Consider the following 72,089-nt stretch of genomic DNA (forward strand, 5'->3'; position numbering starts at 1 on the left):
AGGAGCCACTTCTCCTAAGGGTTTAGGGTGAAGGAGTCCCATCCACCCGCAGAGACTGCCCATCAGTCCAGGTCCCTCTTCTTCATTTGCTGGCCTTTGAAGGCTTTCTAAGTATTTCCCTGAAACCAATGCTGATTAAAATCTTTCACCATGTTTGGTTTCTATCTATATAATCTTGAGCAAGTCACTTCTACTGTATGGATTTTAGCTTTCTCAGTTATAAAAGAAGAGAATCAGATTAGAATGCTAAGATTTTTCTAGATTTGACATTCAAAGTCCTAAGGCACTTTCCAGCTCTGCCATTTTATGACTCCACCCACTGCTCTCCATTGACATAGGTGTTATTCATTATTTTCCTTTAAACCCACCTCTTTCAGACTGTTCTCCTCCTCCCCAAGCCCCAGAGACTAATGAGGAATTTAAAAAGAATCATTCTTAACAAGCCTGAAATATTTACACAGATGCGTACCCAAGGACCCACATGGCATGTATTTTTAGGAATGGGCATTGGCAGCCTTGTTTGGGGGAATGTTGGGGAAAGGGAACTGTGTTGTTCCTGGGACCACCCTTCTTACATCCTAACCACTCAGAACTGCACAGGGCTCAGAACCCTAGACATAGGTGGTCAGAGCTAGAAGGGAACTTAGAACAGAGATTATAGAATGTTAGAAGGAGAAGGAAACTTAGAACACAACATATCTAGGGTTGGAGCTAGAAGGGACCTTAGAACATAAAATATCTGAGCTGAAGAGTCCTAGGTTTGAATCCTTACTTTGATATGCTACTATGTGAACTTGACCATGGTATTTCTTTTCTCAGGTTCCCCCTCCATAAAATGAGGCGATCGGACTAGGTGATTTCTAAGGTGCTTTCCAACTCTAAATGTTGAATTCCAGGAACAACATAATTTTAGAACTGAAAGACAGCATTGAGTCCCATTGTCTTGTGGTAAGAAGGATACTCTGGGAACAAGTGACTATGTGTGTATGTATGTGTGTGTGTGTGTGTGTGTGTGTGTGTGTATACGTACTGTACAGGAAACTTTGGTTTTTGATCCTGGATCTCACCATGGAACCCTCAGGAAGTGACAATCTTTTCTGAACCTCAGTTTTCTCACCTATTATCTTTATCTCTGGATCTCTCTTCTCCACAAGACTACAGAGACTCATAGTATCTAGTGATAGAAGAGATATTAGAGATAATTTAACTGAATCCATTTTTATTTTGATCAAAAAAAATGAGGCCCATAGAGATTAAATGACTTGACCAAGGTCATAGGACATATTCAGGATTTGAACTCATTTTCTGATACTCAGTCTTTGCTTTGGGCCATACTGCCTCTTTAATGATTGATGAGAAAAAGCTTCAGTAAGTGTAAAACTATGTAGATACGAATTGGTATATCTTTGAAAATATTATTATTTATATCTTTGAAAATATTATTATTAATATTTTTCATCTCAGAACTTTGACTTCTTCTATCCACATTTCTTTGGCCCAGAAATAGCACCCCAGCAACATTTCCTCTCAAAAACTTTGGACACATGCAGACTTTATGGACGAGTATCAACTCCAAATAGAGGTTGTATGTTTATGTAAATATTAAGCCAACAGAAATTTTTTTATCACATTATAATCATTCCTACTGCTGAGGAGAAGAAAAAAAGATTGAATTTAGTGCCCTATATACTCAGATAGAGACTCATGTGAAAGTTGGGAGGGTCCTTGGAAAATAGAATGTGGAATAACTAAGTCTTCTTAATCCTAGAAGAGTGATTGGGGCAGAGTGGATAGAGAGCCTTGTTCTGATAATATGCTGGTTGTGTGACCCTGGGCAGGTCTCTCACTTCTCCAGTGTTCTAGAAACTCTCTAACATAACCATCTACTTTGGTAGAGAAGATTCCTAGTTAAGGGTTCTTTACCCTAGAAGTTTACAAACTTTTTTTCCTAAGCCTCTTCATATTCTTAGCAAAATTCTTTAGTATCTCTTTCCAAAGAATGTTTGTTTATGTGAGTTTTATCTATAGCTATTTATGGTGTTAGAAATGAAAACATCTTGCTTAATCATAATTATGAAAATAGGGTTCCCTGAAAGAATCTTGGGACCTTTCTAGGGGTCCTCAGATCACACTTTGAGGATTGCCTCCTTACGCCAGCAAAATCATGGGTCTGATTGTCTAAAAAGGAGTTTTAATCTCTTTTACAGAAGAAGAAACTGAGACCCGGTAATGGGAAAGGACTTGCCCAGGGCCCCTGCATCTCTGACATGTTTCCCTCTCCCTAGGCCTCTTCTGGCTAGGATCTGTGCTTCTATAACAGAATCTGGGCCATCCTTTCCCTCTGCCCCTTGGGCTGATGACTAGGCTGTAGCTACTTCATACTTCTGGGATGGAGAGGAGGCCTGGCTTGGCAGGCAAATGTGAGGAAGGGAAAACGAAAAGGGGAGAAGATGGTGTTCCTTGGGCTGTGTGTCTGATCCCCAGCAGGGAGGGAGAGAGGGAACATATGTGTGTCAGAGACAATTTATTCTGAGAGTGGGGTGGGGGACCAAATGTCTCCCCCCTCATTTCCTTCCCCATTCCTTCATCCCATGGCTCTGGATGAAGATGAGGGCCTTCCTTCCAGGAATGGCCCTCCTCCCTCTTCTCCCCAGCCAGAACCTCCTCCTTCTCCCCACTTAGAATCCAGCGGCCTCCTCTTCCAGAGAGTTTTCCCTGACTAGCCAGGGAGGGGAGTGGGGGGCTTATCCCCATTGAATGACAGCCCCCAGTAATCGATATCTTGTCCATATGTGTCTCATACCACAACCCCTCCATCTTGACTATAACTTAGTTACCATCTTTGCGGTGTCATAGAAAACACTGGTCTTGCAATCAAGAAATTGGGGGGCTATTAGCTTTTTAACTTGGGATATATTACTCTATATATTGTAAAATGGGGGCTTGTACTATCTACTTCACAGGGTCTGTTGTAGGAATCAAATATGACAATGTGGGAATAACAATTTACAAGTCCTAATGGGAGCTATAAATATCAACTGCTTGCCTCCTTTCTCTTCATTTCCATTCTTTTGAAATTCTTCTTTCTAGTTCATCTACTTAATAATATCCCTCTCCCCCAAAGCCCCGCCCCCCAAATAAAAGGAAACCTCATTTTGCTTCTTCTGGAAAGCCTACCAGGATTGAGCGTTTTGGAGGTCTCACCACCCCCAGTCTATCCTCTAGCTCCTGAACAAGGAGGACCCTATAAAGGTGGGTGGGGGACTCCCAGAGTCCCCCAGGGTCATCTTGGCCATCTGCCCTCTAGCCTCTGTGTCTGAGATGGATGGACTCAGGGCTGTCTTCTCCCTTCAGGTCTTTAAACAAGTCCATAGGCTCCCTCCTGTAACTCGGTAACACTTGACCTACTTCTCCAGGCTGGATCTGTGTCTTTGGCAAAGAGGTCCAGACCCACAAGTTTGTAAAGGGAAAGCAAGGGCAAAGTCCCTCCTCTCCACCCCACCCCCTTCTTCCATGGCCATGGGCAGGAGGAGGGACAGTGAGTGGTCTGCATTACTTTAGGAAGAAGCCAGATGGCAGGAGAGCTCATGCTACCAGTCAGCTCTGCTCTCTCTGAGCCACTGGGATGATGAGCTCTGGACTGCTAGTGGACACTCAAGACTTCCTTTAGAAGTCAGAGGATTTTCTGAATTCAAGGCCTGTCTCCTCTCAGATCTCAGGACAGGGGCTGGGTCTCCTCCTCACAAGGAAAAGGTTGATAGGCAAGATGTCGAGCAACAGTCTCCAAGAAGAATCCCCCAATTAGGAGTTGATTCAAAGGGGTGACTTTTGTTCCTTCCTCTAGGTCCCCTGTTCCTATTCTGTCTCTGTGTCCATTGAAGAGCATGGTCCAGAGGCAGCTGATCCCCCCAGTCATAGGCCCTGTACTCAGATGGCTACTTCTATTCTCAGGAGAGTCAGTCACACTGGAACCCAGACCAGAAAATAGTTTTTTTTAAGAAGGAAAGGAGCATGGTCCTCCCTGAAAATCACACATACTAAGCACAGTCAGAAGATCTGAGTTCAAATGAGACCACTGATACATTTGACATTTATGATCTTGAGCAAGTCACTCTCTCTTTGGGACTCAGTTTACTCATCTGTAAAACAAAGAGATAGACTAGATGGCCTCCTTATATTTCCAGATAGATGATCCTATGAACATGACTTCACAGGATGGCAAGGGGGTGCCAGGCCAGGCCATCTGGAATGCTGGCTCTGGCTGTCCTCTCCACCCCCACCTCCAAAAAATATACTTACCACAAAAGAACCCACGGGGCAGGGCTTCCCCTTGCAACTTTTGTGGCTATATGACTCTAATTAAGCTTCTTTCCCTTTTTGGGCCAAAGTCCTCTCTTCTGCAAAATGAGGGTGTTGGATTCTGTGATTTTTGAGGTCCCATCCAACTCTTACGTGATTGCTGCTAACAGATCATTCTATGTTTTTTGGGGTTTTTTTGGCAAGGCAATGGGGTTAAGTGGCTTGTCCAGATTTGAACTCAGGTACTCCTGACTCCTGGGCTGGTGCTCTATCCACTGCCACCCCCATTCTGTTTTGATGTCTCATCCAGCTTTGAAATTCTGTGTGTTCTAAATTCCCACCCAGATCTTAAAATTCAACACTCTAAAGTCACTACCAGCTTTAACATTATGTCTATGATTCTATTCCATTTCCTTCAGATATTATTTGTTAAGAATAATGAGGAAAAACAAGACTCAGGAGATACAGTTTTTTATCTTATGGGGCATCCACATACATAATCTGACCAAGGAGCAATGGAATGTGGGATCCTACTTTGGTGCTCAATATATAGTCGTTGAGGGTTTTTTTTTTTTGACTCAATAAAGTCTCATTGACTGTTAGTTGAACTTTGAGTCTTGATTTCCTCTCCTGTAAAACAGAATTCCTGGCAAGAAATTTAGACACATGCAGATATGTATATATGTGCTCCTGAGAGGCTATGCAAAGTGATGGGTTTTGTATAACTTAAAGTTATTCATTTTATTTAAATCAAAACATATGTGAGTGAGTATGCTGATAAAAAAACAGCTGGCTTATTATGGAACACAAAAATAATGAGCTTTGTGGTTAAGGGGAGATTAAACTGCAAACCCATAGCTTGGATAAGGCACAAGTGGGGCCTCTGATAATGTTGTTCTTTTTTATTTTCTTTTTCTTTTTACTGTAGGTGGGGCAGGTAATGAAATTCTTTGAATTCAACCATGGGAGCAGAGAATTTAGAGTCAGTAGGGTCCTTTAAGATCACCTCACCTTCAAATGATATGAACTGGCAATTTTAGAATGAAAAATTAAAGTTAGATATAATCATATAAAAATCTTCCAGATCATTACTGATTAGAGAAATTCAAATTAAAATAACTATGAGGTTCCACTTCACACCTATCAGATTGGCTAATATGACAAAAAGGGAAAACAACTAATGTTGGGGAGGTTGTGGGGGAATTGGGACATTGATGCATTGCTGATGGAGTTGTGAATGGACCCAACTATTCTGGAAAGCAATGTGGAACTATGTCCAAAGATCTATAAAATTGATCATATCCTTTGGACCCAGCAATACTAGGGCTATATCTAGAAGAAATCATAAAAAACATGGGGAAAGTCCCACATGTTTCAGAATATTCATAGCAGCTCTTTTTGTAGTGGGTAATTGTTGGAAATTAAGGGGAGGCCCATCAGTTGGGGAATGGCTGAACAAGTTATGGTATATGGATGTTATGGAATACTATTGTTCTATTAGAAACCATGAATGTTCAGACTCTAGAGAAGAATGGAACGAATTACAGGAACTGATGCTGAGAGAAGGGAGCAGAACAAAGAGAAATTGTACACATTAGCAACACTATTGTGAATTGATCACTCTTAATAGATGCAGCTCTTTGCAGTAGTTCAAAGAGGTAGGATAATCCCAGGAAACCTGCTATGGTCAATGCTATCTATATGCAGAAGAAAAATAAAACAAACAAAACAAAAAAAAATTCCTACAGAATCTGAATGAATACTACGTTCACTTTGGAAACATTTCTCTCATGTTTTTCTTTTCTATCTCATGGTTTTCTTCCTTTTCCCGTAATCATAATTGCTCATATAAAAAATGACTAATCTGTAAACAGGTTAAACACAAAAGTATATGTACAATGTTCACTAGACTGTTTACTGCTGAGGGGAGGGGTGTGGGAAGGGAGGGTGGAAGGAAATTATGTAAATTAAAAATATGCATATGCATATGAATGTTGAAAAACTTTTATAACATAATTGGAAAAATGGAAAAAATATCAATTAGAAAAAATAAAAAGACCACTTGGCCTTTATTTTAAATAAGAAGAAACTGAGACTCAAAGAGATTTGATTTAACTAGGTTAAAACAGGTGGCAAATAGGAAGGGAACAGAGCATAATAGAAGGAATGTCCTTATAGAGACTGAAAGACTTAACTTTTATTTAAAAAAATTATTTAAACATTCTTTTCTTCAAAATGAATGCCAAATTATTTCCCTCCTCCCACACACTGAGAAGACAAGCAAAATGATTTCAATTATATATGTGAAATCATAAAAGCATTTTCCATATTATCCATATCACCAAAAAAGGCAAAAAATAAAAATAAATGAGCAAATATATTTCAGTTTGCAGTTAGAATTCATCAGTTTTCTCTTTGGAGGTGGATATCATTTTTTCATCATGAGTCCTTTGGAATTGCCATGGATCATATTGATCTGGATAGCCAAGTCTTTTACATTTAATCATCATTACAACACTGCTATTACTGTGCACAGTGATCTCCCAGTTCTTTTCTCTTCACTTTGCTTCAGTTCATAAGGGTCTTACCATAAGGGTCTTTTTTTTCCTGAAATCACCCCCTTGCTATTTTTTATAACACAAGGGTACTCCATCACATTCATATAACACAACTCAGCTATTCCCCAATTGATAAGCATCCCCTCAATATTCAATTCTTTGCCCCTACAAAAGACTTGCTTAAAATATTTTTGTACCTATTTTGCCTTTTCCTTTTTCTTTGATCTCTTTGGGGTTATAAACCTAGTAGGGGCATTCCTGGGTCAAAGGAATGTGTTATAGTCTTTTAGGTATATTTAGATATATTTCCAAAATTGCTCTCCAGGATCATTGGAACAGTTCATGATTCCACTAAATTCCACTAATACTTTATAAGTGCATCTATTTTTCCTTACCCCCTCCAGAAGTTTGTTATTTCTGATAGGTGCGAGGTGGTACTTCAGAGCTGTTCTAATTTGCATTTCTTTAATCAATGGGGATTTAGAACATTTCTATTATATGACTCTCACTCATACCCTCTGTATATGTAGAAACAATAAGGTTCTTAGGAATTACATGAATCACATTTCCATACAGGAATGTAAGTAGTTTAACTTTATTGAGTCTCTTATGATGCTATTTCATGTTTATTTTTTTATATTTCTCTTAATCTTCTGTTTGAATGTCATATTTTTTATTCAGCTCTACACTTTTCATCAGGATGGCTTAAAAGTCCTCTATTTTCTCAAATATTCATTTTTCCCCAAAGGGTAAATCCTTGGTTTTGCTGAGTAGGCTATTCTTGGTTATAATCTCAATTCTTTTGTCTTCTGGAATATCATATTCCAAGCCTTGTGCTCCTTTAACATACAAGTTGCTAAATCTTGTGTGGTTATGACTGTGGCTCTACAATAGTTGAATTTTATTTTTATTGCTAGAAATATTTTCTCCTTGGTCTGGGAGCTCTAGGAGTTGTGATCTCTTTTAGGAGGTGATCAGTGAATTCTTTTGACACTGGGATAGTTTTTCTTTATAACTTCTTCAAATCTGATGGCAAGGTTTCTTCTTTGATCATGAATTTCACGTAATCAAATAATATTAACTTATCTCATATTGATCTATTTTCTTGGCCAGTTTTTCTGATATGATAGTTTACATTATGTTTTATAGTTGGACTTTATTATTTCTTAATATCTCATGGAGTCATTAGCTTCCACTTGCCCAATTCTAACTTTTAAGGATTTATTTTCTTCAGTGAACTTTTATACCTCTTTTTCCATTTGACCAATTTTGCCTTTTAAGATATTTTTTTCTTCAGTAAATTTTTGTATCCCCTTTTCTATTTGACATTTTCTGCTTTTCAAGGAGTTCTTTTCAGTGAATTTATGTCTCTTTTACATTAGGTCAATTTTTTAAGGTATTATTTTTTTCAGTATATATTGTGCCTCTTTTGCCAAGTCATACTTCTCTTTTCATCTTTCTTATATTACTCTCATTTTCTTCTCCATTTTTTTCCTCTACCACTCTTAACTCTTTTTTAATTTTACAAAGAATTCTTGTTGGGCAGATGTTCAATTACCATTTTTCTTTGAGGCTTTCTTATAACTGTTTTCACATTATTGTCTTCTTCTGAACTTTAAATTTTATGTTAAAGTTGGGCTCTGCTCACCTGGAGGTAGGAAGGAACTGTCCAAAATTTTATGTTTCTTTGTGTTGAAGTTTTCAGAGTTAATTCTGGGGGTCTGCAAGTTCTTTTGTGCATGCAAAGTGGTATGATCCTAGAAGAGGTATAGTCAATGCTTTCTGGGTCTTCACTCTTGTCTTTGCTCAGAAAAAGTCCTTTGTCGCACACATCCATGAGTAATAAGGCACCTCTTTGCCTTGGAACTATGACCAGGGCTCCTGCTTCCTGTGACAGACTACCAACCCTCTTCTCCAACCTGTAACTGGGATCCAGAACTACATGTGGGTAATAGAGTTGCCAGACAATGTCAGATGCACCTAATGCCAGTAAAGCATGCTTTGTAATCTCTTTATGAGTTGTCCAATTGTTGTCCAGTTGTCCAGTTTTCCAATTCCTTTACTGTCTCTGGGCTAAGAGCTTCTGAAGCTGCTGACACGGCTACTACTGCTCCCACTCTTGCTACTGTCCTGGCTGCCTCTGGGGTTAGAAGATGGGGCTACTCCTGCTGAGTTCCAGCATGGGGGTCCATCCTGGTGTCCATATCTCTTAATCTGTCTTGGGCTGGATAAATGTCTCATTCTTCTCTTTTGTTGACTCTGCTGCTCCAAAATTTGATTTGTTTGTTTATTTATTTATATATTTTCCAATTACATTCAAAGATAGTTTTCAACAATCATGCTTTTCCAAACTTTTGAGTTCCATAAACCTCCCTTTTTACCCCCTCCCCCCAGGAGCAAACAATTTGATACGGTTATACATGTAAAATCATGTTTAATATATTTCTATAGTATTCAAGCTGTGGAAGAAAAACTAGAATTAGGAGTGGGAACTTGAAAAAGAAAGGAAAACCAAAAGTTTTTAAGAAGTGATTATAGTATACTTTGCTCTGCATTCAGAATCCATAGTTTTTGTCTGGATAGAGATGGTATTTTCCATAACATGTCACTAGGAGATGTGTTGATCATAGCTGACCATCTCACAATGTTGCATCAATGTATATTATCTCCTAGTTCTGCTCACTTCATTCAGCATCGGGTCATTCAAGTCTTTCCAGGCTTTTCTTCTTTCAGAAGAATAGTACTCCATCACAATCATATACCACAAATTATTTAATCATTCCCCTATTGATGGGCATCCCCTCAATTTCCAATTCTTTGCCACTATAAAAAGAGTTGCTATAAATATTTTTGTACATGTGTGTCATTTTTGAGGAGATATTTTAAAATTGTTTGAAGGGGAATACTGGTAGAATTCATTCTGTACTCTACCAATTTGGCTCAGTTGAAGTCTGTTTTTTTAATCTTGATATTTATGTAACAAAGGGCAAATCACCCAACTTCTCTGAGCCTCAGTTTCTTCATTTGTAAGAGCAAGATAACAATATTGCCTATCTACTTTTTAGGATCGAAGTAAGCATTAAATGAAATAATGAAGCACCTTATAATCCCTAAAATACTTTGTAACTTTTGTGAATGGAAAATGCTGAGATTGCATAAAGATCTTGGGGCATGATGGAAGGTGAGTGTGTCATAAAAAGTACTTCCTTCCTTAATAAAGCTAAGATTTATACAGCACTTTACAAAAGTGATCGCATTTGACTGTCACAGTAACCCTGTGAGGTAGCTGCTATTATTTTCTCCATTTTACAGATAAGGAAACTGAGACCAACAGGAGTCAAGTGATTTGTCCAGGATCCCCAGTTAAGTGTCTCAGGCAGGATTTGAACTCCGGCTTTCCTGACGCCAGTCCAATGCTCTATCCTCTGTACCACCTGGCTACTTAGATGAAGCTGGGATCTCATTCAGGTGAATCCTCCTTATACTAATATAAGATCTCAACTCATCTATACCTTTTCTTCCTGGGTGATTCTTGTCCATGTGTTACTGTAAAGCTTCCATAGATGATCTGCCCAACACAATGGAGACCTTCCTCTGGTTTTCTTACTAATTCCCCAAAACCAGCACAACCCTCAAGTTGTCCAATCAATATTCTTCTCTCTATCCAAAGAATTGGAAATTGAGGGAATGCCTACCAATTGGGAATGACTGAACAAGTTGTGATATATGAATATTATGGAGTACTATTGTTCCATAAGAGAAGCAAAGAATGAATTACAGGAACTGATGCTGAGCAAAGGGAGCAGAACCAAGAGAACACTGGTCACATTAACAACAACATTGTGAGATGATCGACTATGATGGATGCAGCTCCTCTCAGCAGTTCAGAGAGCTAGAACAACCCTGGAAGACTTATTATGACAATGTCATCCATATCCAATGGAAAAACAAACACCCCCCCCAGAATCTGAATGTATATTATGTTTGCTTTCTAAAAACTTCTGTTATGTTTTTTCTTTCCTATCTCATGCTTTTCTTTCTTTTCCTCTAGTCCTAATTCCTTTTTAACAAAATCACTAATTATGTAAATATGTTAAACACAAATGTACATCTACAACTTTTATCAGATCGTTCCTCATCAAAGGGAGAGGGGTGGTAGAAAACAGTGAACATAAAAAGAATAAACTATTGTTTATTGTTGAAAACTATCTTCACATGTAGTTGGTAAAATAAATAAATTTATTAAAAAAATTGGCCCACCTCCTTATCTGGCCAAATGTATTTATTGCTATATATCACTGGACCTAGATAGCTCTGGAGGAGCAAGTAAAGGCTGGTGACTTTGCACAGTCCTCCCTCACTTAAATCCAATTCATTTGCAAATCAGGGAACCATCTTTCTGATGTCAAGGTCCTCTTCAAGAGCAAAAGACAAAACAAGAAGTTGGGTGCAAGATTCTATTATTAACATGCTGCAGGTTATTAACCTTATTTCTTCCCCTTTTTCTTTTTCCCCTGCTCTTTGGGTCAAGGTACCCATTTTACCCAGCTTACCCACATAGCAAGTAAGGTCATACAGTCAGTCAACAAGCATTTATTAAGCACCCATTATATACCCTCAAGTTACTGTGCTACAGTCTAGAAAGGCAAAAGATAGTCCCTGTTCTTAAGAAGCTCCCATTCTATTGGAGGAAACAATATGAAAACAATTATATACAAATAAGATATAGACAAGATAAATTGGAGATAATCAGTAAATTCAACCCTCACAATGTGTCTCCTTAGGCCCAGGTAAAATCTTAGGTATAATTTTTATCTTTGGTTTTTACCATTCAATCAAGGTTGTCAAATTCCTTCCCCTCTGTGGGTCATCTATAAAGAAGAATGAGATTTATTTAGGTGGTCTCTTGATCATTCACATTCTCAGTTAGGTGGTCAGTGGATAGATGTTTGACTTAAGTTCAAATGAGCCTTAGACACATAGTAAATAATTGGCCCTGGACAAGTCACTTCACCTTTGTCTGGCTCAATTTCCTCATCTGTTAAGTGGGGACACTAATAGCACCTATCTCACAGAGTTGTATAATATTTGTAAAACACTTTGCAAGTCTTAAAAGTGCTGTAGCAGTGATAAAACTGTCAGTGCTGACTTGATAATGATGATGGTGGTGGTATTGATGATGATGATGACAACGGTGATAATAATGGTGATGATAATAATGTTACAGGGTAACAGGGCCAGAGTTCTGGACCCAGAGTCAAGAAGTCCCAGGTTCAAAACCAATTTCAGACACTTACTAGCTATGTGACCCTGGTTAAGTCACTTAACTCTTATCTGTCTCAGTTTCCTCAACTGTAACTTGGGGATAATAATAATAGTACTAACCTCCCAGGTTGTTTTGAGGACCAGATAAAATAATGTAAATGCACTGTCTCTGGCAGATAGTAGATGTCTAACAAATACTTATTTAGAGCTTTGGATGAGACCTTGGAGGTAAACTGATCAAAACCTCACATTTTGCAGATGAAGCATCTCAGAAATCATGACAGGATCAGGGCTACCCAGATCATAGGTGACCAAGGTAAAATTTGAATTTAGTGTCTCATCTCTCAATCCCATGTTCATGTTCTAAACTTCTTTCCCTTTGACATTCCATGATCCAAGGTTTCTTCAATTACAGAGTAATGAATCTTTCCATTTATTTGAATGAATCCATTCCACTCCATTCCTGAAAGACTCGGGAGTCCTTGATTTGAAGTCAGAGAATTCTTGACTTAAGTAGCTGCTTTGCTATTTACTAACTTAGTGACTTTGGTCCAGTTATTTCACTTCCCCAAGTTTCAATTTTCTCATCTGTAAAATGAGAAAGTCAAAGTAGATAATTCCTAAGGTCCCTTCTAGCACTCAACCCTGTAATTCTAAGACTGGACTATCAGTTTAAGTCATAGTCAAATATGAATCAGTTATATTTGGACTCTAACCTTTATTAGCTGTGTGATCCCAGGCAATTCATTTCCTCTTCTTGAATCTCAGTTTCCTCATCTCTAAAGTGGAAATGTGAAATGGTGATCAGAAAACCATCCTCTGGGTCAAGATGACTAAGACCCAGATCTTAATTCAGTAGGACTGTGACGCTGGTAACTAAGATTAGAATTTGCACAGCAGTTGCTGGTCTATATGAGTAGAAGGAATTCCCTCCACTGGTGAGGTCACAGGACTGTTCTAAAAATAAAAATATGGGCACTGTCTACCTCACACGGAGGATTTGGGAAGAAAACTTTAGCAAAATTCTATATAAATGAGAATTTTTATTAATCAATCAACTAGCATTTATTAGGGATCTGAAAATGAAATAAAATTGAATTTAAAAAACCAAGCATTTATTAGTGATCTGAAAATAAAATAAAATTGAATTAAAAACACAGCAACAACAACCAAGCATTTATTAGGGATCTGAAAATAAAATAAAATTCAATTTTAAGAAAAGCATTTATTAGGCATTAGGGAAATAGCGAAAAAATGAGACAAAATGAAATAGAGCTTATATTCTATAGGAAAAGGCAATATGTAACCATGTAAATATATACAGAATAGGCATACACAAAATACAATAAAAATCCATGCATTTATTACTTCAATATTTCAAAGATGTACATGATTTCATTGATGGGAGGGAGTATGATAGCTACTAATTCACATCTTCCTCCTTTTCTAATTCAGGAAATAAATTGTCTCCAGGGGTTGTCATTGCCAAACATATCATTGCTCTACCCAAGGTGGTGATAAGAGCCTCCAAACTTAGCTAGGCTGGTCCTCTGTCCCAGACCTGGGCTAGAAGCCTGTGAAAGCCCTGGGGATCTCAAGGTCACCTCTGCTATGAGAACCCCATACCATTGTTGGGCCAAGAGTTATTATTATTAGTATAGTCATAGAGTTGCAACCAGGGGGTTGTGTAAGTGGGAACAGATGAGGGTTTATTACTGGAACCATACAATTGAATAGGTTAATAGGAGACCACCATGTTGTGGGGGAGAAGGGACTAGGGATGACTATTGCTACTCTTTCTGTAGGGTTTCAGAAACTGGGGAAAAAACAGATGATAAATTGGAGAGAATATTGAACTTAATCAGGAAGACTTTGGTTTAAATCCCTCCTGGACATAAATAACATGGGCAAGTAATTTGAACTCTTTCAGCCTCAGTTTCCTCCTGTGTAAAATGGAGATAACCTCTTGGGGTTATAAAGCACAAGGAGATGATGTCCAGAAAGGGCTTTGCAAATCTTCAAGGGTTAAATAATTTGAGTTGTTCCTGTGATTATAAAGAAGACCAATGACTATTGTTCTCTTATCACCTGTTAAAGTGGTGAGAATCATTATGGCTAATATTTATCTGGTACTTCAAATGTTTTTGTGTATATTATCTCTTGGGAGCCTCTCTGTAACCCAGTGAAGTGGTTGCTTTTATTCTCATTCCCGTTTTACACAGGAGGAAACTGAGACTGAGAAGGATTAAATGAGTCAATCAGGATCATAAGCCTGAGGCAGGATTTGAACCTCAGGTCTTTCTGACTCAAACCCCAGCATCTATGTCACTGATTAAGGAATGACACAAGTTAGGCTAAGAAGGAGACTGTCAGGTCAATGGGACCTGGGGAGGGCTCCTAGGGGAGGATAGTGAATGTCTTCTCCTGGAAATGTGGGTGAGTGATTTATTAGGATAGGGTTTGAGAGAGCGACACAGTCAGAGACAGAGACTGAGAGAGAGAGAGAGAGAGAGAGAGAGAGAGAGAGAGAGAGAGAGAGAGAGAGAGACGGAGACAGAGAGACAGAGAGACAGACAGACTCAGAGACAGAGACAGAGAGGGAAACAGAATCAGAGAGGGAGAGAGGGAGTGCGAGTGAGTGCAGGATTAGACAGATCAAATGAGAGGGTTCCAGCAAAGGACCTTAAAAAGTTTTATTGCAATGTGTGTGTTTATTATTATTCCAGTTGGGATGACCTTTACATTCTAGAGGTCAGTTCTCTGAACTAAGTGGTTAAGGGAAACCCCCATCCCCTTGTTGCGCGGTACCCCTGACTACCACAGATTTTGGCAGCAACTACCAGCTGTGACATCTCCTCCCTTTATGAGTGGGACCTGGTAGGTGAGAAATTCCTCTCAGGCCAGTAAACACCTCATGAAAGAAAAGGGAGGAAAAGGGACCCAGGAGGGGAAAGGAAGTCACAGATTGGATTTAGACCTTGAAAGAACTTTAGAGATCATCTAGGAAATATTTAACAAAATGAATAAAAATACAATAAAATATAATGTTGAGATGCGGTTTTTCTAAGTTGATATTTTGCCTGTAGAGATTCATATGGTTCTGTTTCTATTTGGGTTTGACACCAATAAATTAGTCCAATTTCCTCATTTTACAGATGCAAAGATAGACCCAAGGGAAGGGACTTGATTTGTCCAAGAGAACACAACCAGGGGAGAGGGGAGAATTGGGGCGGGGGGAGTGGTGGAAAGGAACATAGTAAAAAGAGTAAAGAACAAAAAAGGCTGTGTTATTTTGTGAAAGAATAAATGAAAATAGACTGGATTAGTTAGAGATGGTCCCTGGGAGGATATGGGGTTTGTCCTGCCCTGGAATCTAGTTCTCCTTTTTTCTGAATTTCCCTCCACCCTCCCTGCTGAATTTCCCTCCATCATTCCCTGGATCCCAGATCAATCTTATGGGGTGGGGGGAAAGCATCATTGAATGGACCCTTCCTCCTCTTAATCCTAGGATCCTATGAACTCTTCTTCTCCCTGCTTCAGATTTCCTTAGTGGATTCTGCCTTCCTCCCTAGGGCTGGACCAGTCATCTTTTCAATGGCTCTGATTATACCTAATCTCTGCCACTGAAGTATGGGATGTCCATCTGTCTGGAGGCCCATTGTGGAAGAGAAAGTCCAGGGAGCAGGAGACTGCATGGATGAATCCTTTAGCCTTCCCCTTTGTTCCTCCCCCCTTACTCATGGTTGGATGTTTCCCTTGGCTACTGTCAATGTTGAGGGTTTGTTAAAAAGAGCCTTGGACTGGGACTCAGGAGACCTGGGTCCCATTTCTAATGCTTACTAGTTATGTGACTTTAGACTATTCTTCTGGGACTCAGTTTCCACCTCTGTAAAAAGAGGACATTGGACCCATTGCTAAGGTCCTCTTCTTGTGCTTGAAATTCTTTGTTCTCAGATCTCTTCTAGAACTGTCATTTTGTGTTTTATGTCCTACTGTCCCTCCTGGCTCCAACAGTCAATAGTCCAAGTTCTAAAACCCTTCTCAAAGTTGACTTTCTGTGTTCTATGTTCCTTAATTTCTCCTAGTCTCTCTAACATTCTATATTCTGGGTTTTAAGGTCCCTTCTAGCTTTGATCTTCTATATGGGAACATTTAGGACATGAAAAGGATGTAGATGTTAGACTTTGTCTATGGATCGATCCCTTTTTGGTGGATGTACCATTGAGTGGTATAGGGTGGGAGGGTTATTGGCTTTACTGGATCTAAAAGAAGACTTGATGAATCTACTATTCCCAACCCCCCCCTTAGGGCTTAGGAAGAGATTTACAGCATCTCAGACCTGGATAGGCCAGTGGTTAATGGCAAATGTTCAGTAATTAGCTCAGAAACTGTGATATTCAAAAAGTTGGGGGTGACGTGGGTGAAGAAGGAGCTCTCTGAGATCCCCTAGGCTTGCTTCTGACAGGCTCTCTCCCTTCAAGTCATGTCCCCCTCCTCCTGCCTAATGCCTACTTTCTTAGCTGAACTTTCCTATGCTTGGAATCTTCCTTGCTGGAAACTTCTAAGCCCTATCCATGTTCAATAACAGGGCTGTCTCTGCCATAAGCCATGGTGTTGCTCTAGAGATCCCCTAGATAAGAATCTTCTCTCTATAAAGTCTGAGGTCCTCTCTTGAGTCATTGGGGCTGCTCTGGTATAAAGAGAGGACTCAGGTATCCTCACCCACTCACCCACCCATTGACTGGGAAGAGGGACAGGAGCTTTGCTGGTACAGAATTTGTCAACTCTGAGGGAAGCCTCTTGCAGGCCTATTTTTTTAAAATAAATCTGTTGATATTTTGTTTTTATATCACCTAAATCTCCCTCCATCTTTTCCTCTTCCCCAGAGAGCCATTGCATATAACAAAGAATTGCTTTTAAAAAAAACCAAAGGGGGCAGCGGATAGAGCACTGGCCCTGGAGTCAGGAGTACCTGAGTTCAAATCCAGCCTCAGACACTTAATAATTACCTAGCTGTATGGCCTTGGGCAAGGCACTTAACCCCATTGCCTTGCAAAAGAAAAAAAAACTTAAAAAAAGAAGAAACAAAGGAAGAAGAAGACCACCTCCCCAACAAACTGACTTTCAAGTTTATTAAATGACCTTGGGCAAGTCACTGCCCCAGGCCTCAGTTTCTCCATCTGAAAAATTAGAGATATTAAGCTAGATGACTTCTGAAATACTCCAGACTGAAGATCCTTTAAACCCAGTATCCTTTCCCTCCTAGAAATTATAGTCTTACATGGGAACCAAAACCTCTATGATTAAGTAGGATAAATGGTAGGAAGTGCCAGAGAGAGAAAGGCAAGGTCTAAACATTTGAACAGATCGAGCTCACTTTCTGTTGGTCACAAGGCTAACTTGAGCCAAAGTCTGACCCCAGATCCCCCATGAAATTTCTCAGAAACATGCCTTATGGATCACAAGGTAGTGAGAGAGTATAGGTGGCTCAATGTGAAACAGACCCATTTCTGGAGATAGTCCCAGAAGCACAGGCAGTATCGACTTTCTAGAACCCCCTTCACCTCCTGTCCCCCTGTTACTGTGACCAATCTGACCCAGCCCAGAATTTGGTTATGGTCAGTTCTTCTATGCAGAACAGGGTGATATGACAATGTTGGGGGCCCTCTCTTCCCTGGATTCTCTTTCCCCAATTCACGCCAACTCCAAGAATATTCCATGCAATGACTGAACATGAATAATTTATATCAAATTGCTTGCTTTCTCAAAGAGGGGGAAGGGGAGGTAGGGAGAGAATTTGGAACTCCAATTTTTAAAAATGAATGCTAAGTTTAAAAAATATGAATGTTAAAAATTATCATAATAATTAGAAAAATAAAATATAAAAAAATTTCATAAAAATATATCATATAAGCCAGAGAGCTGTGGATATCCTGTTCTTCGTTCTTGGGTGTGACCAACCTCCTGGGCACACATGTGGGACCCAGATGGCAGCTGAGATGTTCTCTCCCCCCCACCATGTGTTAGGGTGAGAGCTTCTCACCCAAGATGGCTCTGGGCTCTGTCTGCTTGCTGTAGCCTCTTTCCTCAGTTCTCCTTGCCTGTGAGTCACAACAGCCTTCAAGACAAAACTTGTGGAATCACATTTGAGGGGTACAGAGACCTCCCTCCATGATTTTCCTCTCTCTCTCTCTCTCTCTCTCTCTCTCTCTCTCTCTCTCTCGGGAAACCAATGGAGTTCAGTGACTTGCCCAAAGTCATAAAGCTAGTAAGTGTGTCTCTTTTTCTTTCTCTAGCTCCATGTGAGAATAGGATAGAAAACTAGCCTCCGAACTAGAAAGTTCTAGCTGTAACACATATTGGCTATATGTCCTTAGATGAGTCATTTTCTCAAATGCTCTGGACAATTATCTAAAACTTGTACCAATAGAGGGAGTTTCCTCTTCCAAGAATCCCCCATTTCTTTGAGTCCTAGTTCCCATTTTGTAGAAATGGGAACTGTTATTATTATTATTTTCTCTTTCTCCTTCTGTCTCTCGCTCCTTCTGTCCATGTCTCTCTGTCTTTTTTGTCCCTTTTGTGCTTCTTTCTGGTTGCGTGTCGCTTTTTCTTTGTCAGCACTATCTTTTGACAGAAATATGAAAAAACTCAGTCTATCATCCAGATGTTGTCACATTTCCAGATGTTGAAGGCCTATAGTTCAGACATCCAGATGATAGAGAACATTTTTCCACTTTCATCTGGATGCTCAACTATCATGTGAAGAGAGTTTGTGCCAGAGTTGGTGCTTCTGTCACGCTGGGGCTTCAAAGTTCTCAAATCCCCCCCCCTACACTACAGACACCCCCAGACCCCACTTAGAGCTTTTGGAAAGCATCTGGCAGGAGAAGGAGGGATGATGGGCTTGTAGCTTTAGAACTAGAAGGGACCTTAGAAATCAAAAAATTATGCCTCCTCATTTTATGGATGAGGAAACGTGGGCATGGATAAATTAATTTATGTGCCTAAGGTTACCCAATTCTTAAGTGTCAGAGGTAGAATTTGAACCCTGGTCTCCCTGATTCTAGTCCTACACACTATCTCTTCCCCTTCATTATTCCCTTAAGTTACTGGGAGAAAATTTCAATCTTCAATCCCAAGAAAACTATGATCTAAAATGTACTATTTGGGAGCCTCTGGCTTGAGAAGGAGATGCAGCCTCCATTCTTAGGGAGCCATGATCTGAGATTAGAATCCAGCCTCCTTATTTTACAGAATATGAAAGTAAAGAAAGAGGACACTTAAGGACATCCATATAGTAATTAGCAGAATTAAAAATTCTAGGATTCTTTTTTGAGTCCTATCAAACTCATATCACTAAGTGATCACAGAAGACCACCCACCCTGATCCCACCTCTCCAAAGTTATTTCCATTAGACAGTGATGACACTTTGGGTCCCTGCCTTTGGGAAACCCCCTCTCTGAGGGAAAATGGGCCTCTGATCCCACAGATGGTGCCTCTCAAGAAAGCTTTGTAGGGTAGCAGCAGGCTGTGAGTTGTGGTGGGGTCCATGTGTGAGGTTTCTTTCAAAGGCACAGGATGATTTAAAAATAACCTTAGAAGGGACTCTCCATTTCCCTCCACCTTCCATCAATACATGAGCTTTGCAGCAGGCATGGCTCAGCTTCGACTTAGCCCAACATATTTGCAAGACTCTATAATCCTTTTGAACCCCACTCATTGGAAGGTGGGTGGGGAAAAGCTGAATAACATATAGGGTGGGGAGGTCAAGAAGAACTCCATCTTCTAGTCCTTCTTTTCCTTGCCCCCCTCTCTCTCTTCTCTCTCTCTCTCTCTCTCTCTCTCTCTCTCTCTCTCCTCTCTCTCCTCTCTCTCTCCTCTCTCTCTTCTCTCTCTCTGTCTCTCCTCTCTCTCTCTGTCTCTCTGTCTCTACCTCTCCCTCTCTCTCTCCTCTCTCTCTCCTCTCTCTCTCTCTCTCTCTCTCTCTCTCTCTCTCTCTCTCTCTCTCTCTCTCTATCTCTCTTCTCTTCTCTTCTCTTCTCTTCTCTCTCTTTCTCTCTCCTATATTCAACTATATCCAATCTTTTATAATGGAGAGGCAGCTACTAAATGATCAAAGAGCATATGATTTCTCAAAGATAGATAATCTATTTTATAGGAAGATAAAAGAATATTTGGGAGGGGACTCAGCTTACCCCAGAGAAGGGGTTCTTTATTATTTCTTTGAAATGGACTCCCTTTGACAGTTTGATGGAGCATATGGAGCCCACTTCTCAGTATAATATTTTTAAATACATAAAATCAAATGCACACATCTACAGAGGAAATCAATGATATTGAAATACAATATTCATGGACATCAGATCAAGAATCCCAGATCTATGGTTACTACAATATTATGTGATGTGCATTAGGAATTCAAGAGCAGAGGAGAAGGGTAGGTTTTCTAGACCCAGGGGATAGCCTAGTCCTTTGCTTAGGCACCTCAAGTGATAGAGCTGCTTCTTTCACCATGAAACCTGGGACATTGCTGTGGAACTCTGGTTCTGAGCTATGGTTCTGAGCTATGGTTCAAGATACTCTTTGCTCTTTGAGTTACCAGAACTCATGAGGCTCCATCTAGCTCTAATTCTCTGCTGAACTTCAATCTTAGCTTATTTGCAGCTGTCGAATTATCTCTATTCAGACTTTGCCCTAGTTTTAAGGATATTTTGGCTCCTTTGTAATTTAGATTTGAATCTGTAGAAATATTCAGGATGTGAGAAATGAGAATACCCTAGTTCAACTCTTATCATTTGAAGAGTTTTGGTTTCCCTCCATGGCCAGCTCCCTCTAAGACTAGTCCAGGTTAATGTTGTAATCTCTGAATAGTCTTGATGACCAGTTCATGGGGTCATTAGGTTGAGAAGTGGAAAAAGGTCTTTAGAGGTTGTCACTAGAGTCTAATATCAAGAAAGAACGAACAGGATTAGGCTTCCGTATGTGTTTATTAAATTTATCTAATTTTTCATTACTCTTGTGTGAGATCTGGCTGGAAAATTTGCCCAAAATGTAGTTCTGGGGGAGGGTGTATATTATTTATATAATTGTACTATCAGAAGGCTGGATCTGAAAAAGTTGCTTCTGTGTTTGCCCATCAAGGGAGCAGCTCTCAATTCAGGATGTGTTTTGTATCACGTAGCCTTGGGGTGAGGGAGCTCCATATATCAGACATTCCATTAGGTTAGGCATTAGTTAGGAGTACCCCCTCCCCACTCAGGACCTTTGTGCCTTATTAATTATGCTAAAGACCTCTACAAAGCATGATAATCTTCCTTCTCTAGGACATTGGTGCCATCCTGCAACTGTTGATACAATGGGGAGATTCATATTTGTTATTAAGCAAAAAAAGCACATTTCCTCAAGGTAATCTAAGCCAACCTTTTCATTTTATAGAATAGAAAGGTAAGGCTTAGAAAAGTGAAATGATTTGCCCAAGCTCAATCAGATAGTAAACAGCAGAACTGAATTCTAAATCCATATTGTCTGACTGTACCCTCTGCCTGACCCTCCTTAATATGTGAGAATACATGAAAATCCTTTAGGACTTAAAGTATGAAATTTAGAAAATTACATCCTTGAATAGCTAAAGGAAAGATAATTGTTTGAGTTGCCTGTCTAAGGAAACTCACATCACTGCCCTCAAGGCTCAAGAGTCTGCTGGTCTGTCTACATCCTGTACCATCAGCAAACCCAGACATGTTTTCTATGTTGGTTAAGAAACCTCCTGAGTTTCTTCTTACAACTTACAATTTTTATGACTCTCCCAGGTAATCTTCAGAATGGCTGAAGGTGTAGAATCACAAAGCTACTCATTATGGCACTATAATCAATCGATAACAATTTATTAGGAACCTATCATTTATCAGTCATTGTTCTAGGGGCTAGGGATGCACACACACACACACACAAACACACACAAACACATTATTGCATTCTGGTAAAAGATGTGTTTTAGTATTTCTACCTTTTTGTATTTGTGTGTGAGATTTGTTTTTGCTCTAATACATGTAGCTGAGAAAATGCAGATTCCTTTCTGTTCCCATTCAGTCTGAATCACCAGAGACATATCACCCCTAATTTTTCTAGAATTCTATTTGATCCTCAACTTACTTCTTTTTTATATTTTTATAAAATTTGTATTTTTATATGTTTTATATTTCCGTGTCTGGAAAGACATTAAGTTCCATCACTATTATAATTTTACTATCTCTCTCCAGTTTAGTTATGTTTTCCTTTTAAGTGTCTATTTTTAATATAGACTTGTTGGCAATCTTGATTGTTTACCTTGCTTTTTTTTTGATTCACCTGAAGCAGAATAGATTTTGCTCTTGCCCCTAATCTTTACTCTATTTGAATATATATGCATATATTAACATAAATATGTGTATATGTTTACACACATATATGTTTGTAGACTTATTTATACATATATGCACACATTTACACAATACATGTTCATACACATTCATACAAACATACATACATATATACATATATAGTTATAAGGTAAAACATATTACTGGATTCTGATTTCTGACTGGAGATACATGTACCAAGAATGAAATATCCCTGATAATAATGTGTTTACATTCTAACAGAAGAGAGTCAACAAATGCACATATAAATATATACAGCAAAAAAGAAAGGGAATAAATATAAATTTTTTTTGTTGTGGTGATTGTTTAGCTTTGACTGTGTCCTACTCTTTGTGACCGCATATTGAATTTTCTTGGTAAAGACACTGGAGTGATTTTTCTTCTCTAGCTCATTTTACTGATGAGGAAACTGAGGCCCTGGGGTCACACAACTAGGAAGTGTCTGAAACCAGGTTTGAACTCAGGCAGATAAGTCTTCCTGACTTCAGATCTGGCATTCTATATAAAACAGTTAAATGTATGTTAGTTGGTAAAGAAGTCATTAGCAACTGGGAGAAATCAGGAAAGATGTCGTGCAGAAGGTGCATTTTTAAAAAAAAAGAGGGACTCTGAAATAGAGTGAAGGAGAGAGGGCATTCCAGACATGGAGAATGGCCAGTGAAAAGTCAAGGAGACAGACTATGTTGTGTATGAGGAACAGGGAAAAGACCAGTTTGACTGGATTAAAGAGTGCAGAAGCAATGGGAGTGATGTCCAAAGAAATGGAGGGCATAGCCCCCCCCCTCTATTTCATCTATCTCTCTCTATCTCTCTATCCATCCATCCACCCATCCATCTATCTATCTATCTATCTATCTATCTATCTATCTATCTATCTATCTATCTATCTAATCTCCATCTGTCTCCCCTCTACCTGTCTGTCTATCTAAAATCTGATCATTCTCCTCTTATGGATCCTTTTTCCTTCTCTGAGTTTTCATGATGCCACTCTACTCTTCGTTATTCTCTCTTCCTGTCTGACCACTGTCTTTTGTCCTTTTCAGAACAGATCTGGAGTATGGTGTTTGGTTTGGAGTACTTAGGAGGGTTATTAGACAACTGGAACATTGCCCACAGGAGGGTGACCAAGATGGTGAAGGGTCTGAAGACTATGCCAGTCAAGAGGACAAGATGTGGTTAGTCTAGAGAAGAGATGACTTGGGGAGAGGGAACATATGAATTGTTCTGAAACATTTGAAGAGACATCTGTGGATGTGGGATTAGCTTTGTTTATTATTTAGCTTAGCCCTGACCAGGGAAGATTTAGGGCCAAAAGATAGAGATGTTACTTCCATGTGATAAAAGCCTTCCTAACAATTAGAGGTGTCCAAAAATAAAATGGACTACCTTGATAGTTAGTGAATTTCTTATTGCTGATGGTCTCCAAGTAGAAACTGGATGGTTATTGGGATAGTGTAGATGGGATTCTTACTTCAGGTTGACATTAGACTAAATACTTCCACTACCCTCCAGTTCTGAAGATCTAAAATATGGTGATTCTATGGAGGGTGGCTTTCTGTTAATCCAGTGAAAACAGTTCCCTGAGTTTGGTCTGACTTTTAAAAATCCCTGATGAAAAGAAGCTGACAGCAAAAGAGGAAGTAGCAGCAGGTCTGAATGAGACATGTTTTAGGAAACACATCACTATGAGACTGGATGAACAGAAAATTCTGAAATAGAGTAGAAACACAGTAGACACTTCAAAAATGTTTATTTTATTTTTTCTAGGTTTTTTTTTTTTTTTTTGCAAGGCAATGGGGTTAAGTGGCTTGCCCAAGGCCACACACAGGTAACTATTAAGTGTCTGAGGTCAGATTTGAACTCAGGTACTCCTGACTTCAGGACCGGTGCTCTATCAACTGCGCCACCTAGCGGCCCCTTCAAAAATGTTTATTGACTGTCTTTGAGGAGCCTAGTTAAAGGATTCTCCCTCCAGCCTCCCTCTTCCCTTCTTTATTATTTCTCCTTCTTTACCCTATAACTCTTCCTCATATTTTCTTCTTCTTCTTCCATTTTCCTTCTCTCTTCTCTTCTCCTGCCTTCTCCTGTTCTCCCTTCTCCCTCTTTCCTCCTCTAGCCTTCTTATCTCATTCTCCTTCCTTTCTCCTTCTTCTAGCCTCTCTCTTCCATTCTTCCTTTATTCCTTTTCCAGTCAATTTTTTTATTTTCATTCTGTCCTTTCTTCTCACTCCTCTGCTCTTCTTCCTCCTTTTCTGTTCTCGTTCCTCTGTCCTCCCTCCTCCACTCTCCCTCTTCCCTCTTCCCTTCTCCATTTTATTTCACCATTCTCCCTTTTCTAGTTTACCTTTTTCATTTTCACTCTCTTCTCTTCTCCCTCATCTCTTCCCAAAACTCCTTTCTCCCTCACCCTCCTCCACTCTCCCTTCTTTCTTCATTCTGATTTCTCTATTCCTTTCTCAATTTTCCTTCTGCCACCCTCCTCTTCTTTGATTCTCCCTCTTCCCTTTTTTTAGTCTTCCTTTTTTCCTCTTTCCTTTCTACATCTCCCTTTTATTTAATCTTTCCTTTTACTTCCTCTCTTTTTCCTCCTCCTCTCTCCTCCCTCTTTTCCCTTTGGAGTGGGAAGAGCCAGGTGGCAGGAGAGAAATGTCATTAATCCTCCCCCACAGAAGCCAGAAATGGAGAGCCAGAGGGGACCTGGAACCTTCATACTATGTCTCACCTCCCTCCCCCCAACAACCTTCCATTCCTCAGATGTGCCAACTCTGAACAATGCCGTCTACATTAGCTCCAAAATAGCCACTGGTCCCCCAGCTTCTTTTCCTTTTATAGCCGTGGACCTATTGTAAGGCTCCCCCAACCCCCACTGGTGCCATGGGGAGGGGCAAAAACTGTTGGAGATAAAGACCTTGAACTGCCCAGGGTCTGCTGCCTTAGCTCCCCTGAGCCTTCCCTCTCTCTGCTCCCTTTTTCTGTGGGCTCACTCTCCTACTTCCCCACTCTTTGCCTCATCAGTCTCTGTCCATGGCTCCCAAAAAGCCTGAACCAAAGAAGGAGGAGGCAAAGGCTGCCTCCAAGGCAGCCCCAGCTCCAGCTCCAGCTCCAGCTCCAGCTCCCCAGCCAGAACCTCCCAAGGAAGTCGAGTTTGATGCCTCCAAAATCAAAGTAGGTCTCTTTCCAAGGTCTCTTCTTGGGGCGGGGAGACCAGAGTCAACCCTGGAGGGATTTTGAAATTCCAAAGAAAGATGAGATTGAATGATGAATTGATGAGACTTCCGGAAGGGGAGATTGTGCAGAAGAGGGATTGGGAGATAGAGTAGAACCTGGGAGACAAGGAGAGATCGGGAGACTGTATCATTGAGGTATAAGGAAGATGACAAAGTATGAATTTCTGGGGGAGGGGGGGGGATCTGGAAGACAGAGGTATAGTATACAGGGCATTTAGCTGTGGTGAAAAGAATACTGGATTTTCCAGTGTTCAAATCCTAGTTCTACCCTCTGATTTCTGATTACTTTGGGGAGATCACTGTGCCAGTTTTTCTAACTGTAAAATGAGGTGAGTAGATTAGATCTTCTTTAAGAAATCTCCAGTTTCAAATCCTGAAATTGTTTTTTTCTGTTGTTGTTCCTAGTAAAGGAGGAGGCAAAAGTTAAATTAAGATGGCATGACTAGCCCTCAGTTCATATATACTGAGGGGTGGAGGGGCACCCTTCCTTCTAGATACTTCAGCTGCCAACCTACATGATTTGTTATGGTATGATTGGGTTTCATCATCTGATCCCAGATCACCCTCCCCAGGGTTCTATTACTGCAGACCCCCCCCCCCCCAGGTCCACTTCCTCCCTCCAATTTCTCCTAACAAAGATTAAACTCTTTAGGTAGTGGACTGCCCTCTTGCTCTCTGAGGGAGCCAACATACCCACTTCCACTACCTTTTGCCACTGTCCCTTTCCTGGTAATCCCTGCCCCCCATCCAAAAAAAGAAAAAAAAAACACCAGCCTATTTTTGTCACAGGTGAAAGAATGTCTACTTGTGGTTCAAGAAGAAGAAAGGTAATTTAATATTAAGCATATTTATAGGAAAAGAAGCAAGGATTAAAGTTAGATGCTAATTAGACCTGTGAAGATCCCAGACTATATTGAGACTGCAGAATCTAACCTGAGAACAAAGGAGAGCTGGAAGGTCACACAATTTGGTGAGGTGGTATCATAGAAAGATTCAATGACTTGCTCAGGCCACAAGTATAAAGAGAAGAATTGGGATTTGAATCTATATAGTCCAATTCAAAATCTAGACTTTTTCCACTATGGTACCCAACCTCTCAGGTCTAGCAATAAGATGGTTGGGATGACCTTACCCCCTTGGCTCCTTTCTCTGGTCCTAACTCTAGGGGAAGACAACTGGAGTGCAACTGGATAGAGTGCTGGACTTGCGATCAGAATATTTGAGCTCATATCTGGCCTCAGATACTTACTGTCTGACCCTGGGCAAATTCTTCACCCTGTGTGCCTTAGTTTCCTCAACTGTAAAATGAACTGGAGAAGGAAATGGCAAGCCACTCCAGTATCTCTCCCAAGAAAACCCCTAATGGGGTCATGAGGAGTCAGACAGAACTGAAAAATGACTGAACAACTAAACTCATTACAATTTTTATTTCATTGGATCCTCATAATGCAAGATATCTGCAAGATAAATGTTGATATCATCCCTATTTTGTATTTGAATAAACTGAGACAAAAAGAAGTTCTGTGAATTGGCCAGGGTTACAGAGTTCCTTGAACCAATAAGTTTTTGTTAAGACACAGTCTTTCTCCTTTGGGAGCTCCCAGTCTGGTTGGGGTAGACAAGACTCATTCACAGGGAACAGTTAAGTAACAGGGTGATTGATTCTCCTAAAGTTTACCTCCCTTTCCTGTAGTGAGAATTTCTCCTCAAAATTCTTAGCAAGAGTTCTTAACATGGGGCTCATGAATTTGGATGGGAAAGAAATTGTTTCAGTATAATTGCTATATTGAATATTTCTTTTATTTCAGTATAATTATTATATTGAATAATCATTTTTATTTCAAAATAATTGGTTTCCTTTGTAATTCCATATATTCTATTTACTCATTAAAAATTAGTTTCTGAAAAGTGGTTCATAGGCTTTATCAGACTGCCAAAAAGGTCCATGGCACAAAAAAAAGTTAGGAAACTGTGCTCTAAATGGTTAAGAGGATGAGGTAGGTTGGTCCAGGTCCACCCTAGTGATGTGACTTTAGGGCTTTGGCATTTCACATAGCAGCACGACTCATCCTTCAGCACACGATGGGGGTAGGGGTACTGTCAGAAAGTGTCCTTGACTAAGGTTGGTCCCCTGAACTCCAACCCTCCTGCCCCCCTCCTCCCCCCTGAGTCTTGGCCACTTTCCTAGCTGTGTCCTGTCTTGCCCACCTCATTAACATTTCCCTTTATCTTATTTCACAGTCCAAGCCCAGGGGAAACAGGTACCCCTCTCAATCACTTGCACAAATGATGATGGGATAGATCATAAATAAATAACATTTCTAAAGTACTTTTGATTTCTCAAAGTGCTTTATGAATGTGATTCATTTGAGTTTTCCAGTGAAGTATTTCCTGATATTTTAAACCTCACATTACAAATAGTGAACTGAGACTCCTGTACCCCTGGTCACACAGCTAGTAAATATCAGCAGATCCCCCACTGTGGAATTAATAAAAACAATAATAATAAAAGCATTTATATAGTACTTTTTCACTACACAACTGACTGTCTCTCTAGTCATACACATATATGTATTTATTTATCTCCCTCCATTATCTCTATTTTTCTGTTTGTCTCTTTTCCTTTATCTGTTTCTAGTTCTATATTTCCATCTCTCACTATATACATCTCCATTTTCAGCTCTATCATATAAATCTTTCTCAGTTTTTATCTATGAATCTGTTTCTATCTTAATCTCATGTCCATCTTTGTCTCTCTATGTCCATCTCTGTCTCTGACTCTTGTCTTTCTGTCTCTCTCCACACATCTCCATTTTCATTTCCATCTCTATCTATACCTTTCTCACTTTCTGTCTCTCTTAATCAGTTCTATTCTTTTCTCTCTCTTTACCTCTCCCCCTCCTCCTCCCCTTTCTCTTTCTCCTTCCCTGTTTTTCTCTCTCTCTCTCCTCCAGATCTCCATTTCCAGCTCCATCTCTGGCTCTATCATCCAGCATCTTATGCTAAAACTGAGGTAATATTGAAACCTTCAAAGACTTTACCAGCTCCAGCAGTTCCTCATGTTTTCATATGGTACCATGTAAAAGAAGGATTAGATAGGTAGGTTCTGTAGGTAAGACAAAGAGGTAGAAATAGCAGAGAGGCAGATCTCTGTTCTATGTAGAAAAGATTAAAGTGGGTGGCCCTAAGAGATAATGGACATTACAAGATAGAATTCTTCAGACAAAAGGCCATATGATCACTTTGGGAGAAGATGTAAAATGAATTCTTCTTCCATTCTATCAGAATTTGAATTCAAGTCCCCTAACTCCAGAATCAGAGTTTACTACCACAAACTGTTCTAAATCATAACAATCCATTAAAATTTCCAGTCTTATTCAACAAATCCTTCCTCAACCATAGATTATTTCCAGGATTTTTGTCAGCATCTCCCCATGTTTCTTTAGACTTGGGGGTCACTTGGAACAGTCTATTGATCTATGACCTTTCTTTCAATTTCTTTATCTTATTGGTAAGAATCTTTGATTTTTGACCTATTAGAACTCTTAATTTCTTATCTAGTCAGCCAGGTACCACAGGACTGGAGTCAGGAAGACCTGAATTCCAATCCTGTCCTTTACTAGTTGGGCAAATCATTTAACCTGCTGCAGTTTCTTCAACTGTAAAATGGAATAATAATAGTACTCCCTTTCAGGGTTATTGTATGGATCCGATGAGATAACATTTATAAAGTCCCTGGTACATAGTAGGCATTATAGAAATGTTAGCTATCATTATCATCACCATCATTATCATCACTAGCATCATCACCAACCCCATGGCCACCATCATCATCATCATCATCATCATCTTGTTCTCTCCTAGCTATTTCTCACACAGTCCATGGGAAACAATGATAGCAGAGGAAGTGTCAGCAGCCTGAAATATTGGGCTGGGAGGGAGAGACATAGAGAGGCCTTTGGTATGTGTGTTTGGAGTGTTGACAGCTATCATTGACCTTGAGCAGGCAGAGTGTCAGACCCTGACTAACAGAGATAAACCCCTCTTCTTCCATGGTCTGGTGCCCACATAGCATCATAGTCCTAGAGCTGGAAGGAACTTTGGAGGCAATCTAACCTAATCCCTTCATTTTATAGCTCAGGAAATGAGACCTGGGAGGTCCAGGTTTGGGGACTTGCCTGAGAGGTTTATATATGTTAGAACATTGGACCTAATATCAGAAGCCCTGAGTTTGAATCTCATGTCAAGTATTAGCTCTGGAATTATGGGCAAGTCAATTAACTAATCTATAAAATGGGGAAAATGATACTCACACTACTTATCTCCAGGGCTGATGTGAGAAAAGTGCTTTGCAAAGCAGGTATGAGGGAGTAATTTTAATTTTCTTGGAATTAGCGATCAACTTGCAATATGACAAATTTGTATAGGAACCGACAAGCAAAGAAAGATCATTTAAAGCTGAATCGTAGACTTAGAGCTGGAAGGGAACTTGGAGGTCCAAAGAGGGTCCCTCTTTGGGCATATGAGGAAATGTAAGACCAGTATACCATTAATAATAATTGGGTTTCAATTCTATAGCACTAATTTGTCATCGACTGTCTTCACAAACAAGTCTCCAGCCTCTCTGTGACAAAAAATTTCTATTCCATACACCGTAGAGAAATGTTTCATTCCAGGTCACAAAGGTAATGAGTGGTAGTGTTAGGGTTTGAAATGGATTCGTAGTCAAATCCTGGTTCTGTTTCTCACTACTCACGTACCCTATAGCAAGATGCTTCTCTACTCTGTGTGGAATGGAATTTTTCTGTTTCTTGATGGCACTTTTACTGTCCTTCTACATGCCGCTAAAATTCTCCAATTTGCTAATTCTACTCCAATACTCAAGAATTACCTATTATTGTAGCCTATGAGGCCACTCCAAATTGAGTATGGAGGTTATCTCAGCTGAAGTGGTCAAGATCACATTACCCATGGTGCATCCAAGAATAGATCTGGAACTCTTTCCAGACAACAATCCCTGCTCCTGTCTGGACCCCCAGGGACCCCAGTAGAGGATGCAGAGGGGCCAAGGGAGTTAAGATAAAAATAAAGTATATGGTTTGTAGATACGTAGAGTAGGGGGTGGAGTGGGATGAAGATTGACACCTTCTCAGAGTTCCCCTTAACCCTGGGGAGGGCCAACCCTCCATTTCCCAGAGCACTAGACTGGAAGGCTGGAGGTCCATTACTGGCTTACTCTGAGTCTTGGTTTCTTCTTTAAAATGGATCATAGACTCATGTTTTAGAACAAGATCATCTTCTCCATTTCAGGTGAGGAAACTGAGGCCCAAGAAGGCTATCCTCTTGTCTGCTTTTCACACGTACCTTCACCAAGGTATGATAGCTTTGTCCCTGTCCTGCCCAAGTAGAGAAAAGGGGGTCAGCAGGAGGATGTTGAGCATTAGTCTTAGAGGGAGTCATAAAGGGCAGTAGAAGAAAAGGGCCAGCTGATTTAGAACTGGAAGGGACTAAAAAGTCCATCTAATCCAACCTCCTTAGAGTATAGATGAGGAAACAGAGACTTAGGGAAGTGATTTATCTGAAGTCACACATCAGCAGTGTTTGACCCCAGAGTCTACACCTTCAGAGTTAGTCCTCAGCCTCAAGATTTATCAGACAAACTATGGAACTCTCACCTCACGCAGCCTTCTTTCTGTCCCCTATTCTGCCAGGGGTCTAAGCATTCACAGAAACCAAGGACTTAGAAACTGGAAGTGACAAGACCAAGGACATAGGAAATGAGAAGGCCGCGAGAGTGAGGAGGGAACCATTCAGTGACATGACTGATCAGTGGCAGAACTGTCTTTTGAAACCAGATCTTCTGACTCCAAGACACATGTTTTTCCACCTCTTCTCACTGTTCCTTAGATAATAATACTCAAGGTACCTGCCTCATGGACTATTATTAACCTTAATATAAATGTTATTAATTGTAATTATAACACTGGACTTTTGTGAAAAACCTTCTGACCCTCACAATCTATCTCTAGCTCACCCAGGGTTAATTAGCTCGGACTTTGGGGGAGAGAGCTCAAGTTTAGATAGTCCAGTAGGGTACTATGGCCAGATAACCTGGCTCTCCAATAGGGTCAGAATGGAATTGGCAAGAGTATTAAGAAGCTGCTGATACAAGGCATATAATACAAAGTTGCTCTCTCCAAAGAATGGAGACCTGCTCAGCCTTCCAGGTTCAGAGGGTCCCTTCCTCTGATATGATACTCCTTTTTCAGACTATAAATGGAAGATTGTTTGGAATTGAGTGAGGGGACTCGGAGGAAATGGTGATGTTTTCTCACTGGCAGTTCCCACCCACTCCCATGCCAGGAAGTATACAAGGCAATGTCTTGGGTCTCAGACTCATTTCTAAATGTTCCTTTTCCACACCTCCACTAAATCAGAGGTTGTTTGTGAGAAAAATGGCTCTTAATTTTTTGTGTTCAGGGTGGCTTAAGTCATAGATCCAGCCCATATACTTAGTTTGTTGGTGGTGGTCCTTCATTCTTAGATTTTAAAAAAAAGTTTTATTTATTTAAGGTAATGGGGTTTGAGTGACTTGCCCAAGGTCACACAGCTAGGCAATTATTAAGTGTCTGAGGTCAGATTTGAACTCAGGTCCTCCTGACTCAAGGACCAGTGCTCTATGCACTGTGCCACCTAGCTGCCCTGTGGTCCTTCATTCTTGAAGAAACCATGACATCAGGCAGGTGATGCCATGGAATGCAAGTGAATTGGATTTAAGTGAGGGAGGGTTGTATAAAGTCAGCAGCCTCACTTTCCTCTCCAGAGTCATCTGGGTCCAGTAGCCAGATATGGATCATGGCAACTGAAGATGGCCCTGGATATAACGGGAAACCTTGGCCTTTTAAATCTAAGATCTTTCCCAAGTCCCAGTTTGACTGAGGCAACACCCATTCAGGATCAAGGCTAGGTAAGAGAGAGAGAGAGAGAGAGAGAGAGAGAGAGAGAGAGAGAGAGAGAGAGAGAGAGAGAGAGAGAGAGATGAGGCAAAGAGGCCAAGAATGACAACTTTAAGAATTTAAATGGTGAGGGCAAGAACCTCAGGTTTTGCAGCTGCACACACACACACACACACACACACCCCTCTCCCTTATTAGGTCTGTATCCCTCCTTTTTCCTCCTTTTCTGTCCCTTTCACTAATTCTGTGCCTCTGTCTTTGAATATTTCTTCCTCCATCTATCTTTATATATATTTCTCCTTCAATCTCCATCTCTTCCCATCTCCCTTCCTATCTTTTTTTGCCTCTGTCTCTTTCTTTAGACATTTTGTCTTCATTCTCTCTTTTTGAATATCTGCCTCTCTGCCTCCCCTGTCTCTCTCTCTTTCCCTGTCTTTCTTACACATACTCAGTCTCTCTCACCCTCTCTCACACTCTCACAATCCCCCTCCCTTTGGTCTCAGTTTAGACCTGGAACATACGGCTTGCAGTGGGAAATGATGACTTACACCCTGGGCCTGTTTGTGGTTGCCTTCTCTGAGAGAGAAAATAGCATCAAAAGCACCAGCTGCAGGCCTGCCCTCATGGGTGCCCGGGCATGGTGGGGCCAGGCAGGCGATGATCCAGCTCACACCTCGTAAATCTTTCTCTCTAACCCTTGGAGCTTGGGATCTGGTTGCTTCTACAGCTTCGGTGGGGGGTGGTGGTGAGCATTAGAGAGGGAGGAGAAGAAAAAAATCAGGGTGAGCAGCTGGGATGACCCCCCCCCCACTCTCTTCCCTGGCCAGCCTTGGGAAATGGGCAAGATGGGTAGAACTGGACAATTTTAAAAGGTGCACATAGTGGAAGATGAACTATTTCTACTCTTCAACTTGGTGTGGTGGGAAGAACACGAGAATTTGAAGACCTAGGTTAATCTCCCATGTCTGTTTTCTGATCTCTTTCCAGGCTTCAAATTTTTCAGCTGTTAGGTAAAAGGGTTTGACTGGACAGTCTCCAGGGTCACTTCCATCTCTAAAAAGAAGAACTCACCTTTATAGCCTTATTTATAACCTGTTGGGAAGAAGGGTAGTACAAGCACAACCCTGTCTTACAGATGAGAAAGTTGAGGTCCCTGAGAGATGAAGTGGTATGTGTAGGATGAAAAAGCCAATCTGGCACCAGGTTCAGGGATCTTCAAGTTAACCATGTTGTCTCTTATGAATCATGAACAAAATCTAGAGGGAGATACAAAGAGCAATGAAGCAGTCCTTGAAGAGCTCATAGTTCAGTAAAGCATGAGAGTGGGAAGCAAGAGAGAGTTGGGTTTGATGCTATCAAGGATGATGGGATATAAGAGCTGCAAAAGCCTGCCAGGAGAGAAGGAGAGAGGACAGCTACCCACTGTCCTTTACTTATTCCAGGCCCTACATCACTCATCCATACATAGCAGTTCTGCCTCTGTCTATCTGGGCAAAAAAAGGGACTGCTAGAAGGATAGTCTGCTCTGAGGACCTGGAGGCAACAGCCAAGAGTGGAGGATGGCAAGGAAGGAGATGGGGTGGAGGGACTTGTTGGAGGTCAAAGTGCTTCTTCAGAGTTTGTGTTGTGGGTGCTCCTCATCTGGTCTTCTCTCTAGGTCTTCACAGGACCTTCAATCCAAAAAACTCTAGTCATGGAACAAAAGAATTTGAAAACCAGAAGGAACCCTCGAGAACACCTCATTGACTCCTTCATTTTAGAATTGATGGCAATGAAGAACTAAGAGGTGATTTGCCCAAGGTCATATAGAAAGGAAGCAGCAGAGCTGATTCCTAACCTTTCTACTATAACTTCTTCTACTGTAGAAATGAATTTTTAAAATGAGAAGCGGGGAGATATCCAACTTCCTCTTGAAGACTCACTCACATTGCTGAGGAGCTCAAGCTATCTTTGGGTTCACTCTGTCTGCATGGTGATTGGTTGTAGAGATAGACCCATTTCTCCCCTCAGTGGCTCTTCCCAACTCCATCCCACCTCTAAGAGGCCTTGTGGCCAGTATAGGACATTCCTATCCATTCATACCCCAATGTAGAGTTTCCACCTTGTGGTGGATCAGCTTGGTGTTCCTGTCTGAGACTGGGCTCCCTGTGAGTGGGCTGGATGTGTGTTAGTTGCTGGGGGACAGAGCCAGTGATGACTGAGGGACCTCTCTTGGGGAAGGGCCATAAGTGTTTGGGATTCTGTCTCCCTTCTCTCCTTCCCTATCCCATAGCAACAAACTCTCACACACATACTGTTTGAATGGGATCATCTTTCTTCTCTCCATATTTGAAGAAACTTGGATTAGTCCCTGAGAATAGGAGTTCAACATTGGAGTTAAAGAGGAGGAAAATGCTAAAGGGTCATCAGGAGTTGACTTTTGCCCCCAAGTAGCTGGGACTTCGATTCCTCCTGTCCTCTCCAAAAAGGGTCCTCAGGATAAAATTCCTACTCTTGTGGTCATATAACTCCTAGATGTGAGTCTCATATGTCAGTCAAATATTACAGAAAAAAACAATGAAAGAATATGGAGGAGATCCACCGAATCAGAAATCATCAGAGGCAGCAGCATAATACAATGATGGTCAGGGGATTTAACCTAAAATCAGAAGGACTTGGGTTCAACATTTATTGGTTTTGTGCCAAGTGACATAATCTCTCTGTTTTTCAGTTTCTGACCTCTATGGTCCCTTCTATCTCTAATTCTATGATCCTGTGATGCCATACCTTAACAAGGATCTCCTTTATAATGTAGTAGAGTACATTACAGTATAGACTACTATAATTGAAAGACTACTCATGAGGGACCACTACCTCTTGAGGTATTCAAGGAGAGTTCTAATCATTAGAAATTTTTCCTTGAATTAAAATCTTCTTCTCTGCAATGGCCACTTCTTATTCTTAAATTCAGCTCTCTGGGGTCAAGATAGACAGGATTAATCGTTACTCTATTAGCCCTTCACAGGCTGGAAGACAGGGATCAATCATGTCTTCTAAGTCTTCTCTTCTCTAGGTTAAAGATACCCAGTTTTCAGAAGGGATGAGAGGTTCTGAGATTCTTCATCATCCTGGTTATTATTCTTTGAATATTCATCATTCACTGAATTATATTTCAACATATTACTTAATACTGTTTCCAAAAGAAAACTTCCAAGGCATCTTTCTGTACACTTAATGGACAAACTCAGTTCTGGTGTCATGACTGGGCCTTTTCAGTGGACTCTGCTAAGGGACTTTTTGAGACCAAGGGAAGTAATTAGAACTTTTCTTCTGTCTTCTATTCCAGATTGAGTTCACTCCAGAGCAGATAGAAGGTAAGCAGCTTTGGGTGCCTCTGCCCTTATCCAAAGTTTAGATTGTTAATCAATCAATAGGCTGACTTGCTCGGCCTCTCTAGGGTGTCCCATAATAAATTAGGCATTAATGCCAAAAATGAGACAACTCCCATCCTTGGAAGATCCGAATCTAAGAAAGAGACAGGATCCCTGTGCTCAAGGAATCCCTAACTTGAGGGAGAGAGGCACAGCACTCACCATCTGGGAGCCCCTAGTCTGAGGGTGTCTACCTTCAGGGAATTCCCCATTTTACCTGAGAAGAACAGCCTTTGAGACCTTCCTTCTTCACTCTTCCTAATTGCCATAGAAATCCCAGTCTGAGGTGAAAGACGCTGACTCCACCTCTTTCAGGAAGCTGTACTAAACTAATCAAGATTAATTTCAAAATTAATAATTGTTCTGGAATCATAGGTTTCAGGGAAAGTTTGGATCAAAGAATCAGAGGAGGGCATTCACTCCCTGATTTATTCTATATCACGTACTTACCTATTGTTTCTACTTCACCCCACCAGAATTCAAGGAAGCCTTCTCCCTATTTGATCGGACCCCCAAGTCAGAGATGAAGATCACATATGGGCAGTGTGGGGATGTGATGAGAGCACTAGGTCAGAACCCAACCCAGGCTGAGGTTCTTCGAGTGCTGGGGAGGCCTAAGCAGGAAGGTAAGTGACCTTAGACCTTCCCACAGGGGAAGAAAGCAGCTATCCCAAACAGCTCAAGGTGAGATTACCAAGCCCTTTCTGCCTCCAAATTTCTCCCTGTTCAGTTATTAGCATGGTGAGATAGCCAGGGGCATCTGAGCTATTGGAATGGGAAGTCAACAACTACAAACAATAATTCCAAGACAGGCACTGGTTTCCTAATCTGGGGGTGCCTGTAGGCAGCTAATATAAGTGGGGTGAATTAGATTGTCCATTAGAAATTAGTCCCTAACTGCTTGACTATAATCTTTCAGTTTTAAAGAAGAAAGGGGGGCTTCTTTGTGAGTGATGCCTTTGAGGCTTGCATAGATAGCCATATAGTTATGCTACCAATGGTCTTCTTGGGCCTTGATCAAAGGGATTTATGGCGATGAAACTATATCACTAAATCAGGGGCAGCCATGCTAAGCCCATCAGTCTAGCCTGGAGTTGTAGGGAATAGTTAGGGTAATGTCTGTGTCTGAAATAAGGGGAACCTGTCACTTTCATTCTTGTCCCAGAATTTTCATTAAAGTCATTCCTCTGAATTAGCAGAATTCAGAAGGTACATGTGAGATTATGGAGGACCTTGAATATCAGCTAAAGGAGATTGAATTTTATTCCAATAGTTATAGGAAATAATTGAGTCATTTTAAATAGAGGAAAGTCATAGAATTGATTTTAACCAAGTTAAATAGAGCAGTATTGAAAAGAAATTATTGTACCATACTATATGTTAATCACTGTCTTTGAAGATACAAATAGAAAATCAAAGACAGTCCCTGACCTCCAGGAACACACATTCTAACTGGAGACAATACTTAAAGGAAGGTTGGTGTTTATATTTGCTTCATGGCAGATGAGAAGCCTAGGTTGGTCTTAGATTCTGGCAGGGAAAGTACTAGAGCAGATAACACCATCCCAAGGACCTTGGGAAACAAAGGCCAGGTGAATAGACTAAGAAGATATTAGATTCAAGGGTAAATGATGTCACCTAACCTAAGTCACTGGAGTACATACCAATATACTTCCCCATAACTCATCTAAACCTCTACAAGAGATAACTGTTTCCTTCCAAATAGGTTTAAGTCAGATATATATTATGTATGTGTGTGTGAGTGTGATTTCTTTCTACTATTTTCTCTTAATTTCCTCACCTCCCTTCTCTGCCCCCAGAACTCAACTCCAAAATGATGGATTTTGAAACTTTCTTGCCCATGCTGCAACATATAGCCACCTGCAAGGACACTGGCACATTTGAGGATTTTGTGGAGGGTCTGAGGGTTTTTGACAAGGAAGGCAATGGAACTGTTATGGGTGCTGAGCTGCGCCATGTGCTGGCCACCCTAGGTAAGTCTCTATCTTATCTACTGCCCTATGAGGCCCTTGAGATGGTTTAACATGACTAGTTGCAGACTGAGAGAAGCATAAGGTAAAGACCTGAATCTCCCTGGAACCCTACCTGTTACTCCCAAGGTTGTGTCAGTGTCCTCTGACCTCATAAAAGCCCTAAGGCAGAGGGAAGATCTCAAGAGGGATGTCAAGGAAAGAGTTTTCTCTGACCTTATGGTACAGATGCATTTCAGCCAATTGTTTCAATGTCCTCTGGGCATTTATACATATAAATGCTAGTTCTAACTGTACCTGCCAATGACTTTGGAGGGTACAGTAAGAACTAGCATCTATTTGTATAATTTTATTTAATCCTTCCATCACCTCTGTGGTGATGCTATTATCTTCATTTTATAGAAGAGAAAACATGGACTGAGGTCAAATAAATTGCTAAGAATCATAGTTTCTGAAGCAGAATTTGAACTCCAGTCTTCCTAACATCAGGTCCAGGGCTCTAATGATAATAATAGCTAACATTTATATAGCACTTACTATTTGCCATGTGCCAGTCACTATACTAAGTTCTTCACAATTATTGTCTCATTTGATCTTCACAACAATTGTGGGAGGTAAATACTATTGTTATCCCCATTTGACAGATGAGGAAACTGAAGAAAATAGAGGTTAAGTAACTTGCCTCAAGTCACACAACTAATAAGGACCTAAAACAAGATTTGAATTCAAATCTTCCTAACATTAACTCTAAAATTCTTTCAACTATACCACCTTGCTACTATGCATGGTCAGACTGTTCCAGACTTTCCCAGGTACACCCACAAAACCAGGGAAAATACACCTATAAGCATAAAAGGGAATGGCTGGCCCTTGCAGGTGCTGAGATGAAGTCTTACCAGTCTCCTCATTCCATTCACTGTCCCATAACATTTGTGAATGTTTTGCTTCTTCTTCTTTTTCTGTGTTCCTTCTGGGCAACCTTCTCTGCATGGGGTTCTTTAGGGTTATAACCACAGCAGCTACCTTCCTGAACCCACAGTTTAACTGTCCTGACTTCACTTGTTCCTCAACATTATATTGGCATATAGGGATGTGCTAGGGCCAGCTTTGACTGGTTCTTGAGAGCTGATTGCTAGAGGCAAATGATAAATTTTCACTGTGAATATTTATACTCTGGAAATCAAATAATGACTTATTGTTTTGTTGATTGTCTAGGCTTAAGAAAGTGAAGAAGGTATTAATAATGAAGATTAAACTTAAAAGTATGTCCCAGTACACCCCATTGCTAACTATGTCTTCTAGAGATTTATTTTGAGTGAAGTAGTTTGTTGAAGTGAAGGTAACAAGTCTTTGATAAATATAAGAGGATATGATTTCCCAACCTTGCCAGGGAAGCATAAGTGCCTCAGCCTAACTCCTGCCAATGTTTAATGTTGAGGGGATTGTTGGCTATATTATACTTTCTCTTGGGCAGTCACCAGAATGTGACCTTGACATACATATATCATCCCTCTTTCCTCTTATATGCCCAAGTCCTAAATGGGATTTCAAAACAATCAGGAATGAAAGACAGAAACAAACCTAGGAGCTACAGAATTATCACATTACAGGACTTGGGGACTCCATCTTAAGACTTCCTACTCTTGTCATATGGCTAGTATGCAATTATTTAAAGACTTAATCCATCCTTCTACCAACTTGGAGTAGACATAAGGAGTGAAAATGCAATGAAATATCCAATAGGGAAGTTTTTCTCTTGAAACGTCTTCTCTGTTTTCCTGACTCTGAAGGAATTCAGTATAAATCAATCATATGATGTGTTTAACAAAATAGCTAATATGATTTATGGTCATATTAAAGGTAATATTACATTAGGCAGCTAGGGGGCATAGTGGATAGAGCATTGGACTGGGAACCAGGATAGATCTGAGTTCAAATCTTGTCTCAGGCATTTCATCTCTATGGGACCTTAGACCCATCCCTGAACCTCTTTTAGGATTAGTTTCTTCATCTGTAAAACGAAGATAAAAATAGCACCTCTTTCCCTCCCAAAGTAATATTGAGAATTACCTTATGTTAGATACTTCATAATCTTTAAAATGCAACATAAATGCCAGCTAGTATTAATAAGACTAATTAATTATTGAGACTAATTAAAACCAGTTCAATTTTTTAAATCTTATATTGAGACACAAAACATTTAGAATAAAGGATTTCTTCCCTGATCAGATCAAACCTGGAAAGCTGTGATCTAATCCAGATACATTTAAAAGGGGGTGCTAATAAATTGAAAGATATTGTGGCATAGTAGACAGAGACGTCCCATAGGAAGACTTGAATTCAAGTCACACACATTGGCTGTATGTGTGACTTGTTGCTGACCTGTCTTGGTGAACTTTGTTTTTCCTCACAATAACAAAATTACAAGTCTATATTTTAAACAATAAACAGCTTGAAATAAACTGCCTTGAGGGAAGGGTGACCAGGATTCCTCATGAAGGAACAGGAGATCTTAGCATTCAAGCCTCTTGTTAAGCCCAGAAAGAATAGACTTGGGAGGACATGAAAGTTATCTCTGCAAAAGAGCCAAGGACAGCCAGTTAGAATTCCAGTAGAGGTGTCCAAAAGTTGAGTAAGTTGCCTTAGGCGGCAGTGAGTTTACCACTCTGGAGGTTTTAATAATATTGTCTCACATTTACAGAACATTTTACTGTTCACAGAATTCTTTTACTCATAATACCCTTAGGTGGTAGATACTTTAAGCATTGTTGTCTTTCCTATTTTGTGAATAAGGAAAAAAGCACAGAGGATTAAAATGACTTGTCTGTAGTCATTTAGTATCATATAGTATGTATGAATGAATGAATAACATAAATGGATTTATTAAATGCATATTATTATTAAAAAGTGAAATAGTTATTGTCCTAAAGCACTTTACATTCTAATGAGGAACTAAGTGACTAAGAGGCCTGGGTCTAGAATCAGGAAGACTTGAGTTCAAATCCAACCTTAGATGCTAACGATATGACCCTGGGCAAGTCACTTAACCTCAGCTTCCTTATCTGTTATATGGGGATAATAACAGTCCTTACTATGCAGAGTTGTTGTTGAGGATCAAATGAGAACAATTATAAATCCCTAATCATCATTCTCCAAATATAGGAAATGTTGTTAATTATTGTTAATTACTGTTAATTTTTATTTCATCATTATTAATGAGGGGGGAGTCAATACAGATAAAGGACTCACTTGCATCAGAGTATGCTGGTAAATGTTTAGCAACCAACTGTCTGAAAAAAACCACCTAAAAACTGTATGCAAGACACACTTTCAAGTTTAATCTACATTATTAACATTTTCTCTATCATTTTCTTAAGTCTAAACAATCAGTGAACCAACAAGTCAAGTTGTAATTGGCAGCATTTGCTTATTTCTGATTTATAAATGGTAATTTTGAAAATTTAATAATCTGCTTGCCTGCATGTCCCAGACTTGCACTTTCTAATCAGAACAACTCATATGCTAGGCACTGAGGATATAATACAAAAATGATACAATTTCTTCCCTCAAGGAGCTTGCTTTCTGTGAAGAGAAACATTACACATATATATTCTAACAATAACATTAATATCCTATAAAACACTTTGCAAATATTGCTTTTCATGATTCTCACAATAACCCTGGGAAGTAGATGTTGTTATTATCCCCATTTTTCAGATGAGGAAACCGGGGCAAGCAGCGGTTAAGTAACAGCTGGCTGCCATGTACATTCAGTTAATGGGGGGAGGAGAAGAGCAGTGGCCATCCAGAAAGACCTCACACAGAAAGGAGGAGGCACTGAAGGTGAACTTGGGATTTTAAAAGGCAGAGGTAAGGATGGAGCAGGAGGGGGAGTCAGAACTGGGTTATCTGACTTATTTCTTGTGTGACCTTTGGGCAGGTAATGCCACCTCTCTAGGTTTCCTCCTCTGTCTAGGTCCTAGGATCCAGGGACTCCCATAGGATGCTTGTTCTGGAACTTGATGAGCTTGTTAAGGTGGCTATTAAATCCCCTCATTTTATAGTTGAAAAAAACTGATGCCCAAGGAAGGTTAAGTAATTTGTCCAAAGGACATACAGGTAGTAATCATTAGAGGCAGGATCTGAACCCAGGTCTTCTGATTCTAGTCAGTGGTCTTTCCACTGAATCACACTGTCTCCCAAAGTTCTCTTCTAACTTCCAATCTAGGCTTCTGAGATCCTTCCCACTCACAGAGCATCAGAATTGTTGCAGAACATATGGGTCTCCAACCTTGCCTTTAAACCCCACTAGGTGAGAGACTGACTGAAGATGAGGTTGAGAAACTAATGGCTGGACAGGAAGATGCCAATGGATGTATCAACTATGAAGGTGAGAGACCAAGGTGGACAGGGAGTCTTCTTCCAAGGGGAGCCCCTGCTTTGGGGACCTGTTCTTGCAAGGGAGAGGAAGGGGCTATAGGAGAGCCTCAGCATCCTTGGACTTGGGGTTGAATTGCTCATTTCTTCCAGTCATCTCTCCTCTACTGAGGAGGTCTTAACCCTACCTCTACTCCTAACCACCGGCCTACCCCCACATCAGTGAGTTCCCAATCTGGTGAGGGAGAGGGGCATAATAGCATGCATTTCTCACACACTTGTTCACAGTAACCCATTCTCCACCTTGGCTTCTTTCTAGCATTTGTGAAGCACATCATGGCCAGCTGAGATGTGAGTTCTTCAGGTGAGCTTTCCCCCCACCACTCTCACCTCTGGTAGCAGAGGTCCTGAAGGTTGCCCAAGGGCAAGCAATCAGATTGGAAGAAGAAGTCACCAGTGAGGGGACTCTGCATTTGGATTGCAATGGTTTTTCTTTTTTCAGAGATTAACTAAGAGGAGAGGAAAGAAGAAATAATGAAAAGAATGAAGCAAGAAAGAAAAGGAGGGAGGAGAGAGAGAAAGGAAAGGATAAAGGAAAGAAAGAAGGAAAGAAAGGAAGGAAAGAAAGAGGGAAGAGGCAGGGAGGAAAAATAAAAAAAAAGAAAAGATGAGATAAGTATTAAGTTCATAAGTATTTTTTAAGAATGTGCTAAGTCCTAAGGACATTTTTAAAGGGCAAAATATAAGAAAAGAGTGAAAGGAAGATAGGAAAGAATAAAAAAGGAATGAAAGGAAAGGAGAGAGAAAAAAGAAAGAGAAAGAGAAAAAGAATGGAAGTTGGGTATTCTGGATCCCTGGAATCTCCATAAATGGGCTGTGGAGAACAACTGACCCTTGACTTTGCCAATTGACTCTGGAATCACTATGGGACCTGTATTACCTCCATCCTATGGATTGAGGAAACTTTTGAGGGAATAGGAAGTTGTCAAAAAAAAAGTCCCCGGCCAAGTTTCTACCCTTGAACTCCTGATAACCTTACTCTTTTGTAATTTGGGAATCATTTTTCTTCTAGGAAGCCCTGATAGAGGAACTGGTAGGGGTGTTTCTTCATCAACCAATCACCTGAAATGGTGGGAAGGCTCATTTGGATGAAGACTGGGTAGTTTGTGGTGGGAGGACCAGAAAAGAGGCTGACTTCCTTGGGATGGCATCAATTGTGTGATGGAGAAGGATGGAGAATACATTTCTCAAGGGGGCACTAGGGTGAAATAGTTGACTGCTTCTTTGAGAATTGTAATGGTAACTTCTGTGTAGAAAGTGAAGAGTGGGGCATCATGAGAAGAAGAAAAGATCTTTGAATGTTTCCTAAGCAACTAGAACCAAGTGACTTTTTGTCTTCCTGTCTCTCTCTCTCTCTCTCTCTCTCTCTCTCTCTCTCTCTCTCTCTCTCTCTCTCTCACACACACACACACACACACACACACACACACACACACTCACACATGCTTACACACACACACACTCACACACACTTACACACACACAGGTCTGCTACCACTTTCATTGCCACATGCATTGTCCCAAGAATGAAGGTGGGGAAGGTGGGTCATAGTTTCTTTGGAGGGTCTAATTTGGTAATATGAGTGTCATGATCTTATACTACTTTCTCAAATCATTTTCATTTTCAAAAAATACTATTCAAGTCCACCCCCAATGTCTCCCCTTGGGCTCCAAGTCAGGGGCCTTGAGAGGAAGGGTTGGAATCTTTCCAATGACCTCTTGGGTACAGAGAAGCCTCCCCCTAGCCAGGCCACAAGGTTGGGTATTCAATGTTTCTGACTCCTAGTCCAGGGTTCACCCTATAGTTTGAAGGAAATGCTTCCTGAACATAGTCCCTGTCTCTGTGTTTTTGGGAGTAAGTTCCTTATGGAAGAGTCCAAGGAGCAGGACCCAGGGTCCTCTGCCCAGTCCTACCCCGCTTCTGCCTCTTGGTGCTACCTTCATCCTTTTGGTTGCTGATTACTTCCCCCCATTAAAGGGCTTCCTTTTCATTCATTTTAGTTCTTGTATTATTTTCCTTGAACCAAACAGTGTCATTCTTCCTTGCACATAGACCCAAAACTCCCAACTTGGGTGTCAGCCCTTGATGATCCAGTTCTCTGGGCCACTCAAGGCAATGAATCATTCATATGATGAACTTGTTCATGTTGCTGAAAGAGAGATAAAGAAAGGTACACCCAGAACCCTCCTAGGGAATCTCTGGGCACTTTTTCAGACTCTTTCCAGAAACAATGATTTGATGGGGGGGGTAAGGCCTTGGGGGAAGGAGGGTGGCATGGATTTGGGGGAAGGGAGGAAATTTGGGGTCAGACAGGGTCCTAAGTACCCCTCCTATCACCTCCTTCCCCTGGGCCTGGGTAACCCTAATGATTACTCTGTGTCCTAAGGTATGACTCTAGCCATCAAGTCCCCTACACCTCTACTTCTTAGAATGCCAGGTGTTCCTGGCACATTATGGGACACTGAAGGACAGTTTGTAGATATGAAGACTATGCTTGCATAAAGGATGATTCCCTCATTTCCACTTGCTGTTCCCATTGCTTTTGCTAGAATACTCTCCTTCAAGCTGGGATTGTCCCAAAGCTCTGCACAAAGTTCATTTGACACAATTTATAGTTCTTTTTTCACTCTTAGACTGCCTTCTCAATCTACTTTTGATAGTTTGCATAGCTTCCCTGGTTAACAGCATAACTATTGTCCTTTCAAAAAAAGAAAGGAGAGAAGACTTTAAAATAGACCCAATCACTCAGAAAAACTGATCAATTTAGTCTATTACTCAGTTGTCCCCCAAAGCAAATTTTAAAAACTCTCCTGGATTTAAATCTCACCTCAGACACCTGGGTAGTCTTGTTAACCTCATTGGACTTCATTTTCTTCATCTGTAAAATGAGAGTTGGATCCAAGGAATTCTAAGAACCCTTCTGCATTTAAATCTATGACCCTGTAAATAATTAAGTGTGCATGGACAATGTGACTCTTGATTGAGAACTTCAAGGAAGAGAGGGACCTCAAGAGGTAGAAATGGGGAAAAGTATCTTGCAAGCATAGCAGAAGTTAAGCAAAGACAACCAAACTGGAAAAGGAAGGGTGAGATTGGTCAGGGCAAGGGGGTCATATTTTAGACTAACTGGAAAAAAGGATAAGTAGGGGCCAATAGATAGTTTGAGATAATTGAACTTTGAATGTTAGGGTCATAAATAGAATCATAGATTGCAGAACTAGATTTCTTTGAGGCGATCTAACCTAATTCCCTTATTGTAGGACTTTATGGTTTTTCCTTTGGGCAATGGAGAACCCCATAAGTTTTGAACAGAGGAGTGATGGGATTAAAAAAAACAAATTATGAAGATTATTCAGGTAGTAGGGTGAAGGATGGATTGAAGAGGAAGGATTATACACAAGGTTCTAACTAAAGGGATATTACTATAGCACAGGAGAGGGTGGCAAGAGCCAGAACTAGACTGGGTTTAGTGAAGGGAAAGAAGGAAATGAAGATTGATAGATAAACCAGAGGTAAAAGGGACTTGGCAATAAATTGGGGGATGAGAGAGAGGGAAGAATTGAGGACAACAATATCATTTTAACATGTTTATTTATAAACTAAGTTTCTGGGAATGGATGGTGGCTGGATCAGAGATGTTAAAGGGAAGGCTAGGTCTGAGAGGAAAGATTCTAAGCTCTGTTTTGTTTGGATTTTAGGTGCTGGTAGGTCATTCAGGTGGAGATGCCCAGTGAGAAAGTGGAAAAAGTTCAAGGGTCTGGTGATATAGAGATATAATCTGCATACCATTGTAAATGGTGCCAATTGGGATTGGATAAATTTGCTAATGGACAAAGAGAAGATAGAAGGGAAGAAAAAAAGGTGGGTTGGAGGGAAGATGATGAAATTGAAGGTCTAGAATCAGACCTGGGATTTGATTCCTATTTACAATGCTCTATTTCCCATTGTCTCCCAGCTAAGTGGAATTCTTCCTGAGGCCCCTTTTCAGGAAAGATGGGAGGTCAACAAAGAGATGTGAGTGTCCAGTGATGACAATAGAGGTTCAGTGGGGGAATGAGGGATTAATATCAGGGTTGGGGGCTTAGTGAGGAAATAGTGAGGAAATAGTGAAACTGATAGGAATTCAGTAAGCACTATGGGAGCTGAGTGACTGGAATGAACCTCTTTCAAGGTTGTGTTTCTGGAAGGGGGCACCAAGTAGAGAGATGTAAGCCTTGCTGAGTAAGCATCAACATCTCTCAGGGAACATTGCCCCTGCCAGTTGTGGCCTCCCCACAGATGCATAAACATTCATCTCTGATCCCTCCAAGCTTGGTGGTCTGGTCTCCCATGGCCCCTGAAGGATAGCCATAAGGAGAGAGAGTTATTCTTAGGGCTTAGCATTCTCTTAGCTTAGCACTCTTAAATCTCTCTGAAGGTCCCCCACCCTAAGGATGATGAGCCACAAGGCAGTGGGAAGGAGAGGCCATGGGAACCTTGTCCGTGGAAGAGACTGTTTATGAGCAAGGACCCAGAATAGGAGGCAAAAGTCCTAGATCCAAATCTTATCTCTTGTCACTACCTTGCTGTGTGACCTTGGGTAAGTCAATTTAATTCTCTAGGCATATTTTCCTGATTATGTAAAATGGGAGAAGAAGATGGCCAAGATGGTCATCTTTACCATCCCTTCCAGCTCTGAAGTTCAGTTCATATTTATTAAACACCTAAACTCAATTTAGTTAAGATAGACTCTGTCCTTATGTCAGTTAGAGAAAAATGGCACATAAACAAATAATAACAATATACAGTGTGGGAGATCAGCAGGCAGAAAAGTTTAAGTGGCATGCTAGGAGAAGGGGGTTCATTTCAAGGGATGAGGGAAGGCTTTTTAGAAGAATGACTTGAAAGCGGGTAGGAATTCAACAAACCAAGATGGGATGGAGGCTGAGGGCAGGGGAGAGAGGCAGGGTCTTTCACCCATAGGGGACAGTGTGAGCAAAGGCAAAAGGAAGCAATAGGAAAATGCAAAACATCGATGACAGACAGAATAATGGTGTGGGGTTTTAATGTAGAGTAAATGGAAGGAGAAACTAGGAGGGGGGTGGGAAGTTGAAAGTTTCAAGTGATGAAAGGTTTTGAATTTTTCTGGTTATATAAGAGTGAGCCATTAAGGAGTTTGGAGCAGAGGAGTGACCTGATTGTTTTTCTGCATTAGACATCTGGCAGTGCTGTGTAAGACGGTGAGGCAGTTTCTGTTTGTTTGGACGTTTGAGGGAAAAAAGATTGAAGAGATGGGAGAGCTTGTTTGGGAGTTCTTGCAATAGTGTAGGCCTTATATAAAGTTGTTGGCAGACTAGAGAGGAAGGGACAGATTTGAGAAGTATTTCAGAGGTTTGGATGGATAGGACTTGGAAAACTAATTAAATATGTGAAGTGATGGAGAGGAAATGGTCAAAGATAGCACTAAGGTTTCATATATAGAACACAAAATAAGGGGTACCTGAGGCAAAAATAGAGAAGTAAGAAGCAAGATTAGTAAATTCCTTAGAATTTACTGCATGGTTTGAGAAATCCAAGTGGACCTTGTTTGTTAATTCAGTGCTGAAATTCAAGTAGACATTTAAAAGTTCAAGCAGGAGCTTTAAATGAAATCAGGTAAAGGGCTTTATTGCAGAAGTTGGGGAATGTGGAATGATGTGTGGTTTAATTTTACTGAACTATTTTCTTTTTAAAAAAATCTAAAAAAAAAAATCTTTGTTATAGGACAGTGTCTCCCATTTAGTTGCTCTTGAACTCTTTGGGAGCTGAGAACTTACTAAAATGGTCAAATACTTGAAATGAATTTACCACCTTAAGCAGTAAATAATTAAAAAGAATATTAAAAAGTAGTATACTAAACTACTGTGAATGTTCACAGCACAATTTGTTGTCATTGAAAGGGATTTGTAAAATGAAAAAACACTGGGAACCACTATTATAAAATATGGTTCTATGAGCGGGACAGTGGTAAAATAAATCACTGAATAATGTTTTTAAAAAAACATTTTAAGAAAAAGGAAATCAGTTGGGAAAAACTTAGGAAAGTCAGTAATGAACCTGAAAGAAACTGTCCAGATGGCCTAAAAGAAACCAATTAGTTAGCCTAAAAGAAAATGGACAGCAAAGGCAAAGAAATTGGCTGGCAGGCCTAAAAGACTGGGGATAGGGAATAAAAGGGATTCTATTTCAAGGGTGAAGGGCTTAGGCCAAACATGGTGGAAGACTCACTGATCCTTTTACCTTTGGAGGTCTTCAATTGTGCTTTCCTAATCTCTAAGGGTTGGGGGAAGAGAGACAGACCAAGGACAAAGACGTGGCTCTCCTAGGAGGGGAGAGGGAGCATTGCCTTGGGCTGGACCATACCCAGGGCACCAGGGTCATTCGGATTGCTAAAATGAACCACCCAGATCTTCTCAATAGAGAGATAAAAAAAGAAAGAAAAAATCCACTCAAAACAACAATGACAAAAAGAAACAATCTCATGGTTCTGAACCAACTTTTCTCCAAACAATCTTTTCCCCGTCCCCCACCTCTCCCCTCTCCCCTACTCCTGGGGGGTTATTTATTCCTAACCCCAAAGCCACACAATTCTGGTTTGCTAAAATGGCTGACTGAGCACAACTGGAATGTGTGTGTGTGTGTGTGTGTGTGTGTGTGTGTGTGTGTGTGTGTGTGAGCTCACATGCATGTGTGGGGGCTTGAGGCCCAGACTGGAAACAAATAGGGTAGGATATTAGTGGACTTAAAAAAAATCCATTAATGATGGAAGGATCATCCTTGTGCCCAGAGAAGCCTTAGAAATAAGCAGAATAGCCAATGATTTTATTATTGTTCCAGGAATACATTCCTGGCCTGCCTCCTCCTACTTCCAAGTCTGTGGATCCTTCCATCCATCAACAATGGGTTCTGCTGCTTAAACCTTTATTAGTCATTAACACCCAAGTCTAAATGAGCATTTCATTTTCCTTCCTGAAAACTAGTGTAACTGGTAGTGGTGGTGGTGGGTGTGGAGAATACTAAGTCCAAACTCCACAGTTCTGCATGAACATAATATTAATTTGCATTTCTTTAGAATTCAAGATCTTATACAATGACTTCCTCTGGATACTCAGTAGAAATTATGTTACATAAGGATAGAGTGTTGAGTCAGGAAAACTCATCTTTTTAAGTTCAAATCTGGCTTCAGACATTTACTAGTTGTGTGACCCTGGGCAAGTCATTTAACCTTGTTTGTCTCAGTTTCCTCCTTTTTAAAAAAAAGTCGGAGAAGGAAATGGTGTGACCCTGGGCGAGTCACTTAGCCTAAAAGAAAATGGTCAGTAAAGGCAAAGAAATTGGCTGAGAGGACTAAAACAAATGGGGATAGGGAATAACAAAGACTGTATTTCAAGGGTGAAGGGTTTAGGTCAAAGTCATTTAACCATACCTGCCTCAGTTTCCTCTTTTGTAAAATAGGCTGGAGAAGGAAATGGTCAAAACTACTCTAGTGTCTTTACCAAGGAAATCCAAAATGGTGTCATGAAGAGTTGGACATGACTGAAATGAACAAACAACAGCAACACTGGAGTGGAAGCTCCTTGGGAGCAGGTGAGGCAGGATAAAGGATGGGAGTTAGGTGGCTCCTTGCAGGAATAGGCATTGGAGGAAACTGGGTCCCAGAGCAGTTGGGTGATTTGCCCATGGTCACACAGTCATCAGGTGTCAGAACAGGGATTGAAATTCAGACTGAATCCAGGTCTATTTCCCTCCATATCAGCTCCATATTGTGAAAAGGAATTCTTTAGAAAACTCTTGGTGCTAGAAAGGACCACTCTTCCTCCCAAATCATCAGAGAGGGTACATCTGAGTTGTGGGGAAGAGAGGACCTGGTGTTTCCTTCCTCCCCTACAGTCTATCCCAGGTCTGCAGTTATCTTCAAGGGCAAGGTCTGATGTCACTTGAACTCCCATCTTTCTTCCTCCCTCACTAGCTCCCAAGGAGCTTACACCCTAGTGAGAGATCCAACAGCCATACAAATTAGTAATGAGATGTGGTGGAAGGAGCACTCAACCTGAAATTAGGAAACGGGTTTGACACCCATCTCTTCCCTTTAGTACACATATGATGTTGGTGAAATTATGAAATGTCAATTAAGTTGGACCTCAGTTTCCTTGTTTGTTAAGTTAGAGGGACAAGCTAGATAACCTTTAAGGTCCCTTAGAGTTCCAAATCTATGTTTCTATAACTCTTCTGAGATTAAAAAGAGTAATTTAAATTAAACTAAATTTAACTTACTTTAGAATTTGAGTCAATTTAAATTAAATAACATTTGATTTAATTTAAAAATTAAAGTAAATTTAAATTAAAAGAGTAAGAGAGTAATTAAAGAAGAGAGAATCAATAGCCCTGATTTCCTATCTCCCATATTCAATCTGTTGCCAAGGTCTATCAAGTTTATCTTTGCAGCATCTCTCCTATATACCCCTTTCTCTCCTCTGACACTGCCACTACCCTAGGGACAGAGCCTCTTCACCTCATGCTGGGGCTATTGCAATCACTGCTGGTGGCTCTGCTGCCTTGGTCTCTCCCCATTCCAGTCTACCCTCTTTCAATAACTCAAGTCATTTTCCTAAAATATAGGTCTTATTTTGTGACCATCCCTGACCCCAGTAAATTCCAGTGACTTCCTATTATCCCCAGAAACAATTAAAAAATGCTCTGTTTGGCATTCAAAGTCCTTTATAATCTAACTCCCTCCCATCTTTCCAATCTTTTTACCTACTCTCTTCTATGCAGTGACATTCACCTCCTGGTTATTCCATGAACAAGAAACTCCATATCTCATCTTTGGGCATTTTCTCTGGTAGTCCCTCTTCTGTAATACTTTCCTCAGCAGCATCTCCTGACTCTCCTGACTTTCTTTAAGTCCCCAAAAAAATCTCATGTTTGACTGCAGGTCTTCCCCAACCCCTCTCCATTCTGTTGCTTTCCCTGTTAATTATTTCTTTTTATCCTGTATGTATACATTCATGTTTGGATGGTCCCCCCCATAAGATTGTAAGCTCCTTCTCTGGCAAATGCCTGGCAAATAGTAGGTACTTAATAAATGTTCAGTGTTGCTTTCAATTTATTCAAAGTTCCAAGGCATTCCTGGCTATTTAAATCAAATTATAATAAATATAGGATGATGCTTCATTTATATATGAACAATTTGATGACTTAAAGGTAGAAAAGAGTCTTTGTTTATCAAAAACTAATAGAATATGAATATGAAGAAATAGTTTTCAGAGGCAAAGAATGAGGGGAAATCATTTTGATTATTGGTTGGAGATGCAAGCCATTGTAGTTTCTCATTTCATTTGCATGTAGCTTTTAAGCCTTCAGGATAAAACCCTCAAAATGGAAAAAATATAAAGGATTTTTTTTTATGTTTTTGCAGGGCAAATGGGGTTAAGTGGCTTGCCCAAAGCCACACAGCTAGGTAATTATTAAGTGTCTGAGACCGGATTTGAACCCAGGTACTCCTGACTCCAGGACCGGTGCTTTATCCACTGTGCCACCTAGCCACCCCATAAAGATTTTGAAATTAAGATAATGGTTAAATATTAACTTGAATTCATAGGTGAGATGTGATGAATATTTGCCTTATAAATGAAAGGTGAGTACTGAGTACTAGGAAAGTCAGATTTAAGCCATTGAAAGGCTGAAAGTAGTGAAAGCTGAAGGGATTGAAAATCAATTCTACTGGAAGTGTTTGAAGAAACCAGAAACCAGGGGGTGGCTAGGTGGCGCAGTGGATAGAACACCGGCCCTGGAGTCAGGAGTACCTGGGTTCAAATCCACTTAATAATTACCTAGCTGTGTGGCCTTGGGCAAGCCATTTAACCCCACTGCCTTGCGAAAGAAAGAAAGAAAGAAAGAAAGAAAGAAAGAAAGAAACCAGAAACCAAAGCCATCAGCTGCTGAAACGACGTCTGCTACTAGCTCCTGATGCAATGAATTAAAATTGGAGTTCATTGAGAGGAAGTCTCACTTTTAGCTCCTGTCCTTCAACAACCCCTTGAGATTGAGAGAGAGGTTAAATCTTTCAGAAGTCTCTGTTGATCTTTCCTGCCTCTCTGGTTTAAGAGAGAAAGTACAAAAGGGGAAAGACAAGTTGTGCAGCTAGGAAGAGATGCTGAGATCTAATAGGACAATGCAGCATTCTGACAAGTGGACATCTGGTTGGACTTATCTGCATGTCTCTGAAAGGGGAAGATTGATGAGTTCTGATGATGGTTTGAAGGGAGTTGCTAGTTAGTTCAATAGCATAATACTTTCCCAACACCCTTTTAAGAGTGGTTGTGAGTTAAAAGAATTTCTAATGAGTCATTGCTTTGAGAAGAGAAGGAAAGATGTGGTTGGTTGGATAGTAATGAGAATTCTGTTGGAATGATTGAGTCAGTCCAAAGAGAAAGTGGGTGTCTATACAAGATAGCCAAAAAATGTAATTATTACAAAAGAATTATTATTCTAGAATTTTAATAATATTTAAGTAATCGTGCAAGCAAAGTTAAGATTTGAACCCAGGACTTCTAATTCCAGAACCCAACTTTTTCCTACTGAGTCATGTATAAATTAGATATGAAATGGTAAACACTGCAAAGAAGACTTTAGGGTGGAACTGAAAGGATAAGGAGAAAGCAGAAAGATCATTGTGACCTGGTGCCATGCAAGCATATGGGGATATAATTGGGTGGAGACCAAGGCTTGTCCATCTTCCATGATTTAGGCAAAGGATACAGTCAATGCTGGGAAGGCACCAGCAGATCTATGCTAACCTCCTTATGGTCACTTAGAGTGAATTGGAGGTTCCTGGACCCCCAAGCAGGGACAGCAGAAGGTTTTGGATGACTATTCAGTGATATCAGATGGCTCACTTGAGGTCAAATGGAGAAAGACCCAAATCAAAGTTCCCTGATTCTTTCTTTCTGAAGGATCATTAGCCTTGGAAGCTGGGCTAGTCTATGAGTACATACTCTACACTACAATGAAACTGGGCAACTGTCTTCTGACACCTTCTTGCCTTTGCTTATTCTGCTCCCTTTTTTCTCCAATTTTATCTGTGGGATCCATCTTTGAAAGCCCCACTCAAATGTCTCCTCTAAAAAGCTACTGATATTCTCCCCAACAGATAATGCTTTCTCCCTCTGCACTTCACAGTATTCTTTGTTTGACACCCATCAGATGAACTTATATATTAATAGTGATTGATAGTATTCTATCTTGGGGACTCCTTACAAGAGGCATTGTGGTGTAACAGAAAGTAGACACTAGTTGGTTCAGTTGGTACTGGCTTTGAAGTCAGGAAGACCTGAATTCAAATTTTACCTCAGACACTTACTATCTATATGATCCTGAGTAAGATCCTCAACTTCTGTCTGTCTCAGTTTCCTTTCTGTAAAATGGGGATAATAATAGCACTTGCCTCCCAAAGTTATTGTGAGGATCTAATGAGATATCTGTAAATTGCTTTGCAAAACTTAAAACACTATGTTAATTATAAATAACTAAAAATATAAATTATAAAAACTACACAAATATAATAAATACAAATTAAGAATATAATAAACAAATAGATTAAAAACTATATAAATATAAATGAGAAATTTGTAAACTGCTTTGCAAATCTTAAAGCACTATGTAAATTATCAATAAATAAAATTTTAAATTATAAAAATGATGTAAATATAAATAAATACAAATAAAGACTATAAATAAGCAAATATATAATATACATATAAATGAATAAATTTAAATATAAATAAATTAATGTATTATCACTTCCAGAAAGAACATTGGTCTGTGACAGTTAGACTATAAGGAAAGTTGAGTGCTACAGAGTCAATAACACTTTTGAATTGGGGTGATAGAGAAGACTATCCCTTGAACAGAACAGAGATCAAATCAGTCAATAGTTAGAGAAATTAATTCAGACTATTCACTGGAAGTGAAGTTGAAGATTGAATACTTTGTCGACATAATGAGAAGACAAGACTCATTGGAAAAGATATTGGGAAAAATTGAAGGTCAAAAAAAGGAGGCAACAGAAGATGAGATGAGTGATAGTGTCTTGGAACCAACCAACATGAACTTATGTAGACTATGAGGCATAGAAGAGGGTAGAAGGTCCGGAGTGCCCCATGATCCATGGGATATGATTAAATGATTGAAAAACAACTTGTAGTCATAATACCTGGGGCAGGTTGGGGAGGAGGGAAAATCTTAGTTTTGTCACTATCTGTGTGATCTTGATTAAGTCAATTTTTCTGAACTACCTTTGAAATGTCCAAGTTGGGCTGGATGCCTTCTAAAGTTCCTTTCTAATCTAAATCATTTGATCCTAAGACCATCACTTCTATGAAGTCAGGAGACCTGAATTTATACTTCTTTCCCATGCTGAGCATAAATTTCTTCCCAGGTCTTAATAAGTATTTGTTGAGTGAATGAATGAGCTCTGGGGTCTGGGTTTGCCTCCACCTTGAGTTCTGGTCCCTACCTGCCTGGGACTACTTCCTTACAGTTTATCTTACCTTACCTTTTGTAATTTTAGGAAACATTTCTCAGGCATGAAGGTTTTTGTATAAAGGGCAGAACTTTCTGTACCAAAGGAAAAATAAAAACCCAGAAAAGGTAGGTGAATCACCCAAGGTCACAAAGTGAGGGGAGAAGAATATCTGGAGAGAGAATGTAGTAGGAGGAGCCCTGTCTCTCCCCATTGGGATATGTGGGAGTTTCCCTAGAACTTGACCCTAACTCAAACTCAACTTTTCCCTGTTTCCCTGGTCTCCAGGACAAATGAAGCCCCCTTGGCTTGGAGCCTCCCTTCCTCACTCTCTCCCCGACCCCATCCTGCACTTTCCATTTTAATGAAAGAACCTATAAAAAGTCTAGAGAATGCAGCCAGTAGCAATTAAATATTATCCACAGCTGCAAACCATTGGGGGCCAGAACATGGAGCCGGGAAAGCAAATATGCAGTGGTTTTATGGTGAGGAAGGGGACTGAAGAGAATTGAAGAAAGGGGAGGGCAAGGGTGGAAAGGAGGCCCAGGAAGAAGGGCAGTCAAGGGGGAGCAATCACATTGTCTTGGGTCCTCCAAGGGGGAAATCTTTGAGGGGCTAGGACTGGGAGCCTTGGTCCTCTCTATACCCCTCCCCCTGGGTGATGCCCCAGTTTGCCCCATGTCTTCTTGACATCCTTTAGTGTTCTCCTGCCTCTCGATGCCAATGCAAGGACTCCAATAAATTTTCTCGGGCTACACCTAGTGGCAGGCAGTCATGGATGTCCTCTTTACCTCTTAGGCTGAGCAAATATGAAGCAACCAAAGCAGCAGCCTTCTTCTCTTCCCAAGCATCATAGGATCAAGAGTGGAAGTGACCTTAGACTTCATCTGGTCCAAACTACTCATTTGAAATTGTTTGATTGGTTGAATCAAATGCAAGTTAAGCTAAACTGATCCAATGTTTGACTAAACCAGTTGGTTTGGGGGTTTGTTTATTTTTTCACTGAAATGGCCAAATATTTGATTCCAATAAGTGAAGACAATGTATAGATAACCTGTACAAACCCAGCTTCAGCAAACATTTGGAGGATTCAGGTTTGATAGAGCTTGAGAAAAAGGACTTTCCTGGAACAAAGAAAGTTAGAAAGTCAGCACTCCAGGCTTCTATATGAAGGGTGGGACTTTTTCTTCTCTAGAGCCAGGACAAGTATCTAGGATAGGGATCCAAAAGTGGGAGCTCCTAAGAGGACAAAGTTTTTTGCCGGCATGGGAGGGGAAGACAATAGGGAGCAGACTTTCCAAGTACTGGTGCCTCCAAAATGGCAGGACTGGTTTAGGAATGTCATGTTTTATTTGCTTTCTGGGGGTCATGTGGGGGGGATGTGAGAAGAAGATAAGTGAACAAGGTAATGGATACAAAGGTGCTTAATAAATACTTATGGAATTCAATACTCACCATGAGTATTGGTCACCATCACCATCATCACAGAATAAAGCATAAACTCCTGACTGATATTCAAGGTCCTTGAATTTGACCAACTCACTTTACCTGTGGACCTCACTTTAATGGTCAGTAAGTAAAATGCCAATGATCCTATAGTTTCAATCTACTTTTCAATCTCCTTACCCAGACTGCTCCCTATCCCACAATCTTTGTGTTATAGGAAAACTGGATGACATCTCATGACCAAAACCCAACTTTCCTTCTCTCACTTCTTGCATTTGTCTCTACTATTCACCATGTCTGGAAAGGATTCTGACTTCCTACTCCCAACCAAATCCCCCCTCAACACCCACCTGTATTCCCTCCTATTCCTTATCCCTGTCTACTGAAGTTCCTTCCCTTCAAGACTCAGCTCAGTTTTTAGCTTCTTCCATGAAGCTTTCCATAATTCTTTGTCCTTCACTCAAGGTGAAAGTCATTTCTCTGTTTTCAAATCCTCATGGTACTTTGCCTGGGCTTCTCCTTTGTAGCTGTCTCACTTTCCCTTGTATTATATTTTGTATGGGCATTTTCCCCCAATAGATGGTAAGTACATTAAGAGTAGAGCTGCAATTGTATCATACACATACATACTTCATATCTATATAAATGATGCATATATCATATATACATATGTAATGATTATGCATACATGCATGTAGATAAATATAAACATGCATGTGCATGGATGGATATATGGGGACTGGATATATGGGATGTTCAATAGGACTAGAACCTCTGGTTTGAAGGCTTGCCAAATTCTTTTCAAAGCTGCTCATTCACTTTTGGTGTCTGCCTGGTACACAGCTCTTACCTGGGGCTCCAAGAAGGTATAACATATGTAGCAGCCACAGTTCAGTAAATTGCCTCAGCAGATTGCTTAAACCAAGCTGTTGGTGAGTTAATGGGGTGTTTACTCCAAGCATATAAAGATTTCCCCCACAGAATGGGTAGATGAGAACAATTTGTTCCAATGACCATGAAGGCATCCAGGCACCACGAAGGGCTTAGACAGCAAAGATGCCAAAGCCATCCAACTACTGGATCCTGGGCAACCCCAGTCATCCTGACTTTTGTCTTCCCACTGAACTCCAATAATTCCAGAAGAGTGAAGATTTTGCTCAATTTTGTCCCATTTAGATACAATTCATGCCCAATAAAGACACCACCTGTGATGTCATTGGTCCTCTTCCAAAACAAAGGACAAACAAGAACCATAATGTAGGGCTCAGCAAGAATAGGAGCTTAACGTTAAAATGAATCAAATGTGTTGAACCCCCTACCCTCTTTCTCATGGTACTAAAGTTGTCTATTTATAAATATCCAGACATCATTTTTATGTCTAGAGATATTTTTGGAGAAAGTATATATAGAGCAAGGATGTGGGCAAGTTGTCCAGGACCTCACCGCCTCTCACCTGGGCTACTGCAATGAATGGCCTTCTAATTATTCTCCTTGTTTCATCTTCCCCTACTTTGATTCATCCTTTACTCAGCTGGCAAAGTGAATTTTTTAAAGCATTGGTATACTTATATAAACTCAATAAACCCTTCTCAATGAACTCTGGTGGCTCTCCATTACTTTTAGCATCAATTCCTATGTTTGGCATTGAAAACTCTTCATAGCATGGTTTCTTTTGAACTTTGCTGGATTTTTTTTTAAATTAAGTTCTCAAAAATGTGCATATTTTTATTTTTTCTCCAATACATTCAACCTTCCCAGAAGAAGAAAACAACAAAAACCCAAAATAAAAAACCTTTGCAACATATATTCATAGTTACACAAAAGAAATTCTCACTTTGGTTTTGCCCAGAAATGTGTGTCTCATTTGCTATGTCTAGTCCAACACCTAGTGGGAAGTCTTTGACATTGTTTAATGTTGGTTGGTCATTGCATTAATCAGAGTTCTTGAGTGTTTCAAGATTACTTATTTGTTAAAGGTTAAATGGTCTTCCTTATTAGAATGTGAGCTACCTGAGGGAAGGGACTGTTTTTTAATTTTTCTTTGTACCCTCAACACTTCTCACAGGGTATAGTTAAATAAGTGTTTATATAGTAGAAAGAATAATAAATGTAATAGTAGTAGACACTTAATAAATGTTTATTTAGTAGAAGGTTTAATAAGTGTAATAGTAGATGTTTAATAAATTTTTCTTAGTAAAGAACTTAAAAAGTAATAAGATATCTAATAAATATTTGTTTAATAGAAAGCATAATAAATGTAATATTAAGCACTAAATAAATACTTGTTTAGTAGAAAACATAATCAGTGTAATAGTAAGTGTTTAATAAATATTTTAGCAGAAAGTTTAATAAATGTAATAGTAGGCATTTAATAAATGTTTAGTAGAAAGTGTAATAAATGTAATAGAAGGTGTTTAAATGCCTTTTTAGGAGAAAACTTAAATATAACAGGCATTTAATAAATGTTTTAGGGGAAAGTGTAATAAATATAATAGAAAGTGTTTAATAAATGTTTAGGAGAAAGATTAATAAATGTATTAGTAGGTGTTTAATAAATGTTTATTTAATACAAAGTGTAAAAATGTAGTAGTAGGCACCAAATAAATACTCTTTTATTTGAAAACATAATAAATGAAATGGTAGATGTTTAATAAATGTTTAGCAGAGAGTTTAATAAATGTAATAGTAGGCATTTAATAAATGTAATAGAAAATGTTTAGTAAATATTTAGTAGAAAATGTTTAGTAGAAAGCTTAATAAACATAATAGGTGTTTAATAAATGTTTAGTACAGAGCATAGAAAATGTGATAGTAGGTGCTTAATAGATGCTTGTTGTCAGATGACATTGTTGGCAGCAGTAGACAGTGGAGCTTGGGCCTTTTGGGAGTGCTGGCAGGCATACTACAGGTCAAAGGGAATCCCTGGTGACTCTGGCCAGAATTGGGGTGATGAGTGTAGTCCCTTGCTGGGCTCCACTGGCTCACTCTTCCTCCCCACTCTTCCTCCCCAGTCTCTGAGTTCGTCTGTGGCTGGGGTCTCCTATATCATCCCTCCTACCTCCATCCTGCTTCAGTAGGGACCTGCTTCTTTCCATCAAGGGCTCCTGGATCTAGAATAAGAGAACTCAGAGACCGCCAAGTCCAGCCCCTTCTTACAACTCAGGAAATGGAGGGAAGAAAATATTTATATCTCACCTATTATGTTCCAGTCACTGTGCTAAGCAATTTCTTAAATATATTTACTCTTTAGATCCCCACAACTCTATGAGGTAGGTGCTATTATCCCCATTTTACAGATGAGGAACCAGGGGCAAATAGAGGTGAAGTGACTTGCCCAGGGTCACACAGCTAGGAACTATCAGAGGCTGAATTTGAACTCAGGTCTTCCTGACTCTAGCCCAGCAATCCATCATCCACTTGTGCAAGGTTACAAAAGTTGTGGGGTGGGGATTTGAACCCAGGTTCATTGACTGCAGAGACAGTGTTCTTTCCCGTCAGAAGAGCACAATCACTTCTTAAATATTTCCTTCTTTGTACTTGGGGCCAGTGGCCTTCCTGGTTTGTCTGTGGTTGTTTATTCCATATTTCTTGCCTATTAAGATAACTTAATTAGCGGCCCAGAGAATCGGTCATTAGTGGCAGGGCTTCCTGGAATCTCTCTCCTTCCATTGACCTCCTCAGTCCTGGAATCCCATCGAGGGAACACCACACATCTGCAGCCAATTAGGCCACCTCTGTCCAGGGCTCTCACGTCCCTGCCCTGGCCGCAGGCCCCTCTGCTCTCTCCTGGTCATCCTCGGCCCTGTGCTCTGGGGCCTCTGGGAGTCAGCAAAGCCAAGGAATGGGTGCCAGCTGGACAGCAACCAAATCATTCCCCAAAGGGCTGCTCTAGTTCTTAAGATGCCACCATTCTATCTTCATTCTTTTGGGTTAACAGATTACCCTCTCTCCAATTTCATCTTTGAAAACCAACTCCTCCTCCTTCATGGGGAATATGCTGAGAAACGGAATCATTTACCATAGGGTGCCAGAGCTTGAAGGAACCTTAAGAGAATATTCAGTAAAATTCCCTTATTTACCCTAGGAGCAGCATGCTGTAAGAGATAGCACAGGATGGTGGATAGACCCCTGAATTTGCAATCGGAAACCTCTGGGTTGCACATCCCAACTCTGACTGATGCTTATTAGCTAGCCATGTGGGGGGACCCATGGGCAAATCATTCAATCCCAGTCTCCTCATCTGTTGGTTCTACTTCACTGGGGTTGGGTGAAGATCCAACAAGAAAACAGAAGCAAAGTGCTTAGCAGACTTCAAAGGGTCTTTTCCTTGTTGTTGTTAATATGAAAAATGGAGAAACTAATGGAAATGATCCTATCAGAGTCATACGGCGAGGTCATAATGCCAGAACTGGGACAAACCCCAGCTCTCCTGGCTCCCCTGGATCCCCTGGCAGGCGCCTCTTCTAATAATCCCTACAATACATTCATTCTTACACTAACTCCTCTGAACTCCGGTGCTTCCCCTCTTTTAATTAATTTATTTATAATTTATAATTATAATAAAATCAATTTAATTTTATGTATCTAGTATTTCATTTGCTTTGTATTTGTTTACATCTTGTCTCTGCCCCCCCCTTAGATTGGAAGTTCCTTGAAGTCAGAGACTGTCTTTTGCCTCTTTTTGTATCCCTCCCAGCACATGGTGTTCAGTCATTTCGGTTGTGTTTGACTCTTTGTGACCCCCATTTCGGATTTTTTTTGGAAAAAACCCCCAAAAATTGCCACTTCCTTTTCCAGCTCTTTTATACATGTGGAAACTGAGGCAAACAGGGTTAAGTGACTTGTCCAGGGTCACACAGTTACTAAGTGTCTGAGGCTGATTTGAACCCAGATCTTCCTGACTGCAGGACTGGTTTTCTAATCACTGTACCACCTAGCTGTCCTGTAGTAGGGCAAATTATTAAGAACCATAAGGTAATGCCATGGCATGCAAGTGAATTGTATTTGAGGAAGAACTGTGCAATTACCAGCCTCACTTTCTCCTCCAAAACTATCTGGGTCCAATGGCTCTACTCAAAGGAAAGTACATTTTGATTGCTGAAATCTCACAAGATATCTTGGAGTATATGGGTTACATTTCTTTCTGAAGGACTATGCCTTAAACCCAAATCACTCTCACTTTCTAATTGGCCAACAATAGGTCCCAGGTCAAGCTCTACTTTGGGCCCTGATTGGCAATTATTTCTGTTTTGGCCAGAAACCCTGAGGGGCTTCCCCTCCCAAGTTGTTTTTTTTGGGGGGGTGATAGGTAAAAGAAGTCATTCTTTGCCTCACCTCTTATCTAGCCTAGTCACTGAATGGGCATTGTCTCAGATAAACTGAGATATATTAAAGAACTCAACTTAATGAAGGGAGCAGAACCAAGAGAACATTGTCCACATCAGCAACAACATTGTGAGTTATCTAACTATGATGGAAGGAGCTCCTCTCAGCAGTTCAGAGATCAAGGACAGTCCTGGGAGACCTGTTATGGACAATGCCATCAATATTCAGAGGAACCCCCCCCAAAAAAAACCCCCACAGAATCTGAGTGGATACTATGTTCACTTTTTAAAAACTTTTCTTATGTTTTTCCTTCCTATCCCTTGGTTTTCTTTCTTTTCCCTTAGTCCTAATTCCTCATACATAAAATGACTAATATGTAAACATGTTAAACACAAATGTACTAGTACAACTTTTACCAGACTGCTCACCACTGAGGGGAGGGGGGTAGGAAAAGAGGGTGGTAGAAAATGTGGAACTTATAAATATGCAAGTGGATAAATGTTGAAAAACTTTCATAACATGTAATTGGAAAAATAAAATATCGATCAAAAAAATTAGCTTAAAAAGACCAAGGTCTCCCACTGAATCCAGAGTCCTCTCCAATCATCCAAATCCTTATCTGGTGCCTGGACCCAGATGACTCCAGAAGAAAATGTGAGACTGGTGACTTAGCACAAACCTGCCCCACTTAAATTCAATCCACTTACATTCTGTGGCATCACTTCCTTGATGTCATGGTATTCTTTGAGAATGAAGGACAAACAAGTCAGATATATAGTAGATTCCTAATAAATGCTTCTTGAATTGAATTAAATTAAAAGCTAAATGCCTTCTTCTATGTTGTTGGTGCCATCTCCAAGACATTCTCTCATGTTCTTCATTGATTTTAGCTCCTGTTCACAATTTTCCTTTCCCCAATCATCAGCTCCTAATTATCTTCAAAGACTTCAATATTCAAGTTGATAAGCCCCTTAGTTCAGTTCTCCAGAATCAAGGGAACTAGATTTAAATCCTATATCAGATACTTGTGACTTTCATAACCTTGGAGAATCTCTGAGTCTCCCTGAGCCTCAGTTTCCTCATTTGTAAAATGGAAGGTTAAGACTAGATGGTCTATGAGTCCTCCCCTTGGGCTCTAAACCCATATATATCATGATCACACAATTTCTCAACTTCTTGGTTTCCAATGATATTCTTCACTTTATTCCTGCCATTTGCCGACATCCTTATACCTGAGCCCCTGTTGTTTCACAGAATTACAACCTCTCAAAGATCTAAAACTCAACTGAGGCTTTATTCTCATTGTGACCTCCAGTTTCTTGCCATCCTGCCTCCACTATTCTCCTCTTTCATCCTTGCCATCATGACTTCCATTCCCTACACATCCGACTTTGGTTCCATAGTCAGTTATTGTCATTATTTAATATATATTAATATCTAATTATTTAATCTATATTATTGTAATCTATTCTAGAATTCCTGGGCCTCTTATCTTTCCCTATTCCTGACCTACGAACCTATCAGTTTCTAACTCCTCGATACTGTTCCAAGGTTTATGATCATCCCTACTCCCCACCACCACCTCCAGGCTACCTTTCCAAATTGTACCCAAGGGTGCTGTCATCTCTTCTCTGTCCTATAATAAACTGATTCTGCACCCCCTCCTCTCACTGCTCTCTTTGATTTGACTTTGTTTTCTGGAAGCTGGGAAAAGTACTAAAGTTCTGCTAACTTTAGTACTCATCCTTCAATTGTATTATGATCTTGACCTGTATAGGAGAACGTTCCATTAAGTTATATGATCTCTTCGAAGAATATCCATGGGTGATTTAGCCATGGCAATGTGATAATCCTGGGATGGGGTCCCCTTTTCCCTGCCAATACTATTCCCAGTGATTGCAATTTATCAGTGGTGTGGTCTGTGGAACCCTCATTGGGTATTCTTAGCCTTATAGGGTAGAATAGTGGTGTCTCAAATAGAAACATGAACTATTAATCCATGGTAAGGATCCCTAAGGACCTCATTTTGACTTAAAAAAACATATATTAACATTAACATTATCTATGTTTTGTTGTATTTTTAATAATCTTGATGTTTCCCAGTTACATTTGAGTATGCTTTAAGTTTCATGGGAGTGTTGTGGGTTGTAAGCTGCTGCTAGGCCACATGTTTGATGCCTCTGGTGTCTTTGGAGTAGAAGATAGATGAAGGGAAAGAGAAAAACAGAGTGAAAAATCTGAAGTCAGGAAGTCATCAGTTCAAATCTGGCCTCAAACACTTACAAGTTGTGTGACCCTGGATAAGTCATTTTACTTCTCTCTGCCTCAGTTTCCTCATATGTAAAATGAAATTATAATAACATCTATTTCACAGGGTTACTGTGAGGGTCAAAGGTAAAAAGATATTTTAAAGATCTTTGTAAACTTAAAATCACAATAATTCTAGCTATTATTAATGAGAGATGCTTTGGTTTTAGGGAGTTCTTATTTTGAAAGTTCAATAAAGAGGAACACCCCAAACCAATGAGCACCCCAAGCAGCAATTCCATGGAGCTACACATCATAAAGTAGGACAATGTAAAAATGGGGAAGGAACAGAAATAATTATTTCTTAAGGATCTATTATGTCCCAGGCTAAGTATTTCATCATTTAATACTCACAACATGAGGAAACTGAGGCAAACAGTACAGGATCACATAACTAATAAGTGTCCTAAACCAGATTTGAACTTTGGTCTTTCTGACTCTGAATCCAGAATCTACCCACTGGACAGTTGTATCTGAGGGGATGCTGAACAGAAGAGAAACTGGATGCAGATGGGGAGTGGGACCAGAAGAGTTTCCTGAAGGAGGAGGTGGTTGGTTAGGAAATGAGGACAGGGCTTGAATGGGTCAATGGCTTACTAACTGGGAGACCCGGGACAAAGCACTTGTTTCCTCCTCTATCAAATGGGGATCATCATGGTGCCTCCCTCACTGGGATGGGAGCATCAAATGAGATGATGTATGGAGAGGGCCTCCCAGAACACCAGGTGCTAGATCTATGTGAAAACTCAAAGGAATAATGGTGGGGTGGAAAGGGCCTTAGCCTATGTGTCCAAAGACCTGGATTCAAATCCCTCATTTTCCCCAAATTGTGACCAATCTTGAGGAAGTCCCTTCCCCTCTCTAGGCTTTGATTTCCTCCTCCGCTGAAATGAGGGATTGCACTAGAACTTTAACTGCCCCCCAGATTCCTTTGATTCCATGGTATCCTTTTAAGTCAAATCCAAGGTCCCTGAATCTCTGGTTGTGAGTTGAAGATTCTGAACTCTGGGATGAGCTTGATGAGATGGGGGAGCAGGGGGGAGGAGGCTTCAGCAGCTGTTCTGAAATGTGGGGAAATAATAAAGTGAGGAATGTCTGAGCTCAGGGGAAAAAAATAACCCCAACAAAAAGCCTCCTACTGGGGCGGCTGGCTTGTGTTTGTGCCTTTAATGAATTAAGTATAGGGCAGGCGGGTGTTTAATGTGGGGGGAACAGGGAGGCCTCTAGGGACCGCCGGAAGGAGCGAGCTCAGTAGGAAGGAGTGAGCTCAGTAATGAGAAACAGGGGAACGGAGAGGGTGGGTGTGGCAGACAGAAACTTGGAGGTATAACTGGGGTGGCCCCCTTCAGAGAGAATCTGAGCACTTTCCTTATCCCGCTTCCTTATCTCCCCCCACACACACACACACAACACACACACATCTACTTCTGTGTTCAGAAATATTTAACCCAGTTCATCCAGTGGTTGGTGCACTCTGTTAATCAGGCCAAGGTTGTGAGTATGAGGTTCATTAGACCTGGTTGCTTTTATACCTCAGGAAGCTTTCTAAGACAGGGAGGTGCAAGACAAGCCGTCCATCAATCTTGGTAAGAAGGAGTGTCCTTGTCAGGAGTTCTCTACACCTGTAAAATCATTAGTCTAGGTAGATTAGATGGAAAGATAAATGGATGGATGGATGGATGCATGAATAGATAGATGAATAAATGAATGGGTGGATTATGGATGGATGGATGGATGGATGGATAAATGAATGGATGGTGTGGGGACAAAGATAGATAAAAGAGAGAAAGAAAAAAGTGTTAGACAAATACTGAGTGGGGGTTTTTGAAGGCAAACGGGGGTAAGTGGCTTCCCCTAGCCCACACAGCTAGGTAATTATTAAGTGTCTGAGACCGGATTTGAACCCTGACTCCAGGGCCAGTGCTTTATCCACTACGCCACCTAGCCGCCCCAGTGTTAGACAAATAAAACAAAAGTTACTGTCATCAATTAGCCCACAACTAAGACTTTGGACAAATCTTTTCTCTCAGGGTCACTGTTTCCTCTTCTATAAAATAAGAGAGTTGACTGAAGATGTGCTCCAATGTCCCCCTCTCGGTTCCAATGTTCTATGTTAGATGCATCGCATCATTTTATAAATTCCTAATTCAAGAAAAGATGCAGTTATAAAATAGAAAATAGAATCCATCTGGGAAGGGCTTCCTTGAAGAACCTAGGGCACCCCCCACCCCACCATCTCTTAGTCCATCTCTCTCCACTCTTCTTTCTCCTCCTCCTCCTCCTGGATCGGCTGGCAGCTGAAAGAGACTTTAATTTTTCGGAATTCTAGAACCCAGTTAAACTCAAATTCCATTTCTGAAAAAGTGTTCTCTGCTGCCCTCTTCTCCCACCCCCTTTAATTAAAACCATTGTTTTTCAAGAGAGTTTTAATTAAAAAACAAACATGTTTTGCTAAGTAATTTGGGGGCCTGTGTTATGCAAACCAGAGCATCTCGACTTAAAAAACAACCTCCTTGGGGGGGCTCTTCCCCAAAGAAGTCTGAGAATTTCACCCCAATTCTTAAGGACAGAGGGTGGAGTAAATGAGGCTACTCTTCATCCCCTTAACCAGCTGTGAGACTAATTTCTCTGCTTGTCACTTAGGCTAAATTACACACTGAACTTTATCCCTGTCCAGGCCAGTTGGTGGCACAGACACCATTGCTGTCCCCAGTGAAAGTAAGTCTTCATCCCAGGCAGGACTGAAACTGGCACTTCTTATGTTGGGGTGAATGCACCCTATTGTACAGACTTTAACTAAAAAGCATTTATGAAGAGCCTACTATGTGCCTGAGATTTTTGTTGAACTGGGGGTGCAAGTATGAGAAACAATCACAATTCTCATTATATTTTCATGCAAGAGATAATGAGTCCATATATAAGTATATACAGCATGACTAATAGTGAATGAATAGATGTATATACAAAGAACTTAAATACCAGAGAGTTTGGGAAGGAAGACACAAGCCCTTGAAAGGGTCAGAGAAGAAAGGGATTCTGTGAGGGTTGTTAAGTTGTTTTTCAGTCCTGTCTGACTCTTCATGACCCCATTTGAGGTTTTCTTGGCAAAGGTACTGGAGTGCTTTTTCCATTTCCTTCTCTGGCTCATTTTACAAATGAGGGAACTGGGAAATAGGGTTCAGTGACTTGCCCAGGATCACTCAGTGAGTAAGGATTTGAATTCACTATGAGATATCCTCCTGATTGGCTATATCTCCTAGCTGCCCCATTCTAGGAGTTGGCCCAGGATAAAGCCCTGATTGTTCTGCCCTAGTTACATCTCTGGCCTTCTCCCCACCCTAGACTATAATATCTTCTGATTCTAACCTAAGCTCTAATTCTAGGTATGGGGTATGGTTGGTGCAAGAGGCAGAGGGGAGAGGAGTGTCTTTTGTAAAGTTCCTTTAGGCTGGATTACCAATATGGGGAAAGAGAATAATGTCTGTGGTTGTGGTTTGTCCTTTGTTCTCCTAGAGGACCAATGACATCAGAAGGATGATGATTTGACTTGTAAAAAGAGAATTGGATTTGTAAGTGAAAGCTGTACAAAGTCACCAGGCTCATTTTCTCTCCCAAAGCCATATGATTTCAGTGACCAGATGTAGAAGAAGACTGGAGATGGTCCTTGGCTTTTTTAAACTAATTTTTTTTAACAGGTCTCAGTTTGTCTGTCAAGGCCCATTCAGTAATTAAGGCTAGATAGTTGGAGAGATAAGTTGGAGTCACAACTTTTTTTTAAAGATCATTTTATTTTATTTTCAATTACATGCAAAGATAGTTTTCATCTTTCATCTTTTTACCTGTTTTTGACTTTTACTTTTTTCTACCTCTCTCCTTTTCCTCTTCCTTCTTTATATCAGGGAGTAATCTTATATGTTATACATGCATAATCATGTTTAACATATTTCCATATTAGTCATATTGTGAAAGAAGAATCAGAACTAAAGGGAAAATATGAAAAAAGAAAAACAAGAGTTTTTAAAAGTGAAAATAATATTCTATGGTCTGTGTTCGGGCTCCATAGGTTTTTCTCTGGATGTGAATGGCATTTCTCAAATCTTTTAGAACTGTCCTTAATTAACCCTGAGACACCTGCTTTGGACAATACTATCCACATCCAGAGGAAAAGCTACAGAGTTTGAGTGCAAAGCAAAGCATATTATGTTCTTTTTTTAAAAAAAATTCTTTTATGTTTTGTCTTTTTCTCTCTCATTTTCTACTTGCCCATATGTAAATATGTTAAACAGGAACATACATGTACAACTTTTACCTGACTGTTTCACCACCATGGGGAAGGGGAAGGAAAGGGAGGGTGGCAGAAAAATGTGGAACTCATAAATTTGCAAATGGATGAATGTTGAAAAACTACCATTGCATGTAATTGAAAAAATAAAAGGAGCTAAGGAGAGGAGCTAAGTCCATCATAGTTGATCATAATGTATACAATGTTCTCCTGGTTCTGTGCACTTCACTCAGCATCAGTTCATGTAAATCTTTTCAGGCTTTTCTGAAGTCTGCTTGTTCATGGTTTTTTTTTAAAGAACAATAATACTCCATCACATTCATATACCACAGCTTGTTCAACCATGCCCCAACTAATGCCCCTCATTTTTTAATTCTTTGCCATTCGAAAAGAGCTGTTATAAATATTTTTGTTTGTGTGAGTCTTTCCCCCTTTTTATGATCTCCTTGGGATACAGACCTACTAGTGGTATTGCTGGATCAAAGGGTACGCCCAGTTTTATGCCTTTTGGGCATAGTTCCAAATTATTCTTCAAAATGGTTAGGTCAGTTCATAACTCCACCAACAATGCATTAATGATCCACTTTTCCTACCTCCTCTCCGACATTAATCACTTTCCTTTCTTGTCATTTTAGTCAGTCTGATAGGTGTGAGGTGGTACCTCAGAGTTGTTTTAATTTGCATTTCTCTAATCAACAGTGATTTAAAGCATTTTTTCTATGATTATAGATATCTTTAATTTCTTCATCTGAAAACTTCCTGTTTATATTCTTTGACCATTTATCAACTAGGAAATGACAAAGTATTCTTATAAATTTGACTTCGTTCTCTATATATTTTAGAAATGAATTCTTTACCAGAAATACTAGCTGTGAAAATCGTTTCCCAGCTTTCTGCATTCCTTCTAGTCTTGGTAGCATTGTTTTTATTTATGCAAAACCTTTTAATTTAGTATAATTGAAATTATTCAGTTTGTATTTTATAATGTTCTCTATCTTTTCTTTGATCAAAAACTCCTCCCATATCCATAGATCTGACAGAGAAGCTATTCCTTGTTCTCTTAATTGGCTTATGGTATTACCCTTTATGTCTAAATCCTGTACCCATTTGTGAAGGGCTTTTAAGAGCTTAGCAAGAGTATGTAGTTTATTTTAAAGGCAATAGGAAGCCAGTGGAGTGTATTAAGTACAGGAGTCTCTCTCTCTCTCTCTCTCTCTCTCTCTCTCTCTCTCTCTCTCTCTCTCTCTCTGTCTGTCTCTCTGTCTCTGTCTCTGTCTCTCTCTGTCTCTCTCTCTCACACACACACACACACACACACACACACACACACACACATACACACACAGCATGGGAAAAGCAGTTTAGGGAAGAAGGACCTCGGATCCTAGGGCACAAAGTTTGTCCTCTGAGCATATAGACCTTTGGAAAGGGAAACTTACTGGGGGGGGGGGGGGGGGGCGGAGAATGGAAGCCTCAGGATTCAGAGACCTCTATTGGTAAGGCAACAGGACAAGACAAAGTGGAAAGGAACTCATATGGGGTTCAGGAGACACAACATGGATGGTGGTTAGAGGGAACCTAAGTCATAGCTTCCCAGTTTAGTTAATATTCTTAGTAACTGAATCCATTATTTCTACCTGGAGAAGGACCACTGTCCTCTAAATTACAGCACTGGATAAAGCCCTGGCTACATTGCTATTCCTCTCCTCTCCACTCCAACTGTCCTAACCCAGTCATAGAATGATCTTAATGTTGATTATAAATTGATCCCAAACCCTGGCCTACAACTTGGTCCTAACCTCATTCACACACTCAGGAAGATCCTCCCTTCATTCTCAATCCCAAGAACTTTCTCTGGTCCTACAATTGTCCTGCTGCTTTGGTCCTGTTGAAGTGAATTTATGGCTGGCAAAGTTGTTTTTTCCACCCTCGTGCCCTAGACTAGCAACCAGGTTGAGTATCACTACTGGCCTGAGCTGAAGATAACTTTAGGCCCCTATAAAGGGTTTTCTTCTTTGGACTTCATGTATTTGCTCTTTGTCTTCATTTTCCTTTGTAGTGCCTGCTTCTACTTCTGTTTAAAGCCTAATATCCCAGGAGTCCTGGTTACTAACTTAGGAGGAGAACAGAATTAACAGATGCACTCCCTGGGACCATTATTTAATGGATGCCTTTTACTAGACCTTTTTGTTTGTTTATTTTGGTTGATTGCCATGCTACCTAGAAGGGCAGTGTGTTATGGAAGAGAGAAACCTGGAACCAAAGCCAGGAAATGGTGATTCAAATCCCAACCTATAGCAGATGTATAGTGTAGTCGTTTCCTATCACTGAACCACAATTTGCTCATCTATAAAATGGGGATGATATCTGTTGGCTGACTGGTTGGTTGGTTCTTGTCCTTCATCATTGAAAAGGACCTGACTCATTAGGCTAGTAGGAAAATTCCATAGAAATGGAGATATCAAAGTATATGGACTTTAGACATCACTTAACCCAGCTATCTTATAAAGAAGGAAAACAAAGCTCAGAGTAAGAAATTAACCTTTCTTCTCAGTAAATTTCTTCAGGCACCAGCCATATCCTTTGTTGATGCGGATCTGGCTGCCTTCAGAAGTCTGACTGGACAGACTGACCATCTCCATCTGGAAGATGGAGTCTCTTTCCCTCTGACTCCAACCAAACCACGGGAGCTTGGTCCTACCATTCTGTGTCCCCACTGTCATCCATCCCTCTTTGTCCTTACCCACTCGTTTTATAACTGTCTTACAAAAGAGGAAGAAAAACATGTACAGTGAACATCAGTGTACCATTCTCCCCCTCCAGGAATACCAGTGTGTGCATGTGTAAACACACATACTCACACATACACACACTCACACACATTCACACATACATACATACACACTCATACTCATATACATGCTCACACTCACACACATTCACATATCACACACAAACACATATACATACACTCATAGTCACATAATACACATTCACACATACACATTCATATTCACATCCACACATTCACACACTCACGCTTATAGTCACATACGTACACACTCACACACACTCTCTCTCTCTCTCTCTCTCTCTCTCACACACACACACACACACATATTCCTTATTTCGGTCATACCTCTATCCCTCCCACCTGATGCTCCATTTGTCTCTGCCCTCATAACTGGATTGCACTTCAGTGAGAAAATTCCTAGTGAAGTCCTCTCAGTGTTAAAAAATATTTTTGTCAAGAAAACCTCATTTCTAAGAGAGACCCACAACCTCCAGTTGTGTGATAAGGCTATTTTTGCTGACAGGGAGGACATTCTGATCATAAACTCTATTTCTTTCTAGTTGAGATAATTATGAAGGTCACTAGGAATTTTAAGTTACCTCGCCATCTGATGGGAAAAATATTACAAAAACATTTCATTCTTTGTGACTGTTGCTGTGGTAGATTTTCTGTACCTTTGGAGACCCAGCTTTGGGTTGAAGGAGAAGGGGGTTAGGGAGGGGGACTGTGATTAGGATCTATATAAGATCACTTTACCTTGCCTTGGTGCAGCTCTCTAACTCCTAATATCTTGTTGTGTCTATGAGTGGCCTTTTCTCTTGAGAATAAAGG

The 72,089-nt window shown here is 40.3% G+C and overlaps 1 protein-coding gene across 1 annotated transcript; it reads left to right on the forward strand.

Annotated features, from left to right (window-relative positions):
- Positions 1–25,459: 25,459 nt before the first annotated feature.
- Positions 25,460–44,557, forward strand: MYL3 (myosin light chain 3). The gene is made up of 7 exons (XM_074197759.1): positions 25,460–25,706; positions 36,050–36,077; positions 36,611–36,760; positions 37,955–38,128; positions 42,438–42,515; positions 42,822–42,866; positions 43,575–44,557. Exons 1-6 carry the CDS (start codon positions 25,566–25,568, stop codon positions 42,848–42,850), a joined length of 600 nt encoding a protein of 199 aa, XP_074053860.1. The 5' UTR covers positions 25,460–25,565; the 3' UTR covers positions 42,851–42,866; positions 43,575–44,557.
- The last annotated feature ends 27,532 nt before the right edge of the window (positions 44,558–72,089 follow it).

This window comes from Macrotis lagotis, chromosome 8 (assembly GCF_037893015.1).
Source record: "Macrotis lagotis isolate mMagLag1 chromosome 8, bilby.v1.9.chrom.fasta, whole genome shotgun sequence".
Classification (NCBI taxonomy): Eukaryota; Metazoa; Chordata; class Mammalia; order Peramelemorphia; family Peramelidae; genus Macrotis; species Macrotis lagotis.

Bases quoted from the DNA above. Each gene is read 5' to 3' on its own strand.
- MYL3 (XM_074197759.1), top strand. From the start codon at position 25,566: ATGGCTCCCAAAAAGCCTGAACCAAAGAAGGAGGAGGCAAAGGCTGCC. The intron at 36,078-36,610 runs GTAAGCAGCTTT...TCACCCCACCAG, and splicing joins CACTCCAGAGCAGATAGAAG to AATTCAAGGAAGCCTTCTCC. The intron at 36,761-37,954 runs GTAAGTGACCTT...CTCTGCCCCCAG, and splicing joins GGGGAGGCCTAAGCAGGAAG to AACTCAACTCCAAAATGATG.